The following is a 60,948-nucleotide window of genomic DNA, read 5'->3' as shown; positions in this document are numbered from 1 at the left end:
ACTAGGTTAACTTTAAATTTCCTTGCTTTTGTGAGTTTGTGTCATATCTATTGTGTGTTTGTGTGTAGCTACCACAACTGCTTCAAAAAAGCTTTTTATGTATTATTTTCCTCAGGGAGTTTTTTATGCTTAAATGAGGGGGAGTTGAATGAATGGGAGTGCACTGATGGGGGAGAGAAATGCAGTTGCTGACAGATTTTTATCCACAAGCAGCTGTATCTCAAACCCTTTTCTGCTGTAGGACAAATCTGTCTCCTAACGGAGAAGATTGTGTTGGGCTGGCACAAAGTTTATGCTCTTAGCATGTAAACATTCTCCATTGGCAACTGTTGGCACAAAAACTTTTAGCTATGATGAAAAATGTATAAAATTGACCCAAAATCCAAATTTTAAAAAACCCTTCATGTTGTACCAGTTCTACTCAGGATGCACTTGTCTACCATATTTTGCATAGATACATAATACTTTTAAAAAGACATCAATCAACATTGAAAGGTCAGACTACCAACGACAAATTTCTGCCAGAGACTAATTTCAAAGGCTTCGTATTGGGATTGATGAAGAAAAACCAAACAACTGAATAGTTTTTAATTCCTTTGCATTTTGTAACCTTGTATAACATTTCACGCTCACTGGCCACCTAATTATAGAGAAAAATAGGAATTTATGTCCCAATTTAAACCCATTGTAGAATGAAAGCCTAACTATATGGAGCTGCTATCAGGTGCATCTGTAGTAAGATAATACAGTGATTGAATCATTTGTGGTCACCTCTTAATGAACTCATTTAAAAAAAACAACTGTTTGCAATATCCTTGAAGGCTCTGTTTTTGATTGTTCAGGTACAAGCGCTACAGTGGCACACCTCTGCTGCTATAGTGTAGACACTTGCTACGGTGACAGAAAGGGATTTTCTGTCACAGTAGTAAATCCACCCTCTGAGGCAATAGCTAGGTTGATGGAATAATTTTTCTGGTGACCTACCTATGTCTATGGTCAACTTCACCGTGTCACCCAGGATGTGAAATTTTTTCACCACCCTAAGCACCATGGTTAGTTCAATCTACGTTTTAGGTCGGGTCTACACTACAGAGTTAAGCTGCCTTATGTAAACCTACATCTACCTAACTCTGTAAGCGTCTACACTACAATGTTGGTCGCGCCAATGTAAGTCGCCCACTACGCTGACTTAACTCCGCCTCTGCAAGAGGCGTAGTGCTTAGGTCGGTGTAGTTAGGTCGACACAGTGTCAGTGTAGACAGTGCATTGGCTGTTTGGCTGTCAGCCACCAGGCGCTGAGAGCCGGAGCCCCACATTGCCCTCTATGACAGCCAGTGCAAGCGCTCCTGGTGAGGACATGAACGGCCGACAGAAGGCGCTCGTGTGGACATACAAAACTGACTGAATTACTGCTGACGTAACTTAAGTTATGTAACTTAACTTAATTTTGTAGTGTAGACATGTCCTCAGTGAAGGAGATTTGGAAGACCCTTCACACCTACCTCCTTTTTTTCTTCACTGAGAGAAAGGATGAGAGCGTGTGTGGGGTTTTTTTGTTTTTGTTTTTATAAAGGAAACCGGAGATTTGAAGTCACACTGGTGCCAGACTTCCATAAGTGCTCAGCACACTACTGGAGCCAGATTTTCATAATATGCAGCAGTTCCCACTTACAGCAATGGAAGCTGCTGGGAGCTGAGCTCTTTTGAAAATCTGGTCCTTACATTCTTTGCATCTCAGTGCTAAGGAGACAATACTATGTTCAGTTTTTTGTGTTAAAACAAGGTAGTAATTTAAAAATGTTGCAGACTGCATAACACAGACAGACAGACGTTAGAATTTCTTTCTGCATTTGGCTGCAGGGATATCACCACTCAAGTCACTGAAATTTTAGCTGACTCATTAAACTCTCAAACAGTAGAGAAAAGACTCGTCTCATCTCAGGTATAATGAATTTTTACCAAGGAGCTTTTCTCTCTCTACGAGACATAGAATTCCCTTTTCACTATAGTACCAATTTTGAGAAATATGCTCTTTCTTTGTAGGTATAATAAACATTGTAAGATGTGTTATAGAGGCATCAGTAATGACTGGAGCTGAATGAATTATTATTATGTTATTATTTTGGTTCAAGGGGCAAATGAAAAATTGGAAAACAAGTTACAGTTCAGTTTGAAGCAAAGCTGAATTTTTTCAATTTTTCTCACTGAGACAAAACAAAACATTGGACTCAAAACAACTAAGTTTTGTTTTGTTTCAGCTTGACTTTGGGTGTGTTTTACGTTTGTTTGTTTTTTAAAGCTAATTTCCTAATAGAAAAGTTTAAATGAAACCTTTTCAAATGGCTAAAATGAACTGTTTTGACTTGATTCACCCCGCTCCCCCCATTCCAAATTCTTAAATAGTTTTGTTGACCTGAGATATATATTTTTGGCAAATTTACTAATCTCTCCTCCCGCTCCCCCCTCCCCCCCCCAATTGCCTAGTTCTAGTGGTGACCCATATATTCAGTTAACTATCTTTTCCATTATTAAAAATCAAACAAAAAAACCTCTGGCACCTTTTATGCACTCTAGCATTTCAAAATGCCACCCAGAGCGCGCCTTGGCACATGACAGATGGAAAGTGTCTGTCCACCACCACCAACTTCTGCTGCTGCTCTCCCCAACAGCCTTTGGCATATGGGAAGGGGCACTGTGACTGGGGACCGTAAGTACCATGGTCAGTCATTGACAGTCTGGCCCCTTATGTCTGTCTTTCTGAGCAAGATTGTGCAATAGGTTGTGTCGAGACAGCTCAGGTATCTCGATGCATTTGATCTGTTTGACATGATTCTGGATGTAGACCTGGCTTTGGCAGGCTGGGGAATGCCATTCAGTAGCTTCATTTTTCTCTGTGAAATTGGAGTGAGTAATTATAGGCAATTGTTCTTGAAGGGCTCTCAATTGTGGGGTGCTGCAGGGTGCTCCTGTTCAATGTGGATGTGGGGCTTTGAAGGGGGTTAGTAAGGTGGTGTGGGGTTTTCAATATACTTATGACACCCACCTGTATGATTCTTGCTTTTCGTACTCTGTCAACAGTGCAATTCAGCACCTTAGCCGTTGTCTAGTTGAGAATGGGGCACAGAATCGTCACAATCACCAAATTTGGCCTCTGGTCCCATCTCGTATTCCCCAAAAGAGATGGAATGGTCAGGAAGATTCTCAGACCCTGTTGGGAGAAAAGTGAGGACAGAATCTACATTTCTACTTTGGTCCCCTGCTGACCAGTGAGGAAGCGGTTATTGTGACCTGCAGAGGATGTGCCATGTGTTCTTCTGTGCCTGAAGACAAGAGACTTTCTTTGTAAGACATGCAAGCTGATGCCTGCATTGGAAAAAAAGATTTGTGTTCTCAAAGAACAACTCCTAACCTTGCGTAGTATCAGAGAAACTTCAGGCATCACTGCTGTGGATTCGACAGGGGAGGAAGAATCAGTGAAGAATGAGCAGTGGAGGGTAGAAAATAGAGATGATTGGCAGTTCGTGACCACAGGGAAAGAAGAATCAGAAGAAATTCTATATGGCTAATGCTATCTGATCAACATCAGGTGCTTGTGAGACAACTGCAGAGGACGTCTCTGAGAAATCAGCTAGAGGAAAGGAAGAGAGTTGCAGGGGACATAATTTCAGGCAGCCACTTGTCTGAAGTCTTTGGATTAGGTTATGTCCCAGAGAAGACCTCCAGCTATCCACAGGAAACTGACACCTTATGGGAATTCCATATTAGGAAGAGTCAACAAAACATTGTGAATGGGGTAGACGGGCAGCAGGATGGTGTGCTGTGCTGCTTGAGCTGAGATGAGGGACGTGGCTGGGAGACTGGACAGGATTCTTAAGACAGCAGGCACAATGCCACTGTTACATTTTGGCACTGATGACCTGGCTTCACAGATAATTGGAGACTTCAGGGATCTTGGAGGGGAGCTGTTGACAAGGATAGTCCAGATGATTGTCTCAGAGATTCTTTTCATCCCACAAGCAAGGAAAGGCAGGCAGAAGATTCTTGAGGTGAAGTGATGGCTAGGTAAGTGATTGGAACATCACAGCCCCTCTTCCCATATAATGCCCTCCTTGGGCATTTGCAGTGATTCTCAAAGTTGCTGCTTTACTGTGAGAAAATAGCACCCGTTTAACGTAAGGTCTGATTCTGAACTATTTTGTTAAACCTGTATAAAAGGCTGCATGAATACCCTTAATTTGGTTTAAACAAATTTCAGTTGAATCGGTGCCACTTTCTCAGGGGATGTCTACACAGCAAAGAATAACCTGCCGGCTGCCTTGGGCTCAGGCTGCGGGGCTGTTTCACTGCTGTGTAGATTGTTGGGCTTACACTAGAGTCTGGGCACTAGGACCCTGCGAGGTGGGAAGGTCCAGAAATCAGCACAGCAATGAAACAGCCCTGCAAGCACGGGCCAGCCAGGCATGTCCAGTTGCTATGTAGACCAGACCCGCAGAGACCAGGCCTAGGACCAAGAGACTGTATTCCTCAGCCGTACTGGAAAGGTTGATAAACCTAGTATCTTTTTTTAATTTCAAAGATTTTCATCCCGTTTTGGACTTGAAAATACGAAACACATTTACTAACCAACTCAAATGTTGTATAGTAACATTAGCAGCCTTTATTCCTCCCTGCAATCTTCAAGAGGGAGTGGAGGTCTTGACTGAAAAAGGCGAGTCACAGGAACCATTACTAATACGTATGTTGTCTGGATTTTGGGGGCCACCGAGGCCCCAGTCAGTATTCAGCCCGGTACTGAATTAGAGACCCAAAAAGCTTTACAATCTAATTTGAAATGAGGCAACAAGTGTGTGTGTTTACAAACAATGGCTTTATCCTCACTCCCTTTTCCTTCAGGGCTAGGTAGGTTTTAGTTACCTTGATTCTGACTATCAAAGGATTTTTTTAAACTAATTCATTAAATCTGCCATCCCCAACTGCCACAAACTGTCCCCAGCTGCCACATTCCTGGCTGGCTGAGTTCTGCGAGATGCTGTACACCTACAAAGGTCGCTGTGGCCCGGCTTACACCTCCTCAATGCAGGCTTGCAGCGCCAACCATCCTAAAGCCCAAAGCTGTCACTGGCGATTAAATAAAGAAACATTGAGAGAATCTGGGTTTGGGCTGCACGTGCCTATTTGCATAATTTTAATAGCATTTGCTTTTGTACTTGCCCCGGGTAAGATGCAGTTCACATTTTTCTTACAAAACCAGATAAAACAACGTATTAAATAACACTGCTGAAGATCACTTTGAATCATACATAGACTTCTTAGATCCCCTTTATAAAATTTTGGTTCTTGAGATAATAGCCTCTGTGCTGCGCATTTTAGAACTCTCCTGAGGTATTTCATAAGGAAACTATTTCTTTAAAGACTTTTCTCCCTTCTCCTCACTTACTGGACCTTTTAAATCAGCGATACTCAGACTGAGGCTCACAAACCGCAAGTGATTCTTTAATGTGTCTCCTGCAACTCTTGGCAGCACATATAAAACGTGTAATTTAATTATTAACTGATTTGTTATTAACCAATCGGGATGCTTTTACTATATTACTAACCAATTGTAGTTGATAAAATAATACTTTGTCATTTTGCTGTGAGAATACTGTATATGTATATAATATTTCCCCTGTTATACTGTTTAAATATAAATATATAGTACTGTTGTAAATGAAACCATGAATTCACATGACTGTGGTTCTTTTGGGTAATGTTGATTGCTGATTTGGCTCCTAAACCACTGAGACTTGAGTCTGTTTTAAATTGTTATGTACCGCAAGGAACAAGCGCATGCATGCATCCAGAAACCCCATGCGGCCTAGTCCATCAGGTCTGATTCAACACACACTGCAGTTAATGGGGGCCTTTCCACTGGCTTCAAAGAGAGTCGGATCAGGCCCTTATGGAATTCACTTCGTGTTTCCTTCTAGAGAAAGCAAAAGAAGTTAATGTAAGTTAGAGAAAGGCAAAGATTTGTTACATTGGAATGGTGAGGATACATTGGGGTGGGTGGAGAATACCATTTCCAGAAGGATATAAACTCAGCTCATGAACTATTTTCACAAAAACAGTTTAGACTATCTTTGGAACAACACTCTAAATGGGGCCAGGTCTTCAGCTGGGAAATCAGCATAATTTGATTGGGATCTGGCCCATAACTCTCTGGTGGGGAAAAATTATGTGGGGAGTGATTGGTTAACATACCATGTTTTATCCTTACAGAGGAAAATTGATTCATAAATAAAATATATTCAAAAGCACCGTTTTAATGCTCGATCATATTAAACAGCCATTTCAATACAGATACAATTGTATTTTCCATTTCCTTTGCATTCCTGCATGCAGTTTCAAGTTGTTTGTATTTAGTTAACTTTATCATGAAGAAACCAAAAATGATTTACAGACGTTTGATTCTTGTATTCCATTCTCAACATGCAGATTTTGCCGTTCATTCCCAAATCTTACTGTTCAGTATGGTGAAGATGCAAGTTACTAGATGGAGTAGTCATTTACGGAGTCACCAATGGTGGTTGGGAACCTTATCGATTCATAGTGACTACAGTGAAGTGAAGAAAAAAAATGGGAACATTTCAAAAGAACTCTGCTCCTAAATTCTGTGTGTAATGAGCAATGTCTCGGAAGTCCAAAGATGTGTAAACAGCCTGTTCCTTCAAGACAAAATAAGATTTTGAATTATAGACAGAAAGTCTGCTTGAAATCTTGATTTTTAGAGAATGTAAAATCTCACTATAAAAAAGCAACAATTTAAAAACAAGATGGTCAAAAAATTATCTGCATAATAAACAATGCAAATTGACAGAGATTGCTAACAGAGAATGGGCAAGGTGACAAAGCTCTGCCTCGTCTCAGCCCCATTTTTAAAATGACCTGCTAAGATTCTCCTCTAATAGCTGTCCATTCCTCTGCCCTAGAAAAAAAAAATGTGCTGATAAACTAGTGGAATGAGACCTTCAAACACCCGTTGTTTTGGACTATCAAGACGACAACTTCATAGATGTAGCCGCTCAGCTAAAGCCACAAACAGTTGGTATTACTGCTTCCAATTTAACGTCTGAGCAGTACGGTTACGCTGCTGTAGCTCTTTGGAGCATCTCAGACACCTCCATGGAAAATACTGGCTTTTTCTGCCGCCTTTGTGCACAGTAAGGCCCACGTACACAAAGAGAGAGTGGCAGCGTTTTAGCACCAAAATCCCTTTCCTGGGGATGAAAATGATGTGGCCATTACACCTGGCAGATATTGTAATTAACTCCTGTTCGTTCAGACGACGTTTCTACCATCATTTCCATCACGTGGTCTTTGGGCTGGAGAAGAGAGTTCTCTGGAGAAGAGAGCTTCTCTGTGTTGCTCACTGGATCTTGCTGCAAAAACAACAACAAGAAAGATATACTTTTAATTCTGCTCCCTTATCTGTCCATTGTTTTTGTATTTGATTTCAGCTCATGCACCCCTCTTTTTAATGCTAAATGGATATACGTACTTTCTGTGGCTTTGGTGCAAAATCTTTCTGGCAGACATGTGCTATGATGCCTGCAGCTAGTGCATCACCCAAGACATTGGTCATTGTTCTAAGTCGATCTCTAGAAGAAAAAAAAGCAGTGAAAACCAGGTGAAAGTTCCTATGGTGATACTATTGGGAAGATTAATCTGATTTCCCGTGCAAGAACATAAGCAAAGTAAATAACCTCTTGCATTTCCAAACTACCTTTTATCCCAAGGGGGATCCCAAAGTGCTTTATGATATATACATGCACACGTTCTCTCTGTCTCTCCACTGAATTGCTTCCCCCACGATTGCCAGGAAACTGCCTCTGGACTAAAATGCAACAGCTATTCAAAAGGACAAGGCCAGGTCATTGAGACCTACATTTTCAAAATGTGAATTAAAAAAATAGTTACAGAATCTAAAAATTTGTAGATTTTTTTTTTAAAACAATAATTTTACTTAACTAGTGGAAGTAAATACAACCTTTGTATACAGCAGCGGTTCTCAACCTTTTTTTTACAGAGTACCACTCGGGTCAGGTACAGTCGGGTCAAGTACCGTTTCACCTGACTGTACCTGACCCGAGTAGGACTCGGTAAAATTGCGGTGTTGCGTGGAGGGATCGATGCCCTCCGCCGAAACCCTGCCGCCGTTTCCCAGTTTTCGGCGGCAGAGAGGATGGGACTTGCGGCGGCGGCACGGTTTCTCGGCGGCGGGAAATGGGTTTTGCGGCGGGGGGGTTTAATTCGGCGGCAGAGAATTCTTTGGGCAGCGGCGGGGGAAGAGATTCGGCGGCGGCAAGGTTTCTCGGCGGCGGCAGGGTTTATCAGCGGCGGCGGGGGGGGGATTCGGCGTCAGCAGGGTTTTTCGGCGGCGGCAAGGGGGGGAATTCGGCGGCAGCACGGTTTTTCGGCGGCGGCAAGGCGGGGGGAATCGGCGACGGCAGGGTTTGTCGGCGGCGGTGAGAGGGGGATTCGGCGGCGGAATCGGCGGCGTATTTTCCCTCGCGTACCACCGAGCCGTCTTCCGCGTACCACTGGTGGTACGCGTACCACCGGTTGAGAACCCCTGGATTAGACAATTACTGGAGTGCTGTATTCAATTTTGTTGTCCACACTTTAAAAAGGATGCTGAAAAAGAGGATTCAAAGAAGAGCTACAAGAATGATTCAAGGTCTGGAAAATAACCTACAATGCAAGAATTGGATAAAACGTCCCCTAAATAGATAAAGATCCTTAAAATTCCTAAGGGATTTTTTAGTTGTGCAATTCCCATTGAAAGATTTGTGCTCCTAAATTCTTTAAACTAAGGCCTGTACTCCACTGATGGTTAGGTCAGTGCAAAACATCTTACATAGACCTACCTATGGATGTGTGTCCACTTAAATTTCACTCCCACCGATGGTACTGCCCCACTACTCTGACTTAACACCCACTATGCCCAAGCAGCATAGATTCAGGGTTGATGTAGTTAGGTCGATGCAGTATCAATATAGACACTGCATTACTTATGCCAACTGTTACTGGCCTCCAGGAGCTGTCCCATAATGCCCCACAGTGACCACTCTGGTCGCCGTTGTCAACTTTGCTGCCCAGCGGTCAGGTGGACAGGAAGCTGGGATCTAGCTGCACAGTGAGCCAGGACATGCTTTTGACTCCACCACAGTCCAACCGGTCCCCACAGGCCAGCACAGGCAAGCTGGATGCAGGGGAAGGAACCTCTGGTAAGTATGCAGTTTGCTTTGAAACACTGGGATGGAACCCCCAAAGTAGCAGGACACATCTGTTGATTTAGTCTCTTCTAGCAAAAAAAAAAAAAAAAAAGTAGCGAAACAATCAAGAGGCAGAGTTGCTACATGCTTTTCATTCCGCTGTAGAGGTAGATGACGGGGGCCATGCGGAGCAGTTTGTTTATGTGCACGGGCACGTTCCGTGACTCTTCTGTAGAGATCTCAATGAAACTTCCATGGAAGTACTCTGCAGTCCTCTGCCGAAGGTTTCTGGGTAAGGTCGCCTTATTTCTTCTGCTGCAGTAGGACACTTTCCCATGCTGCTCAGCAATGACTTCAGCAGGCACCATTGCAGTACACAGACCCAGGCGGCATAGGGACGCCAGCAGCAGCTGTGCTTTCTCTGCTGTTACCCTCAGGAATGAGAAAGCAGCTAAAATCACCCCCGCTTGTGGAAAACAGTACCTGTGCTCAGTGCCACTGTCCTATACAAATATACCCATGCCTGTGAGCTAGTCCCCCCCTCATTTCCTCAGCCCCCTCCCTCAAGGGCCATGCTCCCCATGGCAGGTGCTGTGACACTCAGCATGCTGTATCAATCCCAAGCAGAAGTGAGACTGTTGTGCTCGCGACTTTTGGGGATCAAGGGGAGTGAAGTCAGTATCCTAATTCTTGATTTCCACTGTGAATACACTGACAATGGTACCTCTGGGTGTTGTATCTGCAGCTGCTGCCATTGTGGCCTTCAGGGTCTCCCCTGCCACACATGCAGAACACCTGAGCCAGAGAAGGAAGAGAAAAAAGAGGACTGGGGCTGGGCCTGGAGGATCCCCCTTGCAGACAGCCTGGTGAAGGAAAAGTGGAGAGGAGAAAGGCCCGGGAATCCAAGCAGGAAAAAGAGAGATGCACCAGGACATAATGGGGCTTCTCAGGCAGCAAACAGCGATGCTGCAGACTCTGGTGGACCTGTAGGTCCAAGAATCCCGTGCTCGCCTCTTTCTCCAGCCCATGGAGACTTCAATATTGCCTCCCTTCACCTCCCCTCTCCCTCCCCCATGCTACATGGCAGCAAGGGTTGCTGCACACCCCTACCACTCCACTCCAGGGAACATAGAAGACAAACACAGCTACACATACTCTGATCTGTGAAAGTCACAGTTGCTGTGTGTGTATCTGAAATGGAAATAAGTGTTCTTTCCCCTTCATAAGTTCTGTTCACTTAATTTATTGAGTTTTTTATAGGTTTATTTTAATTGCCAGGTTCATGTTACAGAATAAACCTATTTTTGGAACAAAATTCATCTTTATTAGTTCACAACATATGCTATCTGGTGCTGAGCAGGTCTGACATGCACCAATTTCCTGTTACTTCATTTTGTCACGGAACCCGTAGCATCACTGAAGACTATATTAATAGGTGCATTGTCAATGTTATATTTCTACACACCCAGCAATCACCACAGGAATCATACCAGGCTGCAGAAGAGCAAGGCCAGGGAGAGCACACTACAACACACGCTGCTCGGGCTCACTATTAAAATGTTCTTTCAAAGCCTCCCTGAGCTGTGTAGCTCTTCATTGAACTCTTGTAATAGCCCTGGTATCTGGCTGTTCAAATGCAGCGGACAGCTGCTCCTCCTCCATCCTGCACCCTGGTGAAAACTTTCCCCCTTGATTCGCAGATGTTATGCAGGACACAGCAGGCAGCTATAGCAAATGGGATATTTTTTTCACTGAGGTCCAATTTTGAAAGTAAACCATGCCAGTGACCCTTCAAATGACCAAAGGCACATTCAGTGGTCATTCTGCACCTGCTGAGCCTGTAGCTGAAGCGCTCCTGGGTGTGCCAAGGCGGTCAGTGTACAGCTTCATGAGCCATGAGAGCAGGGGGTAGGCTGGGTCTCCCAGGATCATTGTTTGCATTTCAACATTCCCAGTAGCCGTCTGCTGGTAAGGAAAGAAAGTTCCTGCTTGCAGCTTTCTGAACAGTCCTGTGTTCTTAGATACCCATGGCATGCACCTGCCCACACTGATATCCGTAAAGCATCCCTGGTGATTCTCCAGTGTTTGCATTACCATAGACCAGTAATCCTTTCTGTTGATGTACTCTGTGGCAAGGTGGTCTGGTGCTAAAATAGGGATGTGCGTGCCATTTATCACAGTTGCAGTTCGAGAAGCCCGTTGCTACAGAATTGTCCACTGTGTCCGGCACAGCAGATGGTGATTAATGTCCCTGCACACTTGCATGACAATGGCCTCTGCAGTGGATTTCCAGACTCCAAATTGATTCCCGACTGACTGGTAGTAATCTGGCACTGCAAGTTTCCACAGTGCAGTTGCCACTCACTTCTCCACTGTCAGTGCAGCTCTCGTTTTGGTGTTGGAGTGCTGGGGTGAGTTTGGCACACAGATCCAGGAATGTGGTCTTGTCCATCTGAAAATTCTGCATGACAATGTGATCTCACCAGTCAATGCTTGATTCTCAGGCTCCACCATCTGCAGCTGCTCCATGAACACCACTAACAACCTTGAATTGTTTCTTTCTATGTCCTGCAGCAATCTAGTCTCCAAGGAATCGTCATGTTCTCCATGGCTCCTTTTGAGGCACTGCAACTACTGCCGGATCAGGTGCCCTGTGCTTGTAACATGCACGACAATAGTGTAGAGCTGTGAGGCTCCGTGCTTCTGTCAGAGATCGCAGACAGTGAGAAGGAACACACGGGTTCATGGGGATTTTGAAAAGAAGTGCGAAATATTATTGGATGCAGATAAAATTATAGGATGGAGAACCCTTTATTATGGGAAGTTGACCCCATGTTTCCAGTTGCCATGGGGAGCTCATTTCAGCTTCATGAGGCATTGCAAAAACTTCGCAAAACAGTGCACTGACTGGGGGCGAGGACAGTGCGCTGCTTGTACCAATGCAGAGTGCACTGCACCATGGGTAAGTCCTCTTGGTGAGAACATACACTGCCAACAAAAGGCATGTAGCGTGCACACAAAGCAGTGTGAGAACTGCGGCTGCTGTATGCCAATGTAACTGAAGTCAACATAATCTTGTACTGTAGACATGGCCTAAGGAAGAGAATGTCAAAAATGTCTATCATAGAGGTGGTTGAAATGACCTTAAAACAGTCTGTACATATCTGAACAAGGAGCAGATAGCTGAGGTCTTGTCTACACAGAGATACTCAGGAAAATTAGGCCAAATTAACTAAAAGTGTAACTTTAAAGTGGACTAGTTAAACTGCATGAAACGCCTGTGTGGATGGGCTTATTCAGAAATAAAGTGGACTTAATTTGATTTAGGCCTGGTTTACACCAAGAAATTAGGTCTGTAGAACCACTCGGGTATGAAAAATCCACAACTCTGAGTCACGCAGCTAAATTGGCCTTAACCCCTGGTCTAGACAGCACTAGGTTGATAGGAGAATTCTCCCCTTGACCTAGCTACTGCCTCTGGGGAGGTAGAATTGCTTCTGTTGGCATGGGTAACTACTCTTGGTGCGCGTGTGCATGAGATCAGATTCTTTTGGCCAGCAGAGTCCAGGGGGGCTACTCCTGCACCCTAGATGTCCTCTCTCAGTCCCAGCTCAGGGCAGAAAGGGTGGAATAGGTCCACTCACTTCCTTTCCCAATACAGAATGCCAGAGTCACTGTCAGAGGGCAGATTGTGGAATGCATGTGGACAAAACATCTGGAAGAATCAGGCACTGTAAGGTAAGTAACCAGTTGTTCTCCATTGCTGGTGACTAACAAGCAGTTGCCTGCTTGCTTGGAGGTGGATGCTAGGTGAAACAATGACTGTAGGACAGCCTTATCAAAGCAGCTTCACTGAGCTGTCGTACAGTGATGCCCAGGTCTTTTCTTAAGTTGTTACAGTGAATTAGGAGACTTACACAGACAGTCTCTGAGACTGCAGCATTTAAATCACTGAGCCTACTGGTAAATGACAAGAACAGTACCTGCTACTCTTCGCATCAGCTGCTCTGGAGCATTACGAGACAAAGCAGTCTCTCTGTTGGAAGAGATGCTGCATCAGTGAGCTGGATTAGTCAGAGACCTCAGCTCTGCCCACAGGTTTGTCCTCTCCCTTCTGGACATGATAGTTTTGGGCTCTGACTTTGTCATTGTGACATTACACACCTCCATGTTCACACCCCACACATCACCTACACATTAGTGTGATAATCTCTGTACAAAATACGCCTACAGATACATCCTTTGAAAACTAACAACTCACTGGTCATTAATATTCTTGTCATGGACATAGGTGATGGGTATTAAGAGTTATAGATATGTGCTGGAATAACTAAAATATGTTCAAACTTGCTGTGTCGAGGGGAGTTGTTAAACAGGTTTGTCCTAAACAACGGAATGTGTGTTTACCTCAGTTTACACATAAGCATAAACTGACCCATCACATTAAGAACTGGGAGAAAAGGCAGCATGGTGTCGATAGCATCCCGGAGAGAGAAGCTTGGTCTGGGTTTTACTTTTCCGACGAATCCATTTCAAAGGTGTCCTGGTCTATAAAGACGAGGGGGCCAAACCTCAAGTGATAAGCGACTGAATCAGTTGATTGTATACTACATTCGTGTATTATAAACATGGATAGAGTGAGGTCTTTTCTGAAAGCTAAGGACACACTGGTGGTGATTTCATTATAAAATGTATGTATTAACGCTATATAGAAATTATGGATACTCATTTCTACTAGCTGTATAGTCTGCCCAGACAGGAGAGTGTCACAGCTATCTATCAGCCTCCTGCGTAAATTAGGCATGGTAGAATCAAACAACAGAAGCCCCATTTACATAGAACTCATACAGGGGGATGGAAAGCCCACAGGTAAGAGAGAACAGCATGAGGTTAGCATGCCTCTTGAAACAAGTTCATTGAAGCTTAGAAGATATGAGCCAGGATAGAAGCCATCTTTAGTATCCATCACTAAACCGACACAAGAGGCCAGACCTCTTGCAATCTGAGAAATATGGATCCTTCAATCAAGGCGGGAGCCCTGAAGTCTCTTGAACTGAACATCTGTGAGAAATCTGCTTAGCCAAAGATCTTTCACCTAACGACAAGGGAAACCAGCACCTTGTGCTTTTGTGGAAGGTCCTGACTGAGGGAAAGTCAGCCATGTTTGGGAAGAAGGAGATTGAGGAGAAACCATCTGGAACAAACCTGCATCTTGCTAGATTAAGTTTTAGACTTTTAGATGCATGTTTTCACTTTTATTTGCTTGTAACCCTTTCTAACTTTGTTGCTTTTACTTACCATCACTTAGCCTGTGGCTTAATGTTAATAAATTTGTTTTATTTTACTATTAGCCAACTCAGTGCGGTGTTTAAAGGGAAGGGTGTATTCACCCCAATTAAGTTACTAAACTGTGGTGTGTTTTTGTGTCTTTAGAGGAACACATGAACCTTATTATCTTTCTGAGCTAGCCAGGGGAGGGCTGGACACATCAGAACATGAAGTTTTGGGGAATTCAGGACTGGGAATGGGTTGGGGTCACTTTGCTGGTTGTAACCAAGGCTGGTGGAAGCCAGAGTGAGGTGAGGGGGCTGTAGACAGGTTGCTGGGGTCAGAGTTGCTGGCTTACGGCTGTCTAGCATGCGCACACACAGGGTGTGACCTGCATGCTGGTAGGCTGCTTGTGAGAAGCCTAGCTACAACAGCAGAGCATTGTGAGGCACCCAGGGTTCCAGGGCAAGTGATGATACAACCTTTCACTAGTCTGGATTGCACCCCAGAACCGTAACACCCTGTGACAGTCATATGAAAATAGCTTCATTCCAGGGCCTTCCAACAATGAGCTATCCTAGTGGATACAATCCAGAAGCGTCAGTGAAGGTTGCCAAAGATGTGACGTTATCTGTGTGTTGGCAGAGCCAGCACAAGCTGAGAAAGAGTGCGTCTCTGCAGTAACTCCGCACTCTGCATCACAACCAACACACGAATGCTGGGCTAGGTGGTACGCATGGCCATCCTAGTGCTACAGGGTAGCAGTTAGGAATGAAAAGAGCCTTGGTGTAAATGTTCTCACACCAGGTCAAAGTATCCCATAAGATGTCTCTACAGGAGGAATCTTTTGACTTAGCTGGCCAGCAGGGGACGCATACCGTTGGCCTGTTGGCATCGAAAGGAAAGGCCATGTGCCAGCGGTACTGCAGCTGGTGTATTACCAGTTACAGCAACATCTAGCACTACAGGCTCTTGCTCACAATGGGTTTCTATTCTGTGGAACTTCTGTCTGGCGTCTCTGTTTTTCCTGCTACATTTTATGTGAAGAAACTAAAAAAGGCAGCCCTCCACAGAGTCCTCTCGTCCTCATCTCCCAGAATGTCAGTGAAAGACATAGCTCAGTGACCTGAAATTGTCCGATGGGCTCAATTTCCTCCCCATTACCTGCCTAGATCTTCAGAAAGGACTAGTGGTACACCCAGACCTGGGCACTCTAGGTGTTGCTGTGTGGTCAGTAACAGAGCACACCTGAAGATGCTGAACACCTCTAACAGGATGGCTCAGATGATGCCTCAATCTCATAAGAAGAGTACCTTCTTTACGTGCTACCAGGATGGTCCAGCTATGGCATGGTGTACTGGACGGGGTACCTCAACTAGGAGAGCCAAAATTCCAGCAACCATTTCCTCCAGGCAAGGTTTACTGAGGAGTTAGCACCTAGTTTCCTAAAAGTGCACACCTCTGCTCTAGTGCTGTATGGGCCTAGCATCCAAATTTCTTAGGATAGTCTATTTCCTCCCTTCATCCCACCATCAGGTTTCCGGTGGCCCTTTGCGATATTCAGAAGCTAAGTGATTCCTCCTTCTTACCCCTATCCTGCTCTGATCTCCATTTCCTCTCACGTAGGGAGGTATTTCTGGTGAAGAAGGGAACTAGCAGACCTGCCCATCTGATGTTCCAGAGAGACAAGTTCATGCTCCCTTCTCCTTGTTTTCTCCCTTCCACTCAGACCAAGGAATTTCTCTCTAGTTCCTGTCCCCACACAGGAAGGAGAGAATTTGGCATGTTATTAACGTCAGGAGAGTCTTGAAAATGTACCTAAATGGATCCGAATATTTTAGGAAGGAAGAATTCCTCTTTGTTCTATTTGAGGGCTCTAGGAAAGGTCTGGAAAGCCCATGATATGCCATCAGCGCATGGATCAAAGCCTGCATCAAAGAGATACATAAGCTGAATTATCAAAATTGGGCCCGGAGTCTGGAGCCTGACTTTCCTCAGGACTGAGCTTCATGATTCCAATCAAAGTCCATGGAAATTCTGAAACTCAGGTCCCTGTTGGGCACCTCAAAATGAAGGCCCCATAAATCACCAGCCACTTAAGAAAATTGTGCTTCAGTGATTTCCCCAGGTGTCACAAGAAGTCCATGGCAGAGACAAGAATATAATGCAGAATTCCTGGCTCCAAGCCTTGTTCTGTATCCCTTTAGACTATGGTCACGTCTAGTGGAACTTTCATGACTACATTTGTACAATCAGAATACTCAGCAGTCACGATCCTGAAGACTGAAAACAATAACGCAGGATATGGGGAAAAAATACTTACAAAGCCCAGTCTACTGCAATGATCAGTGTGATGTCATCAGTGGGAAGGCCGACAGAGGTTAATACAATGACCATTGTAACAAGTCCTGATTGGGGGATTCCTGCTGCACCTATACTTGCTGCTGTTGCTGTTATGCTGCAGAAATATAAAGTCACAGCACCTTGGTGACATAGAAAGCTCTTTTACTGGTTTTGATTGTATGGCAGGTAAATGTCATGTCAAATCTTCCAATTAAAGATCAGTGCATTCATCACATAGCCACCCCCTACCTGCTTTTTTTATATCGACCTTGTGAGCTTTGTTGGCTAGGTGTGGAACACTGACATCAGTATGCTCCACCACAGCTCCCAAACTCAATCATAAGCCCCTCAGTATTAAGCCTCAGTGTTTCCCCATGTCCCCCTCTCTCACTTATCTGCCTGTCTCAGCCAGTGAGCTACCTTTTTAGATTACAGCAATATTTCGACATATGTCTGATGTTTCTTTGTCACTTAGTGGTTTGTTCCGGCCCCTCCAAACTTTCCATGTAGTAAAGGTTCCTTGAAAATGTATGTTCTGGCTAGATTTGAAGATTGCTTGTAATTAAGAAAAGTTTTAATATATGTTTTGTTGTGCATAGCTTTGAGCCCAGTCCTGCTTCTGCTGAAGTCAACAGGAATTTCTTGCTATTAACTTCAGTGGCAGCAAGAGAAAGAGGGAGCGTGTCCCTCTGTCCATCTCTAGATGACAGTAAACAATGCTCTAGCTTCAGCTGACATGATAGAGGCCTGCATTTGTGGAGCAGAAGGGTATGTAACTATGGAGAAGTGACGGTCTCTGTACAGTTAAGATTGCAACCATGGTCCCATTATAAGGCTGATTGTGATCCCCCTTGTAAATAAGAGAAAAAACTCTTCTCTTGCTATCACGTTTCTCAGGTTCAGTCTGTTGCTAGCTGGAATGAGTTCTGAAATCAAGTGTCTAGCCTCGCTTCCTATCTAGCTTTTTCAGTGAATGAGGCAATTATGGAGAGAATGAGTTTGTGTCTTTCACAGCAGTAGCTAGCAGTGAATGTGACAACATTCTGCACATGGAAGGAGGATGGTCTTGTGGACTGAGATCAGAGAACTGAGTTCTAGACCTTGTTCTGCCACAGATGGTCTGGGGGACCTTGGGCAAAAATTTTCAAAGAAGTTTCTAATTTTGTGGTCCCCAATTTTTCAGGGCCCAGCTTGAGACTCCTGGTGTCCAAGCCTGGGCAGCTGCACTCAGAATTAGTGGACACTTTTGAAAAAGTTTGGCCTAAGTCTGTGCTTCCGTTCCCCATCTGCAGATAGGATAATAGCGCCATACCTCACGGGGTTGTTAAGATGCATTTATGAATGTTTGTGAGGTGCTCAGATACTTCATGTTTGAGCACCATAGGCAGGCCCCAAAAGAGAGGACAGAATTGTGTTCTCTGCAGTTTGGATGGTGTGTAATGCTTTCAGAGGAGAACTGCGAGTTTTGGCAGCGAGATAGGGTCTCTTTGGGACTTTTCGCCCCTGGCAAAGCATGAAAGCATGGTTAGGGATTGTAGGATAAGCACATTGGCAGTACGTGTTTTTGTTAAATTGATCAGCAGTGAAATAGTTAATAATAATACTAACAATATTAGTTATGAAATAGCAGTGAACTAGTTAATAATAATACAAATGATCATCAGGTTTCCCTGAGAAGGATGGGGCAGTTCACATCTTTCTCAAGGGAATTGTGTCAGGCTGTCTGCAGACTCAGGAGATAACACTGCATAGTTTAGGAGCTTTTTAAATGCAAACTTAGGCCTGGGCTTCACACATGTTTGGTACTGTATAACTGGGTTGGTTGGGGTGTGATATTTTTTTTTTTTAACTGAAATAGTTATACTTGTACAACCTGCCAGCATGGACACAGCTATATGGGTATAGAGGTACCTTATACCAGGAGGTCTTATTCCCCTTCCTGTATGGGAATAAGATGTACCTGTATAAACACTTCTATACCAATATAATTGCACCCACACTATGGGAACTGTATGCTTTAGGCCTGATCTACACTTAAAATTGAGATTGCCATAACTGTGGTGCTTAGGGGAGTGAAAAATCTGCACCCCCAAGCCCTATAGCTATGCCGACCTAATGCAGGTCCAGATGCAGCTAGATCGATGGAAGAATGCTTCCATTGACCTAGCTACTGTCGCTTGGGAATGTGGCGTTCCTACAGTGATGGGGAAAACCTTTTCTGTTGCTGTAATCTGCATCTACACTACAGGCTTCCAGCAGCACAAGTCTGGTGCCATACCTATGTGGCTTTAGTGCCCATAGTATAGACATGGCTTTAGCTATACTGGTACAGTTAAAGCAGTCCAACTTGTGTGTTTAGACAAGGCTTTGGTGTAGGCTCAGTCTACACTTAAAAGTTATGTCAGCATAGCTACGTCAGTCAGGGGCATGAAAAAAACCACACTCTGGCCAACACAGCTATGCCAACACAACCCTTAGTGTAGACACAGCTGTGTCAATGGATGAAGGCTTCCTCACACAGTGTTTGTACACCAACAGAAAAACTCCTGTCCATGCATGCTGCATCTGCGCTACGGGGCTCTGCTCTGCTCTACGGGACTATCAAAGAACGTTTCCCTTAAACACAATAGAATGACCATTGTTGAGTGGGAAACTTGGTAGCTGTTGTGATAGGCTGCATGTAGATATTGATAGGAAAGAAAGAGAACGTCTTTACTGTAAATAAAGAAAAAAATGTATTTACCTTATAGTTATAATTTGTCCCAAATCCAGATTGTACTCATTGACCTGAGCAATAAAGATTGCAGCAACTGCCTCATACAGTGCAGTCCCATCCATGTTGATGGTTGCGCCAACGGGAAGGACAAATCGTGCCACCCGTCTGTCTATCCCGTTGTTTTCCAGAAGACATTTCAGGGTGATAGGCAGGGTTGCTGAGCTGCATTGCAAGGAAATAACAGTTTGACCATGGCCATTGGTGTCGTCGTGGCAGTTGATAAGAAGGCTGCTGGCGGTGCAAGGTCACCAAATCTGCTCATACAGCTAAGTGAAAATACTGTACATCAGCTGCCACCACAGACTTAATGGTGGAAGGAAAATCTCAGAACTATTTGTCACAACTGAGGTAAACAGGGCACAAGTGGAGTGGAACACCCGTATGGAGAACCAGTTACTGCGCAGGGTGAATAACCGTTTCATTTGAACAAGCTTTTTCTTAGAAAAATGTCAGCCTTCTCTAGGTTGCCCTCCTGCCCCCATTCAGATAGTGCTGCCTTCAACAAACTCATGTAGGAAGTGCCATACCTCCCTGCAGGGCTCCTTTGCTGCTAAATGCTCCTTCCCCAGGAGCTGGTATTTCTGCACCCTCCACTCTCCTGCCTGTGATATGTGCACACAGCAGCACTGGGCAGGAACCAGCAAGGTGCAACTTCTTACATGTTAATGGCTTCTAGCTTGTCAACTATTGGCTTAATGGAGATGGGAGGGGGAGCTGGAAATGGTGGCAGAGGGGAGGGCTCCCTGTTGTGGGGAATGGTAGGGCAGGAGCTGGAAAAGGAGAAAGACACACTAAGCTTCTCACACATCGTTACAGTTACAGAACAACTATCTAATAAAAGTTAGGGTTAGCGTTTTGGGACATTGCCCCTGGATGAGATTTTTCTCCCCAGCTGTTAGCAGCTGCACATTGCCAACATTTCTAGGCATTGACCATTATCTTCATTCCACTGTAGCAAAAAAATACAAGAGAGAGGAGGATCATGTAGCAACTGTGTGGCTGAGTGGACAGACCCCTGGACTGGGATTATTCCTAGCTCTGCCACTGGCTGCTCGGTGATCACGGGCAAGTCATGTCACGGCTTTGTGCCTCAGTTTCCCATCTATAAAATGGGGTTAATGATGAAAAGATTGTTGATGAAAAGTACTTATATAAAAGCTAGATGTTTTGATTATTACCACAGTCGCATATTGACTGCAACCCAAGGTGAGAACTCCAACTGCCTAACGGACCATTAACTCCTACCAACAAATATTTTTTTCTTTGTTCAAAAAACTAGGAAGTTAAATGGCAAAAACCTTTGTTAAGGCAGAATTACGGTTGTCCAGTGAGAGCTCAGCAAAACTCAAACCTCTGAAAGCTAGAAACCTCGCTGAGTGCCTTTGTCACCAAACTATGCCTGTGGTCTTTCTTTCAGAGTAACATTGAGGTCTGCTGAATGAGTGGGCTGCTTTATCTGCTGCTCCAAGGACAGAAGCACCGGGCAGCTTGAACAGCGTTACTGAGGCAACGACATTCCAGCCTCCAACACACTGGGTAGTACTATTGAGGTCTGCTGAACCAACTATCTGTGCAGAGCTGGGACAGTACATGGAAAAAACACACACACAAGCCAATTGACGACAAATGGCGCCTTGAGGAACTTCATGGTTGTTGGGTGGTGAATATAGAATAACCTTCTACTGGAGAATGGATAGCCATGATGGCTGCCAAGTGGACTCTACTGGAGATCCGTGACAGGCCTGAGATTTTTAGTTCTAGGGTGTAGTTCAGTATATCTGGCAGTGATGAGGTGGTTGGTGAAATGTGTCTGAAGTCACACCTGCAGGCAAATCTTATCCATTTTTGTAAGGCAGCATAGTGTATAGTCTGTTTTTTGCTATGTAATAGGACTCTTTTGACTTCCTCTGAGCAAGTTCTTTTTTAACCTTGTGAACCATCACCGAGCCATGCTTTGAGATGAAGCAGTCCAAGATTGGGGAAGGATCTTCTCACCATCCTGGGAAAGGAGATGAGAAGCAGCCTGGAGAGTGATCGGTGAGTAAACAGCCCGCTGTATCAGGTAAGGAAACTACATTTGTCTGGGACAGGGCATTCCACATGAGGAATTATTAGTTAAATTGGAAAAGATGGGGATTAATATGAAAATTGAAAGGTGGATAAGGAACTGGTTAAAGGGGAGACTACAACGGGTAAAAACAAAGTGGGAATGTGCTAATAAAGTTTGCGGATGACACAAAATTGGGAGGTATTGCCATTACAGAGAAGGATCGGGATATCATACAACAAGATCTGGATGACTTGTAAACTGGAGTAATAGAAATAGGATGAAATTTAATACTGGAAAGTGCAAGGTCATGCATTTAGGGACTAATAGCAAGAATTATTGCTATAAGCTGGGGCTGCATCAGTTGGCAGTGACAGAAGAGGAGAAGGACCTGGGCGTATTGCTTGATCACAAGATGACTATGAGCCGCCAATGTGATGTGGCCATGAAAAAAGCTAATGTGGTCCTTGGATGCATCAGATGAGGTATTTCCAGTAGAAATAGGGAGGTGTTAGTACCGTTATACAGGTACTGGTGAGACCTCATCTGAAATACTGTGTGCAGTTCTGGTCTCCTATGTTTAAGAAAGATGAACTCAAACTGGAACAGGTGCAGAGAAGGGCTACTAGGATGATCTGAGGAATGGAAAACCTGCCTTATGAGAGGAGACTCAAAGAGCTTGGCATGTTTAGCATAACCAAAAGAAGGTTGAGGGGAGATATGATTGCTCTCTATAAATACATCAGAGGGATAAATACCAGGGAGGGAGAAGAATTATTTAAGTTCAGTGCCAATGTGGACACAAGAATTAATGGATATAAACTGGTCATCAGGAAGTTTAGACTTGAAATTGGATGCAGGTTTCTAACCATCAGAGAAGTGAAGTTCTGGAATAGCCTTCCAAGGGGTGCAGTGGGGGCAAAAAACCTAGCTGGCTTCAAAACTGAGCTTGATAAATTTATGGCGGGGACTGTATGGTGGGACAGCCTAATTTGGCAATTGTCTGATCTTTGACTACTGGTAGTAGATATGCCAATGGCCTGTGAAGGGATGTTAGATGGGTGGTTTCTGAGTTATTACAGAGGATTCTTTCGTGGATGTGTGGCAGGTGAGTCTTGCCCACATGCTCAGGGTTGAACTGATCACTATATTTGGGGTCGGGAAGGAATTTTCCCCCAGGGCAGATTGGCAAAGGCTCAGGGTTTTTTTTCACCTTCTTCTGTAGCATGGGGCATGGCTCATGTGCTGGTGGATTCTCTGTACCTTAAACTCTTTAAACCATCATTTGTGGACTTTAATAACTCAGTCATAGGTCAGGGTCTATTACAGGAGAGGATGGGTAAGGTTCTGTGGCCTGCGTTGTGCAGGAGATCAGACTAGATGATCATATTGGTCCCTTCTGACCTTACAGTCTATGAAGTCAGAAGTATTAGAATAAAACTGGCTTTGTCCTTTATTTTTATTTTGGATATTAGAGGAGTCGGGGGGAATGTGTACAGTAGACCCACTGAAGGTGAAAGGCATCCCCCAAGGATTAGTGACCCAGCCCACGTCTGGAGCAGAAATGGGCGCATTTGTTGTTTATCGCTGGGGCAAACAGGTCTATTTGAGGGGTGCCCTGTTATCGGAATATGTGGTGTAGTATGATGGAATCTATCTCCCACTCATGGTATTCAGAGAAGGAGCTGCTGAGTGCGTCCATGGTCACATTCTGACCTGGAAGGTAAGCTGCCGTAATAATGATCTGATTGTGTATGCACCAATCCCAAAGCTTGACAGCCTCAGTGCAGTTGGAGGGGGATGTTGCCTTTCCATGTCAGTTGATATAATAGAACATGCATAACATGTTACCCGTCGTGACCTTTAAATGTTTGCCCCAATAGTGGTAGAAACCGGAGACAGGTGTGGTCTGACTGCCCTGAGTTCCAGGAGGCTGCTGCACAGAATGGTCTTGAGGTGTCCACCTGCCCTGGGCTGTGCGAGTGTCCAGATGTGCTCCTCATTCTAGCAAGGATGCATCCATCATTATGGCAACCGTTGGGGAAGAGCAGGTGAAAAGGGCTCCTGCCCGGATGTTGAAAGGGCTTTTCCTTCATGACGGTGGGTGTGGAAAATGGTGTAATGAATAAACAGTCCTGAGCCACCCTTGAAGGCAGTGAATTCAGAGCCTTCTAGGGTCTAGAATGAAAGCACCAGCTGCCATGTGTCCCAACAGCTGAAGACAGTTCTTGACCGGGGTTTGAGGGCTGATCTGGAGTGTGTTGATTGTGCAGGACATGGCCACGAATCTGTGCATTGGCAGGCAGGCTTTTACCGCTACTGAATTCAGGTGAGCTCCTAGGAATTCTTACTTTTGCACTAGAGTCAAGGTGGGTTTTTGAATGTTCAGTTGCAGGCCCAGTTTGAGGAAGAGGTCTATGGCTTTGCAAATTGCTCGTGAAGCCACATCCCGGGAGCGACCTTTCAGAAATCAGTCGTCCAGATTCAGAAACACCAGAATTCCTTTTCTGTAGAGGTGAGCTGCTACCACTGACGTAACCTTCAAAACGACCCTTGGGGCAGCTGATAGGCCGAAGGGAGAACCCTGTACTGAACAAGGTACGGACTGACCATAAAACACAGGAATCATTTGTGAGATGGGTGGATTGCTATATGGAAATGTGTCCTGAAGGCCAAGGGCTGAGAACCAATCCCCTCAGTCCAGTGATGGAATTACTGCTGCAAGGGTCACCATTTTGAATATTTGAGCTTTCACATAGGCTCCCCATACAGTGGGATACGTCTGCACAGCAAACAAACAAATGCCCCAGCAGCGAGTCTCAGAGCCCGGGTCAGCTGATTTGGGCTCATGGGGCTAAAAATTGCAGTGTAGATGTTTGGGCCTGGGCTGGAGCCTGGGCTCTGAGACTTGGCAAAAGGAGAGGGTCTTAGACCCCAGGTAGGAACACTTACACTGCTATTTTTAGCACTGCAGCCTGAGCCCCAGGGGCTCTGAGACTCGCTTTCGCAGGTCATTTTCTGCTGAGTAAACATAGCCTTAGGCACTAAAGAAAGGGATTATCAGAAGCCAGCACGCTGAGTGGGGAGCCACCAGATTCTTAGCCGCGAACCCTCTCCTGGAGTTAGACACGTAAAGCAGATCAGCCCTTTCTCTCCAAAGCGAGAAACTGATACCCCATCCCCATTATAGGCAACTGCCCAGTGCTTAGGGACTCACTCACCTGAGATGTAGGAGACCTGTTTTCACACTCCTGCTCTGCGTGATGTAGAACTGGGCCTTGCACCCAGGGCTCCCATGTCTGTAGCTATTGGATATTCCGGAACAAACACACTCAGCCCTGAAGGTGTTTTGCGCAGCTTGGCCATGCTCGGAGCACAACTACTGTATCAGGCCTTGCAGGCAAGCCCTGGGGACACCTACTCTGAGAATCCCATTGGGGTTCAGGTGCAAGCGAGGTCTCTAAGGTGAGCCAGTGTCAGGGCTTAGGTGGTGGGCATGTGCAAAGCCAACACAAATGTAGGTGCCTACAGAAATGTAGGTGCCTATAGGATTAGGTAGACAAGGTGGATGAGGTAATATCTTTTGTTGGACCAACCTCCATTGGGGAGAGAGCTGTGTAATCTGAAAAGCTTGTCTCGCTCCCCAACAGAAGTTGGTCCAATACAAGGTATTCCCTCACTCACCTTGTCTCTCTAATAGTCTAGGACCAACAAGGCCACAACAACACTGTGTACAGGACTAGGTGGCAGCTGAGCAGGATTTTGAAGATGTCACTGGTGCCTAAATGCCTTTATGAACCAAGCATTAGGTCCCTTCTCCAAGCAGATGCTCCCCAACTAGATGCCGATTGATGACGGATCGTGACAGTTTTGCCCTCTTTCACGTCAAAGCATTTTTGGGGAAGGCTGTTGATGCGTCATTTGCAATGAGACACTATAAGTTTTTCTCATGCAACTTATTTTAGCAGCCACTTTGTCTTTGTCCAAGCCCAGGGCAGACCAAAAAGAAGACTATGCAGTGATGTCAAATGGGAGAAGCCTGCATTAGGTGGTTCTACAAATCTTTAGGGTTGACTGAACATGCAGAGAGAGAGAGTTCTTACATCCCTAAGTTATTCTCTCCCACACTGCTCAAACCAAACAATGGCTCTAATTTTCATTGAGAACTAGGCCTAAGCCATATTTCAAGTTTCAAACTTCAGCCATTTTTTTGCTGTAGCTTCATTCAAAAGACTGTTTTTTGTGGGGGGGGGGTTTCCCCCAAACAAGGGGGAAGTATCTAAACTCTCTCAGTTCAAATAGCAGAAGAGAGTTTGCAAAAGCATTTCCCATGTACATTCAAATCTTGAAAGAAAAGCAGATGAGGGACCAGTGATCAGTGCATTACTTAGCAAACCCTTGCACTAAACTGAGGATGAAAAGATTTAAATACAACCTAGACCTGAATAATTAAACCAGCTTCCCTCTCAGCTGACGATCAGGCTCTTGTCATACCTGGATGATGTCGCAAGGGCGATCAGCAGGGCTTGAAGTATTCCCTGGATGAATGCAAATGGGTTTTTCCTGGTAATGAGTATGAAAAGTAAAGGAAGGAGGATAAGTCCATGGATGACTAGCCCTGTCACCACGGTTATGGCGTAGAGTCCCAATTTCTTTCCAATCACAGCTGGGTCTTCCATCTCCAAAATCTTCCCAGCAATGAGAAACACAATCCCAAATGGGAAGTACCTACAATAATAATAGTAAAAAAATTCACCCATTGGGATGGAAACATGGCAAATGCCATAACAGAAAAGACCATCTTGTCCTGCTAGAGTGTCTCCAGGTGTGCCCAAATGCTGTATAAAACTCCACATTATGAATCCAACCAACTGCACAATGTTATGCCATGTGGAGAGATGGGACACGAGTGGAGAGTGCTCTGAGTTACTACAGAGAATTCTTTCCCAGGTATCTGCCTGGTGGGTCTTTCCCACATGCTCAGGATCTAACTGATCACCATATTTGGGGTTGGGAAGGACTTTTCCCCCAGGTCAGATTGACAGAGACCCTGGGCGGTTTTCACCTTCCTTTTGCCATCGGGGCACAGGTCACTTGAAGGTTAAAACTAGTGTAAATGGTGAATTCTGTGTAACTTGAAGTCTTTAAACCAGTGGTTCCCAACCTTTTGGCTCAAGAACCACAGATATCATTTTTACAACCCTGAAGGGCCACCAGTCTCCATCAACAGCCCCCCTCCCACTGCATTGCAGCCAGATGGAAGTCTCCCGTCCCCCAGGCTGCAGCAGGGAAACCGCATGCATCCTGTAGCCCCCTGCGCTCCATCTAGGTCCCTAGGCAGTGGCTCCCTTCTGCAACCAGGAGGATGGGAGATCAGTGCTCCCCTCCCTCTGGCTCCACAAACCCCTATGTTAAAAGAACATTAAGATTACAAAGTCAAGCACACAAAAGTTAGATAATACCAGCATCAAGGTTGCCCATGCAACTTTAATTTGGCCCTCTTTGTGCACATGCATCATGAAACACTCTTTGATTACATGATTGCAGGATCCCCATCTCATTCAGCACACAGGGCAGACATTCTGGTTTGCTGCATTCTAGTGCAAGAGGCCATGTCAAGGTTTCTAGCCACAGCCAATGCGAGCCAGTAACACAGACCATGTTGACACTGTGATCCCAGGGTGTGAGTGCTGTATGTTAGCTCGCTCACATACCAGGAGCAGGGAGGTTAGGGCAGCACATGCACCATTGTACACTAGCCTCTGAATAGTTACGCAGGGATCTGAGTGGCTTGTATAGCCCACATTGAAGCATGCGCTGCCACAGCGTCCCTGCTCCCAGTGCCCGAGCTACCAAGATTACTGCTAACTCAGGTCTGTCTACATGAGCAGCCATCACACCCCCGACAGGAATCAGAATGACTATAAAATCATTCTCAGACTTAAGGATATGAATAAGCACCTTTGCTTAGTGTTTCCAAATGTTTTGCTCTTGTGTTGACTGAGGAAGAGGGAATATTTTAATATCCTGAAAAAGTTCCTGAACATTTTTTTGTAGCAATATAACTGAAACTGGACTTAACAGTCAGACACAAAAACATCCAAATCAAGTCAGTCACAATTATTTACTTACCAAACCGCCATTGAGACAATTTTCATAACAGCTTCATTCAGACACTGGCACACGTTGACTAAAGGAGTTCCACGCTCACCCATTTTCCCTAGAAGGAGGCCTGCAACCAAACGTGTTAACTCGAGTTATTAAAGAGCGTTGATATGGAACGTGCAGAGGACTTTCAATCGCTGGTGGCCACAACCAAAGGTCAAATTTCTAGTCGAGATAAATATCCGTGCACTTTATATTATTATTATTCATGTTTATCACAGAAGGGGCTAGGGACCAACCAAGAACAGGGCCCCATGTGCCAAGTGCTATACAAACACAGAGCCATGGACAGTCCCTACATCAAAGAGTTGGCAATCCAAGGCTATGTCTTTACTGCAAAGTTAGCTCAAGTTATCTACACTTTAGTTAACTCCTCTCCAGTTAGCCTAGCTCGAGGGAGAGCGGCCACATTGCAAAACAACACTCAAGCTGCACAGAGATATTGGATTAGCAGCACAGAGTAGCTGCATCTCGCTGCATTATTAGCTCCAGCATTAGCAGCATCCAGTGTCACATCCCCAACACTTCACCTGCGCTACAGACTTTTGGGAGTCACTTTAGGGGCAACACTTGAGTTGTACCTTGAGCTACCACTGCAATGAAGACAAACCCAAAGTAGACGAGACAGACACTGGGCAGGGGAGAGGGATATAACAAGCTTTGGATGTCTTTGAAATTTATCTGAACTTATTTACCACCTTTCCTCTCCCCACTGTCCATAAAGTCATGTGATCTTTCCCCAACAAACCGGGCTTACGATCTGGCTCCCTCTTTTGGGTAGGGAGCTGGTAGACCTGCTTCATCACCATCAAGTACCTGAGCAGTAACTTCTAGGGGCAGGTGGACTATCTTTCCTGCCCGTTTGGTAATAACAGAATAATCAGTTTCCTGGGGCACTGACCCTCCAAAGGTTAAAGCATGGTGGGGTAATACAGCCCATAATGCAACAAGTTAAACGATACCTGTTCTTGAATGAAAGGGATTGCACATCTCTGCTCTACCGTTATGTGTGCTTAACAGCATGCGGCATTGCCTATTCTTGTATGATTACATAATGAAAAGCCCTACTGTGTTAGTTAGACACAGGAGTCAAGATTACTGTGGAAGCCTTAACTCCAATTTCCTGGCTTTTAACAAGTATCTGTCAACATGGTTCCCATGGCATGTATGATCAAATTTATTGGGAAGCAGTGTGTGCTAGGGCCACGCCTGCACCCTAGATGTCCTTGTGTTCCTCCACCCCATGCAGAGTAGGGTCATCCGCCTTTCAGTTCCTTCTTACCGCCCATAGGCATGGCAGAATGCCTGCAGTGCCTGCCAGCTTCTCAGTGCCTCTATTGCAGTTAGTTACTGGTGATTAGTTAGTGTCAGTACTAGGTAGTCAGCCCTTTTCGTTCACCCACTGGCTTTGCAAACTTTTAAAACTATTTTTTCCTAGGTAGCTAGACGGCTCAGAGCTGCTCTCGGATTTGAGCCTTTATGGCGGAAGCTAAATACCCAGGTTTAAGACATGCCCCTCCTGTGATGCTTCTATGCCACTTGATAGGTACTCTTAAGTGCCTTTCTTGTTTAGGCGAAGGGCATGTCTCTGGCTATTGTTCCTGCTTCTGCTCTTTATCAAGTGACACAGAAGGCTCAGAAAGCCCGCCTGAAGTTATTTTTCTGGAGTGCTCCACGAAGGTCTCCTCAAACATGATGAAAAACAACATAGCTAAGGCTCAGGCCTCCATCGAATCCCTCTCAGCTAGCACCCCAATAAGTTGTGAAATTCCACCCTGAGCCCCAAGACTGAGCCATCCAAAAATGCCAAGTTTGATCCATGTGCCAGCTGTCTCAAGGAGGGGTAGGAAGGAGTATCACAAAGACAAAATGAGAGAGAGGTCTCCTTCTCCAGGGCCTTCAGAATCAAGACAGAATCATGTGTTAGACTCGTCTCAAGTTCTGCAGCTGAGAGGCAGTTAATGATTTAAGATCCCTTTGGTGCCTCGATACCACTATGAAAAGAGTGCCTATGGTACCAGCTAAATCCACTGAGCACCTTTCCTCCAGCTTTCTGGGTACCCCACACATCAATACTGTCCTTCTTGGCATCTATGGCCTTCTCAGCACTGAGTGACCTGTCTGTGGGCCTAATACTGCCATCACACGTGCTGGCTCATATGACATCAGCGGTGCTAACTCAACTTTGGCCACCAAAACCATGGTAACACATGTAGCAACTGGGACATCGGTACTGTATACACCCCATCCCAAGTAGAAGGGATGCAGATGCATCCCTAGTACACCAGAAAGGGTAGCACCACCACTGGCAGAGGTGTATTCCTTTTGTCTTCTCCATGGGGACATATTAAAGACTCATCTACTCATCCCCCTTCCCCTCCAGGGAGGGCACTCTGTGGGACTGCTGGGTGCTGAGCATCTATTAAACATACTTTTTGAAAGATGGCCCAGGAGGACCTAAATATTTATGATAATTGCTTTAATTCACAAGTTATACCGGACTGTTGAAATGCAACTCCAGAGAACTCACAGAGGAGTAGGGAATTACAATTGGTATGGACTTGACTGAGCCCTTCAACTCAGCCCAGAGTAAGGCTTGGCACGTAACTGTACCACCTGCAAGTGGCGCTCTCTGCTTTCCCCCTGCTTGGAGAAGTTAGCTATTTCCCTTCCTGTGCTAGTGGGAGGGAGGACGTTACTCTTTCTTCCCATACACCTGCTCTTCTGCTCTACCCAGTGCGTGGGGACTGTGGAGCCAAGGTTCCTCCATCTTCACTTCATTCTTCCCACTTGCTCATGCGGGAGGGGGCATATTGGGCTAGCTGCTCTTGTGTGACCAAGAAAAGGTTAGCGACTATCTAGCTCTATATAGAGAGTAGCTAGATCCCTTTCTGTCGAAAGCATCCTGGGAAAGCGTCTGTGCTATGGAGCCACGTGGTGAACTCCCTCGTATGGCTGGCTAGAAAATGTCAATTGCTGTCCTATTCTAGGACCCTGTTTTGCAAGGATGATTTTAGAATGCTGAGAGACTGGCCCAAACGAATGTCAGTAGAATTCCATTTATGATCTTCAAGTTTAATGTCAGTATTTTTAGAAACAACACCCTCCAGGATGAAGCTCTGGACAGCAAACAGCAAGGCAATGTCAGTTGAAAGCCCTACCTGAAGAACAAAAGGGGGAAACAACCTGAAGCCAGTGCATGTTCAGATCACGTGGCAAGCCTCACCTGCTTGCTGAATGGTTTGTTCAATATCTGAAGGCCAGGAATTACAATAAACAAACACACAGTAAGCAAATGCTGCTGACCACGGGGAGAAGAGTCCACTATGGACATCTCCTTGAATCTTGAAGGAGTGTTTGTGTGGAGCGCCTACCTCTGTGTCCAGTCTCACATCTGCCATCTTCTTTCAGAAGTCCAGTCACCATATCACAATCATTCTAACACTGAACATATCTTCCCACCTGCGGGTCCCTCTCTGCTACTTCCCTTCTCTGTCACTAATGACAATTCCACCCTCCTTCCCCTCTCCTAGCATCACAGCCTTGGTGTAATCTTCAGCTCTTTTGTCTTCTTCTCCTGCCTTCACCCCCATATGCCGTCTCTAGGCCATATCCTGTCAGTTCTTCCCCTTTATTATAACCTCTTTACACCACTTCCTCATTATCCCCCTGCTTTCTCTTGTCCATGATCTGGGCATCTCAGCTGATCACTGCTACCTTTTCTTCTCACCTCTCCCTCTTCCGTCTATTCAAAACCCCACTGTGCTTCAGTCAACTTTCTCTCCCATTGCTCTGACCACATCACCTCTGCCACGTTTCAATCTCTTGGCTTTCCGTCCCTTACCACATCAAGTTCAAGCTTCTTGCCCTCACCTTCAGAGCGTGACATAGTCTTGCCCATACTTATGTCTCTGATTTCATGTCTTCCTGTTCCATGCTCTCCTTATTTCTTCAGTCATCTCCTTGTCACTGTCAGTTTCATGTCTTCTGCCACGTAGTCCCCAGGGTTTGAAACAATCTCCAATTTCCTACCTTCAGCAACTCATCTTTCCTTCGTCACCTCCTCCACTTAAAATCCAGAATCTTTCCTTTTTTGTTCACCCATAATTTAGTCTCAATCTCCCTTTCCTCATTTGCAATCCTACGATGGCTTGGCTGTGTTAGATTATAAACACAGAATAAGAAATACTCCCTGCATTGAACAGTTTACAGTACTGTGTAAATTTCCAGAATTTTATAAGTAGCCTGTAATGATTGCTGATAATGTTGCTTACTTACAACCTAATTTTTCCAAATGTAGCCTGTTTGCCCCTTTTTATTGAATTTTAACTATATGAAAAGTTTGGATGGTTTAGTAACAAACTATGTTATCTAGAGGGGCCCAAAGATATTACAAAATTATTTAAAAAACTCAATAAAGAGCCTATTTTAAAATAACTATCACTCATATTAACAGATTTACTTGTAAATCCTCAGAAAATGCATATTGTACTGGGAAAACATGGAGAGGAAACACTACATTGTTAAGTCTGAATAACAAGAGGTTTACATCAACGAAACCTTAACTATGGCGCTCCTATGATGCCTCCATAATTAAATGCCTTCCTGTAAGGCTTGGTCAGTGTGCAGCATGAACTCTGACTCTGTCTTTGGCAAGTACCTATTGTAGCAGAGAAGATAACAATCCCCAAGACATTCATTTCATTGCTGGTTCCAGGCAGGGTCCGGTAGGTCATTTCAGGAGATGGGGTGATCTCAAGAAGCACAGGCCTTTGAATTTCAGGATTTTCATCATCAGGTGCAAAGTAAATGAAGCTGAGTGATTTCCCTGGAATCTTTGGAAAACCTGAAGATTTTACCACTGGGACGAGAACTGTTCGATGCTGCAACAAAACCGAGGAAATTAAAAGATTATGACCTACTAGCAAAGGACATGATCATGCTCCACTACCATTGATTTGAATGGTGCCAGTTTGAGCCCAAAATCTGCAAAGGGGAAGAAGGTTTGTTTTGCATGAGGGAGAGTGATATAAAGATCAGCTTGAACGACCACTGAAAATAAAAGACCAGCTGGGAAAATGTTTTTTTTTTCCTTCGGATCACAGGCCCAGCATCCCTGTGTGCAGTTTACAGGATGCACTTGACGGTACATGCACAGGTCACTTATTTGCATGATAGGTAGGGTGACCATGTGTCCTGTTTAGATTGGGACACTCCCTTTTCAAGCCCTGTCCTGGGTGTCCCACTTTTTTTGGCAAAACTGGGCATTTATCCCATTTGTTCTTGCTAGCTGATTATCAGTTGGCAAGAGCAAACAGAACAAATGCCCAGTTTTGCCAAAAAAAAGTGGGGCATGCCCCCCCATTGGGACATGGAGGAATGTTTTTTTGGGGGGGGGAGTGAAAGGCAACGTCAGTCCTGCCCAGCGGGATTCAGGTGAGCAGTGACGCCAGGTGCCCGTGCGGGAGGGCGGGGGGAAGGGCCGCTTAGGCGAACGGCTCGGGCCAGCTCTAAAGGGAGGTGCTTGGGGGGCTTGGGCAAGTGTCTCAGGCTGTGTTGACAACTGCCCCCAGGTAGGAGGGGGTTGGCCTTGCTTTGCAATCATCAGAACTGCATTTCCTGTGTGTCTCCCTCGCATTTCTCACTGTCTTGCCTTTTCGTTTCACTCTCTTTTTTCTTTTTCTCTGTCATTGACCTTAGGACCTTTTCCTCTGAACCATTTCTTGCTCTGCGCCACTTTTCTCGATTGCGAAACAATTGTTCTCTTTTCCGTCTCGCTTCCTCTTCCCCATCCCATGTTCCACATTCCAATCGTTCTGGCCTCTCCCCATCTTCACCCCCTCACATGCTTTCTTCTGCCTTGTACCCCCAAAATCACCCCTCCCCCCCCCCCATCACTCCCTCCCTTCGGAAATCCAGCCAATGCAAACCGCACGTGCACACTCGCCGGGAATTGGCGGCTACCTGTCGCAGGCTCCTTCTACCCAATCAGCATGGTCCTTCTTACACAGCCTCCACCCTGCAAAATTCACGTGCCATTCTGCCGCCTCCTCTCCACATACATAGCCTCCTTCCCCTGGCTGCACACACAGAGAGGCTCCTTCTCCCTCTCCCTCCATTCCCCATTCATTTTCCCTCACGGGCTCCCTCACTCTTCCTTTCTCACCCTCCTACCTAGACTCTCTTGTTCACCCCAAGCTCATTCCCCCTCCCCCACGCCCTGGCTTTCCATCCCCTCCCTCCCTAGGCCAGTGTTTCCTCCCAGCTCTCTTCCCTCCCCTCTTTACCTCCTGGTGATTTCCCCACCCCAACATGCCCTGTACTGCCAGCCTCAGGGTGGGGGATGGCACGTCTGAACAGTAGATGGAAGCTCTGCTGTTCTTCCTTTCCCTGCAGGCTCTGCCATCTGGTACAGCGCTCGGGCAAGGGAATGGCTCAGTTCAGGACAGCATTAAGGGCCAGATTTCCAAAGTTGCTGAGCTCTGGGGGTCTTTGGGAAATCTGGCCCTATGCAATAAGGAGGGGGGTGGTATGTGGTAGTGGAGAGCACAGAGCCTGGGGAGGACAGGACATATCACCAGCGAGGAAAACCCCCACCCATCAACTCTGCAGCAGCCTCCCAGCCAGGAGGGCTCTGAGCTTGGCCAGGGCACGTGTGCAGCCCCAGCAGAAGCGGCTGGGGAGAAGCTCCCAAACCTGCATGCGCCACGAGCCGGGATCCACCCGTGTGAAGCGTCATCGTCGCTGTGAGTGAGTATGGAAGGGGGACTGGTTCTTCCTGCCCAGGCTTCTACAGCGAAAGGTGCTAATCACTGATATTGAGAGAGCCACCGAAACCCACAGGGTTGCCAATGTGACCCCCACGCAGCTCTTCTCATTTCTTGCAGGAGCCTAGAGCTGACTGAGAAGCTCAGGATCAAGTGGACTCACCTGCTGGAACGAAGCCTCAATCAGGTTAGAAGGAAACATGTTTCTGTGAGAGATGAATTAGACAAGAATTAAACGGCCTCATGATCTTGAAAAGAAACTGGAGCCTCTTCTCAGGATTAACATTCATAGAATCAAGGCAAGTAAGAGCATTATGGCCCAGGCTCATTCAGGTCTATTGATTCTAGCACAGCCTTTCCAAATTTAAATCAGGAATGGCAATGGGATTGAAAAATCAAGTGACAACACAGCTGCTTAGCCAATTATGTAAACCCAGACCTGCAAAAGCAAAGCTTATCACAACACATTGTGTACCTCCTCCAGTGCACTAAATGCCCCAATAACAACTCTGTGGGTGAAATCAGACAATCACTATGCTCTTGAATGAACTCACATAGGAAAATGATAAAAGACAAAAACACCCTATAACCCGTGGGCAAGGGCGCTGGAATGGGCAGGAGGGAATCGAGGGTCATGGCCACATCATTTTTAAAAGTGGAAGGCCTAGGCCCTCCCACTTTTTACCTGTCTTAAGGGCAAGTGATGGGATGGATGGGGGTGGAAATAAGAGAGCTGGGGGTGGGGCCTCGGGAAAGAGGCAGAGCCGGGGGCAGCACCTCAGGGGAAGGGGCGGAGTGGGGGGCAGGGCCATTTATAAGGTGAAGTGGGTGTGGGTGAACATAGGACCTGCCTGTGGGTCAACGCTTTTCATAAAAGCGACCACTCTATGTCTGACTTATCAGTCCTTGTTCTCACAGGAAACCAGCACAACACCTTTAAATGACAAGCCTGGAGCTTAAATTCATTACTCTGCTAGACACTAAAAAATCACGGACTGCACAGATTTTATGCGGGTGCTGACTCCATGGGTGTTCCAGGGCTGGAGCACACATGGGAAAACATAGGGGGTGCTCAGCACAAACGGAGTCACAGCTGTTGGGTGGGGCCACCCCTGCTCAGCTGTTCAGCCAGGGGCCCATCTCTCAGACATTCTGGCGGGTCTGCTGCCTCTCAGCTGTTGGGGCAGGGTCCCCCCTCAGCTTTGCAACGGAGACAGCACCTAACTTTTAGGCACCTAGAAAATGTTGAGGGGGTTTAGCTGCCTACCGGATTAGACAGGAGTAGAGCAGGAGTTTCGTGGATCGCTATGGTGCTGCACAGAGGGATTTAGGTGCCTAACTCTGGGGCTTAGGTGCCTACATTGCTGCATGGATTGCAGTCAGATTCAATCCTGGTGTGAACAAGTGCATGCAGGTGAAGTGACTGGAGTTGTACCCACTTACTCCAGGGCTGAATTTGGCCAATTTCCTCTTAAATTTCCTTTGAGACATTCAGTTGGTTAAAAGCTCATGTGAACTCCTTTTCAGTGTGAAGATCTTGGCTGTCAACAACAAAACAGGACCAGTATTTAGAAAACCAGGACTATTCCAGAAGATGTTGGGAAGTACCTGATTAAATCCAGTAATGCATCTGCTGAGCTCAACACCACTTTTCCCACTGCATATTCCTCTTTTTGGGCAGCAGCACCTGGATGAATGCTGATCACCAGTATAATCCCAACAGTCACAGCCATGAATGTCGTCCAAAGGTAATAGGTGATTGTGATCAACCCCATCTTCCCACAGGCTTTGGAATCCATGGTGGCCAGGCCAGACATCAGGCTGAAAAAGAGAAGATCACGCTCAGCAAACTCTCCAGTAACTGCACAAGATGTGTCTCTGGCAGAGACTGCCCCAGTCACAAGCTCCACATGGTGCTTCCCTCCAGCAGATCCCACTCTGGCCATGAGATCTGCAGGGTGCTTGCCACCCGCCCAGCTCCTGAATTCAAATCCACTTAAGCTCATTGAACTCAGCCATCTGCTCAGTGCATAGGACTGGACAAAAAGCAAACCGGGGTGAGCTTCCATTATGAAAGGAACGGAGAACAATACTGAAAATAGCGTAGTGCCAGTTCATTATATAAATCAATTGGAGCCTGCCACCTGGAACTGCATGCTCAACTCCGGTCATGCCATTTGAAATGGGGCCCCGCAGAGAAGGGCAACAAAAATGGTTAGAGGCCAGGAGAGACTTCATATGAGAGTATGATCAGATAAATAAGAGGTGACATGACAGAGGGTTGGATAAGGTAATTCAGAAGTTCCTATTTACCCTCTCACCATAGGTGTGCACAGCACAGTACATTTGGGTGTGCACCTAGGGAATTTTCGGGCCACACTGGATTAAAATTCATTTAACCTCGCTGCCTTACTCTCCGCCGAAAAATCTCGCTGCATCATCTGTTTTGGCGGCAGCTACTGACATCTTACCTGCCGCCGAAAAAATACCAGGGGGTGCTTATTTTTGGCGGCAGCTTGTGACATCATGCCCACCGCCGAAAAAAATGCCCGAATCCTTCTTTTCGGCAGCAGCTCGCGTCGCATTTCGGTTCAGTTGAGCCCTGCATTAGGGTGTGCCTGGGCATACCCAGCACACCCCGTGCGCACGCCTATGCCTCTCACATTCTCTGGCCTGTGTTATGCAGGAAATCAGACTAGATGATCATAATGGTCTATGACTTATAAAAGAGACAGTCAGTGAAATTGAAAGGTGACAAATTTTAAATGGATTTAAAAAAATCCTGTAGAACTAATTACCACTGCAGAGACTGTATTCTGTTGATTGGGGTACTCACCCAGCATCTAGGAGACTCAGGTTCAAGTCTCAGCTCTGAATCAGGCAACTTTCTCTGGTTTTTAATCATGCAAAATTTCAAAAAGTCTTGTGTTCATTCTGCATGGAAACCTCAATTTTTTTGTGTGAAATGTAATTCTTGTTTTCCAGCCAGCCCCATTCATTTCCAGACATTCTAACATTTAAGCATTTTTAAAAGGTGATGAATTTTTGTAAAGTAAATGTACTCTTGGTTTTTGGTATTAGCTGGGCTCCGTTCAAAAACATTTTCAACCTTTCATTTTTAACTGATTTTAGCTTGCAGAAGTAGCTTAAATGTATCCCTGGTGCATATATACTATTATTTTTTTAAAAAACCTATTATAAGAACATTACAATTGCAAAGTCAAGCACTCAAAAGTTAGGAAATGCCAGAATTATGGTTTCCTGTGTAGCTTTAATTCTGTCCTCTTGTGCATGTGAATTGTGATGAGTTTAATTACATGGTCGCATACTATTTTTCCTCACTATTTTAACAGCAAGCCTTGAGCAAACTCTGCTAAGGAAAACACGGATGGGAAACAGCGATTTTGATAGTTTATAACTTGACCAAATCTGGGTGGATTTTTTATTTTTCATGGGAAGAGCAAAAGGCCCTCATACTTTCTCCCTGCCATGGAGGGATGAGTTTTTTTAAAAAATAGTCAGAAAAAATGTTTATAATGGAAAGTGATACGGAACTTAAAAACAGGAGTTGCTGCCATCCCCCCTATACTGACCATTTAGGACTCCCACCCAGAGGCTGCCGAGGACTGAAGATAGAGTTGTGGAAACAAAGTGCTAGTACTGAACATTTTTGCTCTGTACCTGTGCAGAAAGGTTTCCTTATAAGAGCAGAAACTTGCAGAATGGGGGAGACAACCTAGTGACAGAGGAAGTGGAGAAAGCTCAATGCCTTTTTTGCCTCTGTCTTCACAGACAAGGTCAGCTCCCAGACTACTGCACTGGGCAGCAAAGAATGGGGAGGAGGTGAACATCCCTCAGTGCTGAAGGAACAGGTTCAGGACTATTCAGAAAGATTGAACATACACAAGTTCATAGGACCCAGATGCAATGCATCCGAGGATGCTGAGGGAGTTGGCTGATGTGATTATCTTTGAAAGCCCGTGGCAATTGGGAGAGGTCCCTGATGACTGGAAAAAGGCAAATATAGTGCCCATCTTCAAGAAAGGGAAGAAAGAGGATCCAGGGAACTACAGCCTCACCTCAGTCCCTGGAAAAATCATGGAGCAGGTCCTCAAGGAATCCATTTTAAGGCACTTGGAAGAGAGGAAGGTGATCAAGAACAGTCAACATGGATTCACCAAGGGCAAGTCATGCCTGACTAATCTGATTGCCTTCTATGAAGAGGTGACTGGCTCTGTGGATGTGGGGAAAGCGGTGGACGTGATATATCTTGACTTTAGCAAAGCTTTTGATACAGTCTCCCACAGTATTCTTATCAGCAAGTTAAAGAAGTATAGGTTGGATGAATGGACTATAAAATGGATAGAAAGCTAGCTAGATCATTAGGCTCAACGGGTAGTGATTAATGGCTCCATGTCTAGCTGGCAGCCGATCACAAGTGGAGTGCCCCAGGGGTTGGTCCTGGGGCCGCTTTTGTTCAACATGTTCATTAATGATCTGGAGGATGGGGTAGATTGCACCCTCAGCAAGTTTGCAGATGACACTAAGCTAGGGGAAGTGGTAGATACCCCGGAAAGTGGGGATAGGATACAGAGTGACCTAGATAAATTGGAGGATTGGGCCAAAAGAAATCTGATGAGGTTCAACAAGGACAAGTGCAGAGTCCTCCACTTAGGATGGAAGAATCCTATGCACAGCTACAGATTGGGGACCTACGAGCTAGGCAGCAGTTCTGCAGAAAAGGACCTGGGGGTTACAGTGGATAAGAAGCTGGATATGAGTCAGCAGTGTGCCTTTGTGGCCAAGAAGGCTAACAGTATATTGGGCTGCATTAGTAGGAACGTTGCCAGCAGACCGAGGGAAGTGATTATTCCCCTCTATTCGGCATTGGTGAGGCCGCATTTGGAATATTGTGTCCAGTTTGGGCCCCCCACTACAAAAAAGATGTGGACAAGTTGGAGAGAGTCCAACGGAGGGCAACAAAAATGATGAGGGGGCTGGAGCACAAGACTTATGAGGAGAGGCTGAGGGAACTAGGTTTGTTTAGTCTGCAAAAGAGAAGAATGAGGGGGGATTTGATAGCAGCCTTTAACTACCTGAAAGGGGGTTCCAGAGAGCATGGAGTTAGGCTGTTCTCAATGGTAGTAGATGACAGAACAAGGAGCAATGGTCTCAAGTTGCAGTGGGGGAGGTCTAGGTTGGATATTAGGAAAAAGTTTTTCAGTAGGAGGGTGGTGAAGCACTTGGAATGGGTTACCTAGGGAGGTGGTGGAATCTCCATCTTTAGAGGTTTTTAAGCTGCGGCTTGACAAAGCCCTGGCTGAGATGATTTAGCTGAGGTTAGTCCTGCTTTGAGCAGGGGGTTGAACTAGATACCTCCTGAGGTCCCTTCCAACTCTAATATTCTATGATTCTATAACTGAAGTTGTGAAACAAATGACTGAGACCCATCCAGGTACTGGATGTACACCCGAGGGACTATACAAGCCTGCAAATTCCACAGTTCTATTGGAAACCTGATGTATATGGACTTTCAAATCATTTGTATGTGTCTGATTGCTTTAATCATTTAATATTTCTCTTATAGTTTGTTTATTTCCTTTTATAATAAACCTTTAGTTTTAGTTACTAAAGGATTGGCTGGCTGCGTGGTATTTTGGGTAAATTCAAACTTATATTTTTCTGGTAATGTGGTTGACCCTTTGGGTTCAGGAGAACCTTTTTGGTAAAAAGCATAGAGTATTAAATAAGTTATCTCTTTACTGGACCTAGTGGGTGATTGGGAGCCAGAGACTGAAATGCAGTAAAGGGGGCTCTGTACATTTTGTTTTAGCTTCTTGATAACCAGTGTGGAGAATCAGAAGCACTGTGGCTGGTTGGGAAGTCTGACTTCAATGTCACCCACCAGTGCTAGGAGAATCTGCTCTCTCTTTGCAGCCTGCCCTGACCTTGGCATTTTCAGGTGGCTACCCTAGACATGGACAGGTCACACCCATAACTTGTGGTTGAGCTAGAATATATCTTCTAGAAAGAGAAATCTAATCTTGATTTAAAGGCTTCATGTGATGGAGAATCCACCACACCTTTAGGTAAGTTAAAAATGTGTGCCTTGTTTCTATGTCAAATTTATCTAGCTTTAATAATGAGAGTCCTGTAGCGCTTTAAAGACTAACAAATTTAATTTCTGCAGGCATAAGCTTTCGTGGGCTGTAACCCACTTCATCAGCTTCGTTATCTAGCTTTAGTTACCAGTTACTGTATCTCTGTATACTTTTATCTACATAACTAAGAAGCCCTGTAGTATGAAGTTGCTCATTAGTGTCAGAAAATAAATTCTGTTCTGCTGCAGGAAAAGGAGAAGGAAATAAACCTGTATTGTCTCAATTCCTAGTTTTCCAGTATCATCTTTAAAGAATCACTAGTATAGAGCTATTGAAACCAGTTTTACATTTCTACATTTTGTTTAGACATGTTGATGATTCATAAAGTGACAATTAATTTGAGGATGTTACTACTTGTTTCCCCATCTTAGGACTTATCACCCATGAAAAAAAAGAATAGCAGCGGTAAGTATTAGAAATTTGGCATAGAAGTACTTTCAGTATCTTCCCACGTTGGGGTTTGTTACAGCATACTTAAAAATGGGCAGGAATGGGCTTCTGATAAGTCATGCCTGAATTTACGCATATATATTACAGTGTTAATGCATGCAAATGTGCAATCTTCTGATCCTTGGTTAGAGGATGTTTTCAGGATTGGAGTATCTCTCTCTGTTAGGGTTTGTAAAGAGGATGGTTTGACTCCTGTAAATACATTTGCTCAGCACAATTTAATAAACGTGACTTTTGATTCTTAAAGTAAGAGAGTTGTTCTTACCTGGAAGTAATCAGGGGTAGAATCAGCATTTTTAACATCCTCATAAGGAGCTCTCCAGGAAAAGAAAAGTATTGCTTCTCCTGTGAAAAGAACAAACATTGATCAGGCAGGAGAATCATCTGGCAAGATGTAAATAGTGGAAATTTACACTTTGTTCAAAGATACAAAAATTACAGATTCTTCCACTTGCAACAGATCCATAATTCCAACTGTGTGTTTTTTTAAACCTGTTCTCCCCCTATCATTGTCCAGAAATGATTGCTAAATATTTTGGTCTTGTCTGGTTTTATGTTATATAGGGGAAATGTACTGGGACTGGAAATATGAACACCAACTCAGAGTGTCATAAAATGAAGGCAAAGCTGGAAAAAGATGTTAGACTACCGTACTTGGAGTCACTGGAAGTACACTGCCTCCTCAGTGTCCCCATGGTCCTGTAGCAATAATCAGAATCACTTTCTCAGGCCTCAGCTATTACTAATATCAATTCCTGGACATTGTTGGTTATACTATCAAGAATTTGGGCCTTATTTGCATATGTAAAACTGGCAATTGTAAGTGACATCCAGTGCACAAGTTCAGTTGTGCACAGCCTTTTCACTAGGTGCACAATGGACAAAATAAATTGTAGATCCATATGAGGGAGCAAAAGTAAATTGGCAAGCATGTCGGTTTGGTCATCTATGTAGTCAAAGCTTTGAGATGCAACATAGGTACCAACCCCAGACATTAAAAATCATAACATGAACATAACTAAAGGATTGCCCATAAATAGATCCACCTAAGTCTCCCTCCCCACACTCAACAGCCTTAAGGAAGAAGGAGAAGCGATGGACTTCACAGCAGGCCTGGAAGGTTAACAAAACTGGGCTCTGGTGGACAAAGGCAGGGAACAAGTTTCTAAACCAAGAACCTCTCACAGATGACATCCTGCCAGCAGATACCTCTCATTTATACAGAGGGAGTTCCAGCACCTCTAGTGATCTCAACTGTGGCAGCATGTCTCGGGGAGAGAGGCAGTTTCTCAGGTAACCAGGTTCCAATTAGGGTTTTATAGGTTAAAACCAACACCTTTTGATTCCACCCAGAATCTTATTGGACATCAGTGAATATCACAAAGTCTTGTGTTCCCAGCATGCCGTTCCATTTAAGTGGGCTGCAGCATTTTTCACTAGCTTCAGATTCTGAATGGTTCCAAGATATAGCCCCACATACAGCATCTTTCAACAATCTCATTTTGAGATGACAAAAGCCTGGATAACTGTGGCATGGTCGGCATAGGAGAAAAGATCACATCCATCTTGCCAAGTACAGAGAAAGTGCTCTTAGCTATGGCTATTACAGAATCATGCAGGAGCAGCCCAGGCTCTAACCCATATTTAAGCACCCCTAAACATTTTTAATCCAGGTGACAAACTGTGACACTAAACTAAGCCAATGGTTTTATGAACCTGAAGGATGACTGAAAAGCAGCATGTTCCTTTCTAATGCAATGGTCTCTTTTGGGTAAAAATAGATAAATAAAATCCAAAAAAAACTGAAATATTTCGTTCTGACATTTTCTTAATGAAACACTGATTTTTCAATTTGAAACAACTTTTCATTTAGAATTTTACTTCAATTTTTTATTTAATTTTTTTAAAAGACGACAAAAAAAACACCCAAAACCTTTAGAATTAAACAAAATGTTTTGTTTGACTCAAGACATTTCCCCCAGTTTTTCATTCAGCCACTGAACCAAAAAAATCAGTTATTCACAGGGCTCCATCCTGGAGTTAGAGGTGCCTATGCCAGATCAGGGCTTTCTCATAAAAAAATGGTGGGGCAGATGCCTCTCAGCCCCAATTGTACTCAATAGCCCAGTGGTTAAAATACTCACCTGGTAGATAAGAGACCCAGATTCAAATTCCTCCTCTGCCTGACTCGTAGAGGGCAATTAAATGCAGGTCCCCCACAACCCCGCTGAGTGTCCTAGTCACTGACCTATCTCTCAATTGTCTTATTGGAGCTGTTCCACTTTGTATCAAATACTTCAATAAACTGTTCTTCCTCTTCTGCATTGTGTGTGGAGCCTGATCTGGTAGAGATGCTCCAAGGTGGCCTCTGAGAATACCTACCAAGTCAGGTGCTGCAGGTGCTGAGCAGCTTAGCGACATCAGGACTTAGGTGGCTTTGCTCGTGCTCACCAGCAAAAATCTAGGAACCGAGGGGACTTTACCCATGGAAATGTAAGAACCTAGGTAATTTGAGCATCTGCAGAGTTAGCTGGCAGCTGAGCAGGGGTTTTGAGGATCTATATTTTGGATTTAGGAGCCTAAAGAGGCAGCTAGGTGCATGGTAGGCACAATGATCCAGCTGACCCAAGATGGAAGGTCCCAGCAGGCAGAGAGAACAGAAAAGGCTCAGCAGTATGGGGGCTCAGTGGGCACTGGGGCTCAATATGGCAGGGAGGATCAGCACAGTACTGGGATTCAGTGGGAGCTGCAGATGGAGGTTCAGCTGGCACAAGGGCTTGAGGCTCAGCAAAGCTGGGGACTCCGATTAGCAGGGCCCAGGAGGCTCAGATTTTGTCAGACACAGGAACAGAGCAGACACAAAGAACCAGTAAGTGCGAAGTTTGGCAAGGGCACGACTAAGCGCATCATGAGAGCTCAGTGGTCTTGCCCACAGGATGGGGAACAGGGACACAGTAGATGAATGGCTCAGAAACGTACCAGGGCTTCGTGCGCTATTGAGCTCGGGGGCTGAGTTGAATTGGCAGGGCCTTGGACTTGGCAAGGGAAGGAAATGGGAGATGGGTGTGTACAGTGCATCAGGGCTCAGCACGTGTTGAACACAGCAGAGGGTCAGCAGCGTGGTAGGCCCGGAGCTTGGAGGTAGGGTGCTTGGAGGAGTGTGGTGGTTTGGTAGGATCCAAGGCCTGCAGCATAAGGAAGAGGAGCCTGGCTGGCATGAGGGGTTGGTGGATACAGTGAGGGGGAAGCTCAGCAGGCATAGAGCACAGCAGAAATTCAGTGATTCGGGCCTCAATTGCCTGGCAAGCATGTGACCTGAACAGGCAGACGTGCTTGGAGCCCAAGGACATGGCACCGCAAGAACAAGTGGGGCTTGCTGCCTCCTGACAACAGCAGTGCTGATCCTCCAGCAGAGGCCCACAGGCCCAAGCAACAGCACAGGGCACCTTCCAGACTAATTGCACGTCATTCATAAGTGTAGTTATTAGGCTGAGTATCAGTATGTGTAACTGTGTGTTATGCTAATGTTGGGGTTTTAAGTGTTGTTTGTGGTGTACTGAGAGCTGTGTTGCAATTGCAAGCTATCACTTTAAGGGAGGGGCGGGATTCTCTGGGCCTGCTTGCAAGCTAGGGGGCTCTGTAGCAAAGGGTGAGAGCAGAGTTAGTCTGGATTTTGGAGACAGTGAGCTAAAAGCAAGGTGGAGTGAGTTGTGCCTCACTGCCTTAGGGAGCAGCCTGTTTTCTCTCTCTCTGATTTAGGGTTCTTCACAAGTGGACCCAGCAAGTGAGCCAGTCACGGGTACACGTAGCTCATGAATCCCACTGGGGCTTTGGCATGAGTTAGGTGCCAAGTTGCTGTGCAATATCAGGGCCTTGATGGCTGAAATGTAGGCATCTTGGGTACTTCAGTGGTAGAAACTTAGCCTCTGACATCGTGAGGCAGCAGCTGAGAAGTGGGGCCTACATTCCCTTTTTGAATCCAGCTCAGTGATCCCTGAACACCACGGGCAGGAGCTCAGCCATCAAGGGACCCAGCAGAGATGCCATGGTTGTAGTTCAGCACAGGCCATGGGACAAGGGGACACCATTGTCATGGCATAATATAAAAGTTAGAGCTGGAAATAACCTATTAGTCCATCTCCAGTGGAACAAAGGAGAGAAGAGTGGCCAGCAGGCATGGCGTGCACTTGCTCAGGAAATGCTCACAGGCTATGAGACAAAGGCATGACACAAGGAGCAGAGGCTTAGGGGCTCACTGTGTTTGGGGACTCAGCAAACTGAGCCTCAGTGGGTCATTGGGCACAGATGCTCAGCGAGCAGGGAGCTCCCTCTACCATGGTCCATGAAAGCTCAGCAGGTGTGGCAGACTGGGTGCCACTGGGCATGGAGAATCACCAGGCTTGGGGCTTGCTTCACTTAAGTAACCAGATTATCTCTGCTATGGGCAGCGATGCCGGGAGGCATAATTGAAGTGACAGACATTTCTAAATCCTGCCAGATTAAATGAGGCTGTTCCAGGGTGAGCGGAGCTCTGAAATGTAAAAACAAAACAAAGGCACTTCACTACTACCCAGCACCGAAGCCAGCAAAAATAACGCCTAGGTTAAAAATTGGGAGTGAGCTGTTGCATATTCCAAGACAACCAATATAATCTACCATGTATTTTTAACTGTGTGTTATTCACTAGAATTGCATCAGTCAGGTTCCCTGGCCATAGTCCCAAGAGTCATGGGAAATGCTGAAAGATCGGATTAGTCAATTAAATTTTGGCTCAGTTAATTCCTCTCCAAGAAGCTTTCGGATGAGAGGCAGCATGAGGGCAAGTATCAGAAATTCTCTGGAACTTACTAGTTGTGTGGCCTTGGGTAAATCTTTTCATCTCAGTTTAATGGGGATCACTGTACATATTGACAAACTTCCCAGGGCTGGTGGGAGGATTCATCATTAATATCTGCACAGACTTTGGACAGAGATGTAAAGTGCTATGCAAGTGCTAAGTACTAGGACAACAGAACCTTGCTCATTTGCACAGTGGAGCAAATCCTGCACCCAGCAGCTAGCCCTAGTAGCTGAACCAGGAATGGGGCAGATGTGTGGAGAGGGATTGGTGATATGAATCTGCCCCTTCCCATGCTGCAGAACCATTCCTCAAAGTGGCTGTAGCCCCTGGGTGCAGTAGTTGGGAGTAGCCTCTCCAAGGGAAATGCCAGACCACAGTGGATAACTCTAGCGCTGCCTCTCCCCTTACCCACCCATGCTCCACCCCATCTGCCCATTGCTAAACAAGGAGCCCTTGCAGAGCAGGGCTCTATGCCATGTTGGCTTGCACTGTCCCCTTTTATGCAATGGAACTGCACTGGTTCCTCTGCCAGGGACACCACCCTGGCAGAGTGAGGGGCAGGGATTGCCCCACTGTGAGCAAATGATTTCTGTAGTTCAATAAGCAGAGAAACATTAAAACTGAACGGAGGATTCCTCACCAAAAGGGCCTTTATTTTGGCAATTGCAGTTTGGTTTGGATTCCTTATGCTAATCCTTCATGCTATGCCAATCAGTGCCCTGCCGTATGTTTTGTGAAAATAAATAAGCATTAATTCTAAGAGAGCCTGCTAATGTGCTGTCTCTGCTGCTAGAGCTGGTTGGGAAATAGGGATGAGATGAGCAGATTTTTTTTCTCTGTACAATTTATAGAGTATATTTTAATCTAGTGCAAATGAACACCTTTCTAGTGCATTTCTACATAAAAGAAGCATTACAGCAATATTTCCTTTAACTATACTGAACAGTTTGAACCCCCCACATAACCCCACCACAATTTTTCTGCACATACAACACATTTCTGCCACTTACCAGTTCTGTCAGCTCCAAAACCCTTAGCAAAAATCCCAGGAGGCATCCAATTACAAGAGAGAGCATTGAAAGAGTCAGCAGGCCATTCTTTCTCCAGAAAGCTTGGATCCAGTTCCAGATGGCTGAGAAGCTAACAGAAAGTGAGTTTAACGAGGCTTTTTTAGTACGTTCCCACATGATCCTCTTCAGAATTCCAAAAAGTTCCTCTCCGAGCAAAGTCTCTCTTTGACGCTGCTAGTATTCCTGAGATTTCTAGTAGTCATCATTAGTGACCTTTCTTGTTGTGCAAAATCATTTCCCTTTGCCAAGTTCAGAACCTGCCTGAAACCAGATCAGAATTAGAGAGCTCTCTATCACATAACTCCACTGAGAGAACCAGTGTTATACTGCTATTTGGGAACCTTTCACCTTAATGGAAAGTGACATCTTAGATGAGTTAATCCAAGCCTTCTAGTTGGCTGGCAGAAATGTTGATGACAAAAACATGCCTAGGTTAACCCCTTCATTACTATGTGGTTGCACCAGCTACACCGTACACAGTCCTTCATGTGGACATAGACTCAGAGAGGTTAGAGGATGGAGAATTGCATTAGGACTTCTAGTTCACACAGCCCAGGAAGTCAGTCATGGATGATCAAGCCTATAGAGCTGTCATTGGGGTATATGTGCTTTGCACAGAGTCACAGGTCAAGGGTCTCTGCTGGTGGTCACATCCTGCAGCTTTAGTAGGCTGACAGCAGTGATTGGAACTAGGCCCACTAGAACAGAGATCTGCACATTTTCTTCTTGGTCCTTGGGTACTACTACAATATCCTTGTTTAATAATAATTAGATCCTGCAGCTTTTCTTCTTACTGCATCCTCACGGCTCCACTAATGGATCAATATATGGGTCTCTGCAGCATGAGAGAGAGTTGCAAAAATAAGAATATTCACTATGATAATTAATAAGGCAAATCAAAGAATTAGAGTAATACCAAAATCCCAACATATACAACACTTGTGGGTGATATTAAAGATACAGTCACCTGAGGGATGACAAGGTTTTTGAAAATAATAATGCATAGATACGTTTTTTTATGTAAACCGGTATTGGCAGAAATGTGTAAACAGCAAGCTAAAATTGTGCAACTGTTAAGCTTCAGCCAAGCCTCTTACAAGACAGATGTAAAATACTGACGTTCATAGGAACCTTGTTAGGAGCAAGATGTAATCGTATCTGAGGGCTTGCCTTAACTGCAAAGTTAACTCAAGTCAACTTGAAAGTTTCCCCTAACTTTAGTCCTGTCCACCTGCTAAACCCGTCTGCTGGAGTAGGTTGGCCCCCCAGAGGCATAGCCGGAGTAGCACAACTTGTCAGCTGCTCACATAAGCACTCTGCAGTGGTTGCTTGCTTCACGCTAGTGGTGCTAGTCCTCAAGTGCCTTCCCATAATTCCCCCCATCTGCCCAGAAGGGTCAAACAACTTCTTTGTCAGGGCCCATACATGGGGCAGTCTGACTTAATGGTAAAAGCCCAGAGAAGAGTCGTTGTAGGATAATTATAAAATTAAAGAATTAAAGTTAGCTTAAGTTTATTTAAGGAAATATATCTGTGTTGTAAAGAAAGGCCCTGACTAGCAAGTAGAAGGAAGGCCTTGAAAATAATCAGTAATAAGCCAGAAGGAATAAAGTAGGGAGGACGTCTGGCGCAAAGAATAACTAATGAGATAAGGGGACATTTCTAAAAAGAAGGCCCCTGACAGATAGGGATGACTGCAGATGGTTTTAAATCAAACAAAAAGAATTTGTCTTAAAACGAGCTAATGCAGCCCTTCCTATCTCACACACTAGTGGTAAAGCCTATGTGAATCCAGGTGCAGTGGGAAAACTGTTGGACGGCAAGGAGGGGAGGAAAGGCCCTGGGAAGAAAGGCGGGTGTAAATCTTATATGGATTAAGACTGGAAATAAGTGTGAATTGTCTCAAATTAGTTTTTGGCTGAAGTCAGTAATTGGCAATGACAACACTTGTTTGTAAAAGGGTACAAAAAGCAAACTCTTAAAGGGGTCATTGCTAGTACCTGCCTGACCATGTTGGAGCTGACTAATATGGATTTATGCTCCTTTCTATTTTCCTCAATAGGATTTAACTTCCACTTTTTAAAGGATGCCTTTTTGCCTCTAACTGCTTCTTTTACTTTGTAGTTTAGCCATGGTGGCACTTTTTTTGGTCCTCTTACTATGTTTTTTAATTTGGGGTGTACATTTAAATTGAGCCTCTATTCTGATGTCTTTAAAAAGTTTCCATGTGGCTTGCAGTAATTTCATTTTTGGCATTGCACCTTTTAATTTCTGTTTAACTAACTTCTTCATTTTTTTGTAGTTCCCCTTTCTGAAATTAAATGCTTCCATGGTGGGCTGCTTTGATGTCCCCTTCTTCCCCCTCTCCCCTGAAGGAATGTTAAATTTTATTATGTTATGGTCACTATTACCAAGCAGTTCAGCAAATTCACCTCTTGGACCAGATCCTGTGCTCCATTTAGGCTTAAATCAAGAATTCTCTCTCCTCTTATGGGTTGCAGGACTAGCTTCTCCAAGAAGCAGTCATTTAAGATGTCAAGAAACTTTATCTCTGCATCCTGTCTTGAGGTGACATGTACCCAGTCAAAAAGAGGAATAGTTGAAATCCCCCATTATTATTGTTTTTTATTTTTATAGTCTCTCTAATCTTCCCTCAGCATTTCAGAGTCACTATCACCATCCTGGTAAAGTGGTCGGTAGTATATCCCTACTGCTATATTCTTATTATTCAAGTATGGAATTATTATCCATAGAGATTCTATGGCACACTTTGGTTCATTTAAGGTTTTTATTTCATTTGACTCGCGTGAACTCAGAGCGGCCTGAAAGGCCTTAGCTTTAGGATCGCGGGTCTCTGGGAGCAGAGGAGTTGCCTCAACCGAGGGGCGGGGGCGACCGAACAAGAATACAAATAGGGCTTTAACTGAAGAAATATGGCGTATTTATTTAGTCATTAATATCAAGTAAAGATCATAAACGTAAACAATACAAACATGAAACCAAAGAAGGATACAAAGGCCTAATATTTTTCTATGCATGCAATCATTTTTCTCATAGTATACAATTCTACTATTGGTCATTTTATGTTTACAGACAGATAGTCGCTTGCAAACTCTCAGTTATTCTAATGCTTACAGACAGTCAGTCATTTGTAAGTTCTCAGCTATTCTAATGCTTACAGACAGATGGTCATTTGTAAAATCCTAGTTACTCTTCACAGACAGATAAACAGACAGATGTTCGTTTGTTATCTTAAAGCAAGTGCTACTTTCATACGTTACCAAAAGCGCTTCTCTCCCTAAGCCTCTTGGGCCGAGTCGACTCTGATAAGTGTTAGCCATCCCTTGGATGCTGCTGGTTCATAGAAGGGCTCAGTCCAGCTACCGAAGATCCCAGCGGGCTGCAGTCCAAAGTGCAACTGACACTCTGGGTTTAAGTACCCACAGGCTGATTACCAAACTGATCAGCTTGATCAGTATGTAACCAATCAGTGAACAGTGTCACTTTTGGGTCAGTATGTAACCAATCAGTGGACAGTGTCACTTTTCCTTGTCATGTGACATGATCAGTGAGCATTTCTGCTGAGTCATCTTGACTTGTAGGCACGTCCAGGTGCCACTCAGCCAGGTGTGGTCAACCTGGTCAGCTTTTGTTTTTATGTTTGCCCTCTATTTGTGCTGTGCTAGCACCCGGACAGCCCTTATCAGGTCCTTCCAGCCCTTTTCCCAAGTTATATACTTTACTATTCCATCTTAAAGCACAAAACCCATTAACTATTCTTTTTATATTCTATGACTCGATGCTTGCTTTCACTCCTCCACCAGTATTACCTATTCTGTCCTTCTGACATATTTTTCTGCTGCCTATTATATCAATATCTTCATTTAATACCAGGCACTCAAGTTCACCCATCTTAATTTTTAGACTTCTAGCATTTGGATATAAGCACTTTAAAAAACTGTCAGTTTTTATATTTTTCAATGTCACTTTGTTTATTAACACAGGTCCATAAATACCTCCAACCTAGCAGGCAGGTCTACCTGTGCCAGCTTGTCCTTTAATTCATTGCAGAGACTGAGCCAAAACTAAAGGAGGAGTGTGACATTATTCCAGGAAGATTCTGCATTCAAGCATCTGAACAGCGTGACATAGGAAGGGATCAGCCCCAGAGTTTATTGGAGATCATGTCAGGCAGTCTACACTGTGTGAGCTTTATGTGGGTTGTCAAAAATGGTAGCAAACACTTGCAGGAAAGAATCCCAGCTGGTCAGCACCAGGTGGTCCTGCTCTAAAAGAGCAGAGGCTCACACTAGGGCTTCCCTGGTAAGCAAGCTAAGTACCAGCCTCCCCTGGATCTAATCTGTGGCTTACTCCTGGGGTGGAGCATAAATAGGAGTCTGCACTGGGTAATAAAGCTGCAAAACTTGCTGCAGGTGCCATAATAACTCTCTGGTACTGGAACTCTTGGGGATGGTCACCCAGGCTGGTGTCGTAAGGGGAGGCAAGGGGGTACGTGCAGCTGCTCTGAGTGCTGCAACTTGTTCCAGCAGGGAGTAGTTCTCAGCCCGGAGGATAGCAATCGGTTCCCACGGACTCACAGACCCCTGCAGCATCGATGCTGGACCTCCTGTCACAATGTCCGTACTTGGTTCAGGGGTTCAGCAATGAGTCCTGCAAGAGACCAAGAAGGTCTGAGCAAACTGTCAGGGCCCATATGTGGGCAGGCTGGTCTAAGCCCAGAGTCAGAGTCATGCCAGGAGTCACAGCTGGAGTAAGAGGTGTAAATCCATGCCGAGAGTCAAAGCTGGAGTCAATACTGGCATCAGGACAAGGGAGCAAGGCATCAAAACAAGGCGAGGTAACAGGAACAAGGAGTAGGAACCAGCCAAGAACTTGGTCTCAGGGGTCTGGCCAGCAGCATTCCTAACAACTAGTTGCTCAGACCAGGGGTGTGGCAGGAACAGGAAGCTTTCTGCCAGGAGATGACCAATCAGCAGTTGGCTGTGGGGTGTTGCCTCTGTTTGTGAGGTGTCATCAGCAGCAGTTTCCCCAGATAGACTTGCAGTATGGCAGTACAATGAGCAAGACTTGTGCTCAGCAGCACCACAAGGCTGGGTTTGAGATCTGCGGCACCTGACATTCTCTCATGTTTCCTGGGGGAAAGAATTCACCGAGCAGCTCAGCTTACAGCCCTGCAAAGACTGTCAGATACGCACCCAGAAATCTTAGTCCCATGCCTGAGGGAGTGCAGTGTCAGTGTGGACGCAGCAACTCAAGTTTTATTTTGTAGTGTGCCTGGTCTCTCTTACGCTAGGCTAACTAGAATTAAATCAGCAGTGAAGATGGACTCTGAGCCAAAGGTCCATGTATGAACTCCTGAAACTACTTGAAGTTTGCGAAAACAGTCTAGAGAACTAATGAACAAAAAAAGGCTGGCAAAGACGTCTTGGAAACAAACTGCATATTTATTTGCTTGCAGTAGTTCCTAGACGTCCAGCCCAGATCAGGTGAGCCCCATTGTGCCAAGTGCTATACATATATGTAGTAAGAGATAGTCCCTGTTCCAAAGGATTTAAAATTTAACTAGACAGACAGATGAAGAATCATAATCCCCGTTTTACAAATGGGGAAACTAAAGCCGAGAACAGTAAAAAGGTCATACAGGGACGTTGTGGCAGAGCCAAGAACTGAAACCAAATCTCTGAAATCCCAGGAAAGTGCTTTAATCACAAGGCAGCTAAATTAGATTGTCACTAGCTCACTTGCAAAGAAAGAAAAATTGGGCTTGTCCCTTTTTATTTCCATTCTGAGATATAAAGGCCTAAAGGTTTTTTGAAAACTCCACTTGCCTTTACCCTCAAGCTATCAGGACTATCATGTTTGGCCTTCCGTATTTTTGCTACATGCCACCTTGGAGGGTGGTAGAAATGGAGCAAGAGCCTTCTCAGATCTCAGTTAAAGGGATGGGGCTTTGAATCTTTAACAGACATATCTTTCCTCCCAACTGTTATTTTGTATTTACGCCTATGTAACTCAGTGTTACCGAAATCTCCTTCCCTTCTCAATTGTTTCTCAGTTCACATAATACTTGGTAGCAGAGATATCAGAATCATCTCAAGAAAAATAAGACATATGAGACCTGGACTTCTAAGCTAAACAACAAGCAGAATTTAAAAAAAAAAACAAAAACTCTCAAGTCATCACCATTATTTACACAGGGAAAAACAAGAAACACAGAAGACTGTTTATCTGCAGATCACATGTAACCTGTTTCTCTGAACACTGTTGTGGTTCCTGCCCTACTTTGAGTAGTTTTGCAGAAGGTGGGGCAAAATCCTTCCAGAAGCCCAACATATTAAAAAATGAACCACCCTACCATGTTACAAGAACATGTTGCTTTCAGAACACTGACTGGAGAAGGCAACTCTCATTTCGAAGAAGGAAACTTGCATTTAATTTTTTTCATGTTTCTGTCCTTACAGCCCCTCCTCTGCTGGTGAGATCACTTGCTGACGTTGGCTGAAGAATTAGTTTCATCTGAGGAAGAAAGGCAGAGAAAATATTTATTTAGCGAATAACCTGAACAACTGCCCAGGAAAGGGCAAGATGCCTCAGCCAGCCCAGTAGCACCAGTAACATCAGCTCTGATGTGGTTCTTTGTGGATTCAAGTGTCAGGCAGAGGCGCTGAGCTGAAGAGACCGTGGAGGGCAGGTAAAACCTGGGACAGGAGGCTCAGAAACCTCTGGTGAGGAGAAAGAGAGATGGAGTCTCTTAGGGAAGAAAGACTGGGAAGCAGGAAACTCCCAAAAGAAGGGAGAAGGAGTGGGACCCAGGAGAGGAAGTGGGGGGCCTGCTGTCTAGCTCCTGGAGCCTGGACAGTCTTGTACTCAAATTCCTATCAACTATGAATAGGCAAATAGTCTGCAAATTTGGTAGCCCAGCAGGCAGGTCTGGCAGGGGCCCGCCACAGAGCAGTCTCTGCACTGGAAGGGATCTGATCCACTCCCCTGCAGCCTGGTGAAATCAATGTCATTAGCTCTGATGGGAGGTGGGGAGGGTGTGTCATGTCCAGACTCAAATATTTCCAGTGTTAGGCTAGTTGTTTCACTGTAAATTAAAAGCACTTAACCCTATAATCATGTCTAAATCTGGGAGGGGGAGGGGATGGGGGGGTTAATTTCAATACCTACCACACATGGCAACATCATCGTAAATGTCAGAATCCCTATGATTGAAAAGAACAAGGTATGGTGAGATTTATAGCTTTTTAATAGCTGTATTTGTTACTTCCATGTGTCTCTGGGAAGTCATGGATAGGCAGATGCATATTCACACCGGCATGTAAAAGATTAAAGAAGCTTTAAGCACAGGAACATGGGAATAGCAAGACCAGATCAGACCTAAGGTCTGTCTAGCCCTGTATCCTGTCTCTGACAATGGCCAGCACCCTATACTTCAGAAGGTGCAAGGAAACTTCACCATAATAGACAATTATGAAATAACCTTCCCATAATGGAATTTTCTTCCCAAGCCCCTTCAGTTTAAGGTCAGTGTATACCTTGACACAGGAGAGTATACGTTTCTAATGTAACCATGGATCTTCTCATTATCCATAGTAAAGGTCCAGTCCTTTTGTGAATCCTCCAGAGCTCTTGGCCTCAGTGGTATCTAATGGCACCTAGTTCCACAAGTTAATTTTGCATTATGTACTTCCATTTATCATTTTTCCATATCTTACTTTTTGATTTCAGGGAATGCCCCCTTGCTTTTGCATTAGAAGAAAAGGCAAATAGGAACGGATGTCTGACTTTCTCATTGGTTATTTTCTGTCTCTCTGTCATGTCCCTTCTTATTCATCTCCTGTCTAGATTTAACTGTCTCTGTATTTTCAATCTTTTTTCGCAGGAGAGGTTTCCAGGCCTCTAAATCATCTTTGTGGCCTGTCTCCCTCTATTTCCCCAATAACCTTTTGAGATGGATCTGAAACACGAGAACTGAACACAGCTCTCTGAAAGAGAGTGGGCCCACTGATTTATATAGACTCCTAGACTTTAAGGACAGAAAGGACCATCGTGATCATCTCGTTTCACTGTCCACACCTAGCAGGCCACAGAACCTCACCCATCCACTCCTGCAGTGGGCCCAGAACCTCTAGCCCAGTGGGCCCAGAACCTCATGATTTAAAGACTTTAAGTTACAGAGAATCTACCATTAACACTAGTTTAAATGAGCAAGTGACCAATGCCCCATGCTGCAGAGGAAAGCAAAAAAACTCCCAGGGTTTCTGCCAATCTGACCTGGGGGACAATTCCTTACCCCAAATATGGTGATCAGTTAGATCCTGAGCATGTCGGCAAGACCCACCAACTAGACATCCAAGAAAGAATTCTCTGTAGTAACTCAGAGTCCACCCCATCTAAATATATAATGACATTGTAACATTTTCAGCATTATCTTCATAGAATCATAGGGCTAGAAGGGACTGCAAGGGTCATCTAGTCTTACCCCCTGCAGGATTTGTTGCATCTAAACCATCCAAGACAGATGGTTATCAAGCCTCCTTCTGAAAACCTCCAGTGAAGAAGCTTCCACAACCTCCAGAGGCAGTTTATTCCATTGTCCTACTGTTCTTACAATTAAGAAGTTTTTCCTGTGATTTAATGTAAATCTGCTCTGCTGTAGTTCGAACCCGTTTCCTCTTGTCCTGCCCTCTGTGGCAAGACAGAACAACTCTTCTCTATCTTTTTTGTGACAGCCTTTCAAGTATTTGATAATCGCTATCATGTCCCCCCTCAATCTCCTCTTTTCCAAACTAAACATATGCAGTTCCTTCAACCTTCGCTCATATGGCTTGCATTCCATCCCTTTGATCATCTTTGATGTTCACCTCTGGATTTTTGCAGTTTCTCTACATCCTTTCTATACATTGGTGACCAAAACTGGACACAGCATTCCAGCTAAGGTCTAACCAGCGCTGCCGAGTAGAGCAGTACTATCAACCTCCCGTGACTTGTATGCTATGCCTCTGTTAATGCAAACTAAAACTGCATTTACTTTTTTTGAAACAGCATCGCATCGCTGACTCACGTTGAGGCTGTGATCCACCACAACTCCCAGATCCTTCTCAGCAGTGCTACTGCCAAGCCAGTTTATCCCGCATTCTGTATTTGTGCATTTGTTTTTTCTTCCATAAGTGTAGCACCTTACATTTGTCTTCGTTGAGTTTCATTTTGTTATCTATAGCCCAGTTCTCCAATTTACCAAGATCCTTTTGAATTTTAGCTCTATCCTCCAAAGTGTTGTCACCCCTCCCCAGCTTTGTGTCATCTGCAAATTTGATCAGTGTGGTCTCTACTCCTACAACCAGGTCATTAATAAAGATGTTAAACACCATGAGACCCAGAACAGATCCCTGTGGAACCCCACTTGAGACCTCCCTCCAATCCAACATCATTCCAGTAATAGTTACTCTTTGGTTCTGGTTTCTTAACCAGTTATGTATCCACTTAATGGTGGTTCTGCCAAACCTGCATTTCTCCAGCTTACTTATCAGAATATCATGTATCATGTGGGGCCGTTTCAGTCACATTCCTTATGCAAGCTAATGTTTGGTTTGCCTTACACTTACACTTAATTTAGAATCCAGCAATTTTTAAAGGATGCCTTTTTGTCTCTATCTTCCTCTTTTACTGTTTTCTTAGCCATAGTGGCATTATTTTGGTCCTGTTAACTGTTTGTTTTTTTTTAAATGTGGGGTATACATTCAGTTTGAGCCTCTATTATGGTGTTTTTTAAAAGTTTCATGCAGCTTGCAGGCATTTCACTCTCATGACTGTTCCTTTTAATACCTGTTTGACTATAGTCCATTGCCAGCCATTCTGGTTAATCTTTAGAGCTTGGAAAAAAAAATTGTAATGAAGAGGGAAGGATATTTGTACTCACAGCTGCAGCAGAGCCACCCTGGGGACGTAACCATCTGGAAAAGACAGGAGAAGGGGCACATTTAATGCAAATATAAATTCTCACCCGGGCAGTGAAGGAATGAAGCAAGCAGACCTCTAGGGCCCTTATCCCCACAGAACTTCCACTCTCTCAGTATGGACAGCACAGCGGCACAGAGGGCAGGGATGCACTCACAGAAAGTCAGTGCTGAGGCTGGAGACTGAAGCAGGCTGTATGAGGCTGCTGTCAGTACAAGGCCTTAGATCCAGGAGCTCTGGGTGTGCAGAGGAGGAGAGTAATCATCTTGTAAGCCTGCAAAAAAACCAGAACTGGCCCAGAGAAGCTGAGCTGGATCCTCTGTTGAGCAGCCAATGTGGCCTCTGGCAATGGCCAAAGGGAGCAGCTCAGTGAGAGACACTTTGATCTTGGGAATCCCCACTCAAGCTGCCTTGTCGGCTGGAATTGCCCTAGCAAATTCTGACAATCTAGAAAGAGACCACCCCCACTGAAGGAGATGGGAAGAATCTACCCGCTAAGATGGTTCAAGTGCAGAGAAGAGAGTCGGCCTGAGCTAGGGGTAGTCACTGCACCAATAAGAAGGTCCAGTTTGTGGCATGGCCCTGATATTTGGTGGCTCCAAGGCCCATTTAATCAGAATGTGCATTAGTGGAAACAGGGCTATTGCAAGCCTTGGAGCCACGGGCCATGAGAATGACCAGCGGGGTTTCGATAGGCTGGAGTTTCCAAGACTTCCCCAGGGTTCAAACCCTCCTGCACATCCCTTTCCCACCATCCTCCAACCCACTCAGACCTTTCTCTTTCCCCAGGCTCCATCTTTCCATTCCCAGGATCCCTAATCCAGCAGCAATCCCCTCTTTAGTGATATGTTGGGGACAGCACAGATGTTGCCCTCTGTTGGTCTCGCTCTTGGCCGTGCCTGGAATTAGATTGAAAATGCCCTCCTGCTCACTCAGGCACACACAAACCCCACAAGGAAGTCTTGGAGCTCATATGATGTGCAGGCTGCAGCTGGCCCATGAGAGATGCCAGACTGTCTGTGGCTAAGGCTTTCAGCTGGTTTTCTGCAAATGCTGGTGCTGGGAAGAAGGAAAAGCAGGAAACTTAACTGACCTTTTTGGCTCCCAAAATTGGATCAAATTTGGGTCTGTTCTCTAGTGGAAGATTTCACATTCTTGTGGCATAGATTTTCCTTCAGTTAAAAATGCAGGTCTGAAGCAAGGTTTTTTACTGCCAGGAATGGCCAAAAGAGCAGTTTAACAGCCCATTTCCACATCTGCCTAGCTTGGCCTGTATACCACGCCCATGTAACCCACACCCACTCAGTGTGGCACTGTCTCCCGCTAGTGGTGGCTGGATCACATAGAGAAGTTGATGAGCCTCATAGAGCCCGAGCTAAAAGAACCGAGTCTGTTAGGTCAGGTGCTAGCGGCACATGCTTTTAGAACCTTATATCCCAGTTTCAATCCCCACGCCCAGCGATCCCAACGAGAGGTATGGTATTACACCCATCACAGGCCGCTTGAGTGCCTCAGACTTACACTTCCACTGGTTGTTTCGGCAGAGTATTCTATCGTGACTTGTTAACTGAATGACATCCAGAATTTCTCCTCGTCTGAGCGGCAGATTCTTTCCTCCCCCTTTCTTCTCAGTCACGTTGGGATCGACCATCATTCGGGTCAGAGTGCGGATTTCCCCTTCGAACTGAAGGGGAGCAAGAAGGAGACATGCTGTGCAAATGGCTCCGTCATTGACAACAGTTCAGTGTCCCTGGCCTAGGTGAGTGCAGGACAGACAGCTCTGTCGTGACGCTGTCATTCGTCAGGTGTAGTCACTCCCAGGAGACCAGTGGACTAGGAACTGTTTCTCCAAACATGGTGAATTAGTTTAACATACAATCACTTTCCCTATAGGTGGCTGGAGTCTGGGGCACAGCCCCCATGAAGGTGCCTTTGTGCTTAGGCCAGGCTCTGTTTTACAGCTCCTCGTTTCTCACAACTGGCGCTAACCTTCCGACCTGACAGCACAGAGCCTATCACAGGCATGTCACTCCCTGTACGCTCTGCAGGAGCTGCCGACAGCCACAGGGAGCCATTGGGGGCAACACTTATGGAGGTTATTTCTGGGCGAGGAAAAGTGGCACTGAACAGGGACTGTGGCTGGGGTTTGAGTCCCCCACAAGTCCAGCTCTCATGGTCAGAGCAGAATGGACAAGTAGATCTCGCATCAGTTATCAACTCATCTGACAATGGGCAGGACTCCACAGAGAGGCTGGCAGGAGAAACAACTTGGCCCCTGCAGTTACCGGTTGCTCTAGAGCTACTGGGGAGCAGTGGAGAGAGTCCCTTTAGAGAGTGCTCCTCCTGGACAAAGGGTTAGAGTTGGGACATAAAAGCACAGGACTGAGCATCAGCAGAGCTGGCTCTAATCCTTGCTCTGTCAGCCTTGCTGTGCCCGCTGTCCCATTGGCAAAATGGGGATGAGCACTAGAGCTGGGCAGAACGGTTCAGAAGATACTGATTCATCGAAATCTAAATGTTTCATGGGAACGTGTTGATTTTGATGAGATTTCAGTGGGAATTTAGGCAGGTTTCTGGGGGAAGCCTGACTGGTTTCCTCTCAGCTGTCGCCTTCCCAGCCGCCTGCCTGGTGAGCTGCTGTGCAGCTGGGATCCTGGAAGCCTCTGCTTGAGCTGGGGTTCTCAGAGCTTCTAGGCTCCAGGTCAAAGAGCTGGGAGCCCGGGAAATAGTTAGAAAACATTGAAACATCATGTTGTTCTGCTGTTTTCTAAACACAGGGTTGAAATTCCTGGTCCATGGGAAACGCTGACATTTCAAGGTTTTGTTCGGATGTGGAATAATTTATTTTTTAATTTTGGAACTTCCTAGGGCAGGGAATTCTGGATTCCCACCCTCCTACTGATAACACGGCCCTTGTGTAGCTATACCGATGTTAGTCGCTGGTACAAACTCTAACATGGATGTGCTGCACTGGCATAAAGGGAGGTTTAGTTTGGTAACTTGCTTAATACCCTTTTGTGCTGACACAGTGCATCTATATGAGGGGTTTGCACACATCCCCATTCACCCCGTCACCCCTCCCACCCTCACTTACCCCGTCATCTCTTCACACCCCCTGCTTACCCCCGGCATTCCCCCACGTCCCTGCTCACCACCCACCATTACCCCCCATGTCCTCGCTCACCCCCGTTACCCCCTCCCAGGGCCCTGCTCACCCTACCCCCACCAGGCAGCAGCTTCACATGAACCAGTGGGGCTGAGTGGGATGGCAAGGGCAGACAGAGCACAGTTCTGTCGAGGCAGCAAGGGGGAGAGGTGGGGAATGAGCTGGGTGGTGAGAACGGGATAGAAATTGAACAGAGAGGAGCTCTTTCTTCATCTCCCTTCCCACGGACTCCTCCCAGATCCTGACCCATTTCCCACCATCCTTCCATGCACAGGCCAAATTCTCCCCTACCCCACAGCAGCCCTACCCATCACCATGCACCCTCTACAGCCCCATATCCCTGCACACAGCCCTGCTCCCCCTCACACCCCGACACAGCCTCCTTCCCCAGCAACTCCTCCCCTGCCCCACTGCCAACTATCCCAGTCCGCTTCCGCACGTTGATCTGTAGGCCATGTCTCCACAGGCAGACAGTGGATGTGGTAGGGAAGTATCATCGCACAGTGCGAGGCCATGCTAAAGAATGTGGCATGGGAGGAGGGGGAGCTCGTGGGGATGAAGGGGATGCGGCGCAGAAGGGACTGCATGGACAGGAAAAGCACCCAAATCAGCCATAGCTCTGATAGAGTGAAAGGATGGTCCAGTGGTTTGGGCACTG

General features: G+C 45.4%; 1 protein-coding gene across 1 annotated transcript; it reads right to left on the bottom strand.

Annotated features, from left to right (window-relative positions):
* Positions 1–7,283: 7,283 nt before the first annotated feature.
* Positions 7,284–47,261, bottom strand: LOC137159032 (excitatory amino acid transporter 5-like). The gene is made up of 11 exons (XM_067557185.1): positions 47,085–47,261; positions 41,500–41,579; positions 36,232–36,444; positions 34,787–34,829; positions 32,517–32,739; positions 27,824–27,923; positions 26,186–26,419; positions 19,612–19,806; positions 16,849–16,983; positions 7,541–7,640; positions 7,284–7,421 (listed from the first exon to the last, which is right to left on the bottom strand). The coding sequence occupies exons 1-11, from the start codon at positions 47,259–47,261 to the stop codon at positions 7,284–7,286; spliced, it is 1,638 nt and encodes a 545-aa protein (XP_067413286.1).
* Between the last annotated feature and the right edge of the window lie 13,687 nt (positions 47,262–60,948).

This window comes from Emydura macquarii, unplaced genomic scaffold, assembly GCF_026122565.2.
Source record: "Emydura macquarii macquarii isolate MOO-44397 ecotype Brisbane River unplaced genomic scaffold, CSIRO-AGI_Emac_v2 contig_306, whole genome shotgun sequence".
NCBI lineage: Eukaryota > Metazoa > Chordata > Testudines > Chelidae > Emydura > Emydura macquarii.
The sequence above is the reverse complement of the archived record's forward strand: the minus strand, read 5'-3'. Positions and strand labels throughout refer to the sequence as shown.

Excerpts from the sequence above, each read along its gene's own strand:
- LOC137159032 (XM_067557185.1), bottom strand. The coding sequence starts at position 47,261 with ATGTGGGAACGTACTAAAAAAGCCTCGTTAAACTCACTTTCTGTTAGC. Across the intron at positions 26,420-27,823 it reads ATTGTCTCAATGGCGGTTTG|GTACTTCCCATTTGGGATTG; the intron begins GTAAGTAAATAA and ends TTATTATTGTAG. Across the intron at positions 7,641-16,848 it reads ATTGCAGTAGACTGGGCTTT|AGATCGACTTAGAACAATGA; the intron begins GTAAGTATTTTT and ends TTTTTCTTCTAG.